The 64,584-nt window shown below is 40.5% G+C and overlaps 1 protein-coding gene and 4 long non-coding RNA genes across 7 annotated transcripts; 4 read left to right on the forward strand and 1 right to left on the reverse strand.

Annotated features, from left to right (window-relative positions):
- The first annotated feature begins 2,901 nt into the window (after positions 1-2,901).
- LOC116723844 (uncharacterized) lies at positions 2,902-12,995 on the forward strand. The gene is made up of 3 exons (XR_004340045.1): positions 2,902-3,085; positions 3,169-3,339; positions 12,985-12,995. It is a non-coding gene; the product is annotated as an uncharacterized LOC116723844 (long non-coding RNA).
- LOC116723853 (uncharacterized) lies at positions 3,346-3,669 on the forward strand. Its single transcript, XR_004340054.1, has 2 exons — positions 3,346-3,517; positions 3,597-3,669. It is a non-coding gene; the product is annotated as an uncharacterized LOC116723853 (long non-coding RNA).
- Positions 4,471-58,846, reverse strand: LOC116723832 (LIM homeobox transcription factor 1-beta-like). 3 transcript variants are annotated; one of them, XM_032569016.1, is made up of 9 exons: positions 58,558-58,846; positions 58,289-58,468; positions 56,885-57,071; positions 13,786-14,021; positions 13,448-13,572; positions 11,913-11,990; positions 11,230-11,296; positions 8,050-8,214; positions 4,471-6,841 (listed from the first exon to the last, which is right to left on the reverse strand). In XM_032569016.1, exons 2-9 carry the CDS (start codon positions 58,434-58,436, stop codon positions 6,684-6,686), a joined length of 1,164 nt encoding a protein of 387 aa, XP_032424907.1. In that variant the 5' UTR covers positions 58,437-58,468; positions 58,558-58,846; the 3' UTR covers positions 4,471-6,683. The 3 variants fall into 3 exon arrangements, with proteins under 3 accessions (XP_032424907.1, XP_032424909.1, XP_032424906.1); XM_032569018.1 differs by having other exon boundaries at positions 4,471-6,763; positions 13,448-13,623; positions 58,558-58,845; XM_032569015.1 differs by having other exon boundaries at positions 13,448-13,623; positions 58,558-58,842.
- LOC116723848 (uncharacterized) lies at positions 22,971-23,719 on the forward strand. The gene is made up of 3 exons (XR_004340049.1): positions 22,971-23,108; positions 23,217-23,322; positions 23,414-23,719. It is a non-coding gene; the product is annotated as an uncharacterized LOC116723848 (long non-coding RNA).
- On the forward strand, positions 45,640-53,887 carry LOC116723846 (uncharacterized). The gene is made up of 3 exons (XR_004340047.1): positions 45,640-45,783; positions 46,135-46,136; positions 53,875-53,887. It is a non-coding gene; the product is annotated as an uncharacterized LOC116723846 (long non-coding RNA).
- Positions 58,847-64,584: the final 5,738 nt, after the last annotated feature.

A 64,584-nucleotide genomic window follows, 5' to 3' on the forward strand; every position in this document is an offset into this window, starting at 1 on the left:
AGGTCCCGCACAGTCTGACTCCCAAGCTCCAGATCCACCCGACCTGTCATCCGTTCCAGCGGAGTATTATGATCTGGCGTCAGTTTTTAGTAAGACTAAGGCTCTTTCCCTACCACCGCATCGCCCCTACGACTGTGCTATTGACCTTCTCCCTGGAGCACCTCTACCTAATAGTCGTTTGTATAATATATCTCGACCCGAGCGTGAGACAATGGAGAGGTACATTAAGGAATCCTTAACTGCAGGAATTATCCGTCAGTCTTCCTCTCCTTTGGGGGCAGGCTTCTTTTTTGTGGGAAAGAAAGACGGTTCACTTAGACCCTGCATAGACTATCGAGGTTTGAATCAGATAACTATAAAGAACAAGTATCCTTTACCTCTTCTTTCATCAGCATTCGAACCAGTTCATGATGCCACCGTTTTCACTAAGCTCGATCTTAGGAACGCTTATCACCTCCTCCGCATCCAGCAAGGTGATGAATGGAAAACAGCCTTCAAGACTCCTATTGGGCATTTTGAATATTTAGTCATGCCGTTCGGGTTGTCTAATGCCCCAGCGTTTTTTCAAGCGCTAGTAAATGATGTGCTTAGGGATTTCCTGAATGTTTTTGTGTTTGTCTATTTAGATGACATTTTGATTTATTCCAAGTCCCTCACCGAACACAGACGTCATGTTCGCCTCGTTCTTCAACGCCTCTTGGAGAATAAATTATACTTCAAGGCCGAAAAATGCGAGTTTCATCAGTCTCGTTCCTCGGATTCATCCTCGAAGGCGGACAGGTAAGACCCACGGAGGAAAAAATCAAAGCGGTGGTGGAGTGGCCTACGCCTGACTCTAGGAAACAGTTGCAGAGGTTCCTCGGCTTTGCAAATTTTTACCGTCGATTCATCCGGAATTACAGTCAGACGGCCTTACCATTAACCGCCCTAACCTCTACAAAGACCACCTTCAGCTGCACACCTGAGGCAGATGCCGCCTTCAAGAAACTGAAAACCTTGTTCTCCAATGCTCCCATTCTGATCCAACCTGATCCTTCTAGACAGTTCATAGTTGAAGTAGATGCTTCAGACACCGGTGTCGGAGCTGTTCTATCTCAAGTGTCCGACCGTGACAATAAGACTCACCCTTGTGCCTTTTTCTCCCGCAGATTATCCCCCCCAGAACGCAATTACGACGTGGGCGACCGAGAACTGCTGGCCATAAAGCTAGCCTTGGAGGAGTGGCGGCATTGGTTGGAGGGAGCTGAGTACCCCGTGCTGGTTTGGACAGATCACAAAAACTTCTCTTACTTGCAGTCCGCTAAAAGATTAAACCCTCGGCAATCACGGTGGTCCTTGTTTTTCTCCCGATTCAATCTGTCCATCTCTTATCGCCCAGGTTCCCGTAACATCAAACCGGATGCCCTGTCCCGTCTTCATTCACCCGATGATTCTGTGAAAACTCCAGCCACAATCCTTCCTCCCAGCTGTACTGTTGCTGCCATTTCCTGGGAGATCGAGGATATTATTAAACAAGCTCAACTATCTGAACCGGCCCAAGAAAACTGCCCCTCCAACAAGATCTACGTTCCCTCCACAGTCCGTGCCCGATTCCTTCACTGGATTCATTCCTCCAAGTTCTCAGCACACCCAGGCATTTATCGCACCGTGTCACTCATAAACCGGAGATTTTGGTGGCCATCTGTCCATAAAGATGTGAAAGAATACGTCCTAGCCTGCTCTGTCTGCTCCCGGAACAAGTCATCACACCAACCTCCATCTGGCCTGTTACAACTGCTGCCCATACCCAAACGTCCTGGTCCCACATAGCCATCGATTTTGTCACTGGTTTGCCTCCTTCTAAAGGTATGACTACTATATTCACAATCGTTGATCGTTTTTCCAAATCATGTCACCTCATTCCCCTCAGAAAGCTCCCCACCGCCTTCCAGACTGCCCAGCTCCTGATCAAGCATGTATTCCGTCTCCATGGTACCCCCCAGGAAGTATTGTCGGACCGCGGACCACAGTTTGTTTCTCAGGTATGGAAATCCTTCTGTTCAGCACTTAACGCCAAAGTGTCTTTAACCTCTGGTTACCACCCACAATCCAATGGACAAACTGAAAGAATGAATCAGGAACTGGAATCTACGCTTCGCTGCTTCACCTCCACCAACCCCTCTGACTGGTCCCAATTTCTCCCGTGGGTCGAGTATGCACATAATAGTCACATTTCTGCTGCTACCGGTTTTTCCCCATTTGAAGTCTCCATAGGTTACCAGCCACCACTACTTTCCTCAGATGAAGATAACATTGCAGTCACATCGGTCCAACTTCACATCCGCCGCTGCAAAAGAATTTGGAAAGACACCATTAATGCTCTCCACAACACCTCCGCCCAGAATAAGCGCATGGCTGACCGGAGAAGAGTTCCTGCCCCCAACTACACACCCGGTCAGAAAGTTTGGTTGTCTTCCCATGATATCCCCTTGAAATCCATGTCCAAGAAACTGTCCCCCAGGTTCATTGGTCCATTTGACATTGAAACAGCCAATGTTTCAATGTCCGTCTTCGCCTTCCTGCTCCCCTCCGTATTCATCCCGTTTTTCATGTGTCTCAGATTAAACCTGTCCAGACCGGCACTTTATGCCCTCCTTCCGAGCCCCCTCCTCCCGCCCGAATCGTGGGGGGCCGTCCAGCCTTTACCGTCCGCCGGATTGTGGACTCCCGTCGGCAAGGTCGCGGTTGGCAGTACCTCGTCGACTGGGAGGGCTACGGTCCGGAGGAACGCCCATGGGTCCCGGGGTCTTTTATTCTTGACTCTTCCCTTATTGATGATTATCAGTCTTCGCTCCTTTCCTGTTCGTCTCGGCCGCCAGCTGGCGACCGTTGAGGGGGGGGTACTGTTAGGTTCTGGGGTTTTTGTGGGTTCTTTTTTTTCGCCTGCTGCTTCACTGTTCTACCCACTAGAGGGCGCCAGTGGCCATCGCCATGGTGAGGCGTGTCCCACGCTGCAGCGCACCTGTGTTGTATCAGCTCATCATCTCCGGGATTCTTAAGGAGCAGACTGCCAGCACTTCATCGCCTGAGTGTTATGCCAGTAATGGTACCCAGAGCTCTCTAGAGCTATTTCTTTGTGCTTTCCTTAGATTTACTCGCAGTAATCCATTGCTGTTTTCCTGTGTACAGGTGTTTCCTCGTGAGTTCCCGAGAAGATTCCATTTTGGTTTCTTGGATTCCCTTTTTCGTGACGCCGTGGATTATACCCACTGGTCGCCCGAGCCCCACCGTCATCTCCTCCGTCTGATCCCTAGCAGACTCCACATATCTTCAGCTGGCTGTCGGAACGCTCCTCCGTTTGTCCCACCGCACTCGAACTTACCTGTCTGCCCTCCACCACAGAACCCTCAACTGGATTTCGAGCCGCTCCTCCATCATCTCTCGTGGAACCAGGATCTCTGTAAGGACCCACACTAGGAGACCAAAGCCTCAAACCTACAGTATCAACCCTCCCGGAAGAACAAGTCCTCCACAACAAGTAAGATCATTCCTATTTATCCTAACAATCCCGCTTTCCGACTCTCCTCAAACTCATCATCTCCTCTGTCGTTCCGCAGTGAACAGACGTCGCAGTGAGCCCGTTCCAGAACCCATTTACCCATTTGTTTGCAATAAATATCATTTTACTGATTTCTGTCTCTCCTGTGGTAGTTCTGCATGTGGGTAAAGAAGTTAGACACCAACATGACACTTATGCTCTGTAATAGACCAGTTGCGAAGGACCTCACTGCAGCAAACAGAAAGGGCGGGGACAGACCAGATGTCAATCCCATACCTTATTTTGAAATTGCGGCATTGTACTCCGGAACTGAGGGGGTGCTATTTCCTATATTATCCACGGTTTCAAGATTTTTTTACTTTTGAAATCTTTTTGTATTCAAGACATGATTAGAACATAATTATGAAACACAATATATTTGTAAATATTGTAGTTTGTTGGTTGTATTAATATTATTATTATTATTAAACCTGAAGACAACTTTATTCCACTTTTGAGAAGTGTGTAAGCACAGCTATTTTAGTAAAAGTAATAAAGGCAGCGCAGCTCATCTGAGCTAATGGAGAAACTGCAAAAGTATGCGGTGCATTGGTGTGCATGTGTGTGTATTTTTTGTATTTTAATTTTTTCTATTATGTTTTCCTTAACAATGCTCAAAATCTTTAACCTAAATAAATTTTAAAAAACTAGAATAGCTTAGTCAATTTATCATGGTATATTATTATATCGCTTTAATAATGAAATAAATGATTTTAGAAATGTCAGGAAATATCACCTACTCCCCTCAAAATAAAGTATATATTATAAATAATACCTATGCATCTCAATCAATTATAGGAGGAATAAAATAATTAGGGAGCCATGAAAAGTAACGTGAGTAACTATAATAAAAAAAAAAACATTTACAATGTCAAAATATTAGTGAGGCCACATATGAGAATTTTCCTTTTATTTTTTACTTTTCCTAAGAAACGTAATTGAGCAAAGTTCAATAACAAACAAATGAATAAGGTTCACAGAAGAATTCATGAACAAACCAGGGTTGAGCAACACATACAAGCAAAAAATTCACATATATAGCCTTTTTTGGCAGAATCTTATATTGATTCTATGTATAGGAAAAGATAAATCTATTTTGTCCATCAAGGTGGAAACTTTCCTTCCGACTCTAAAATAAAATGCATTCACAGAATCACAATATCAACAATGTGTGTATAGAATAAAACACTTTGCATGCCATAGGTAGATGTTGTCAATCACTTTGGTCAACTATGGTTATTGCACTGGGAATAAATGACTTCTTATAGATGTCTGAGCTCAGAAGGTTCAGAAGTTCAAACTGATGAAAAAAAAACGATGGATGCTTTCTTCTAAAATATTCTTTGCCATCTTCCATGTTCTTTCAGCAAACAGTTGAGACATAAGTTTTTGTAGTTCCACCACTATTTACCTGCTATAGAAGCAATTAAAAGTTTGTCTTTCATTCTGCAGCTCATGTGACCAGCCGAGGAGATGAAAAGTTAAATCACTCTCAAAAGTTGCCTTGTAGACAACCTCTAGTCTGATATCCTCAAGACCATTAAGGTTTCTTGAAAGATAAAATCTCTGTGAGCATTTCTTAAAAAATAGTTAATGTTTTCAACAAAGGTGAGCTGACTGTCCAGGAATGACCCAAGGTATTTAAAATTGGTCACTTTAAATTGGTCACCTTCTTATATTATATTGTGGTCTTTTAATTATCTCTACGTCCTTAAGAAAATTAAAAATAAAGTATTGTGTTTTATTAGAGAAATATCTTTTATGGTCCCAGTAATAAAAAAGACTTTGTGGTATCCTGATTTAGTGATGTATCTATGTTAGTTGTGTTACCAACCCCACACCATTAGAGGTAGTAGACATAGACCAGGGGTGCCCAAAGTTGGTCCACAAGAGCCGGAATCCTGCATGTTTTAGTTCTCTCCCTGGTTTAACGATGGCTCATTAGAAGGCCTACTATTGTCCAGATGAACACAGAAGTATTTATATTCCTCAGCCACCTCCACTTCTCCCATGATGGAAATAGGGTTTGATCTGACCCTGTTTTTCCTGAAACCTACAATCAATATTTTAAAGTGTATTTATTTTTAAAATTTCCAGTGATAATTTTGACATTTTAATGAAATCACAAGATTGTAGAAGAATGCATTGTTTATTTAAGGTATCAACATTTGTTGAGTCTCTTAAAACACATTATTGTCTTAAAATTAGAAAATAAATAGCAATGCAACAGCAGTTTTCTCAGACAATACAACTGTCCAAATACTTATAGGAATAAAAGGAGTTTCGGACTTCTGGTGTACAACAAACCTTCATCATTTAAAAGATAGATATTTACATTTGATGCCCTTTTAAATGTAACATGGACGCTGGTGAGAGATAAATAGTTGTCCATTTTAAAGGGCAATTCTGGGTGTTCTTCAGGGCAGTGGTCCCCAACCCCCAGGCTGCGGAGCGGTACCTGTCCGTGGATCAATTGGTACCGGGCCGAGCAAGAAATAATTAAATACTTCTGTTTTATGTATTGAGTCAGGAGAATCTTTTATTTTGAAAATCCCTTTACTGGATTCTGTCTGTTATGTCTTGAGCGCCAACATTGAGTCCACAAGCAGCAGAATGATGTAGAAACAGCAGCAACAGCATCGGTGTCGGTGCGCGCAACGCCCTTCCCCCACCCTGGTCCTCAGCAAATTTGTGAAGTCTTGACCAGTCCACGGTACTAAAAAGGTTGGGGACCACTGCTTTAGGGTGTAAATTACATTTCACACATACATACAAGAACAGATCCAGGTAGACTTGATGGTTTGCAAAAATCATGTCAGTAGAATTATATTTACTAATAGTTACCTTCTTATATGAAATGTCCTTAGAATAAAACAATTTCTGATAGATCTGGGATCTCTTTACACATGCTGACTGACAAAAGTTTGAACATGTTTGAAAGTATTTATTTATTTATTTATTTATTGCTGCATTAAATTCCCCAAATCAAACACAATCAGTCAATTTGATCTTTAACTTAGGGTAGGGTTAGGGCTACCCTAACCCCCTATTTGTGAACAGTTTGGAAAATATTTATTCAGCAGCATGAGACAATGATGGCCAGGTCTCAGGAAGCAAAGTAGGAGCTGTGCATGGAGTAAAGGCTGTCTATTGGGCTTCCTGTTTGTGCCTGTAGGAAGCCTCCACCTGGAAAGGCAACAAAGGACTCACTTAAACTTGTCATAGAGGTGTCACTGTCATTGTCATGGAAAATGGAATCCATACCTAGGTAAAGGAGAAATAACACAGAAAAGTGAAAAATAAAGCAAGACAGCATGTACAGCAGCCCAAAATAGCAAACACTTTCCTTTCTTTATTTTGACAATTCAATATTAAATGTGTTTTAGCAACAAAATAGTAATGGTGGAGAGGTTGTCTTCCATCAGAACTCTGGGATTTCATGCTGGATGTGGAAATGACCTTAGTAAGTCACTGTAAACCTTGCCCTATATATTCTAATGAGTGAAGGAAGGAAGAAATGAAGCATCTGCAAAAACACAGTGCAAATACATACAGATAAACTAGACCAGCACCTACATAAAACACATGTTAGTAATACTCTGTGTTTTTACAAAGTACAGTACAATTGGATGGTTTGGTTAGAGCTAAGTCACAGTATTGTGTTAAAGGTTGTTGATTTATTGATGTGTAGGGGATCAATCACATCTCTTCATAGAAAAAGCTGCAGTGTATAACTTTCATAATGAATGTTTTTCTCATATTTGTTAAAACTGTCGTGACAGACTAGCATGAGACAGATAATCTGTGAAAAAATTCAACCTCCTCCCAGTGCTATGATAGAAAACTGCAGAGAAGCACCGCTCCATACCAGAAACAACCAGTCAGAGCAAGGAAGTGTCTCAGTGCTGTAAATCATGCTTGTGTAAGGGCTGCACAATGTGCTAATGGCAGAGAAACAATTTATAGTTCCAGGAAAATTGTGTATGTGCCATCATCGGTGGCCATGCTAACTAGGTGAACTTCAAATAGGTTAATGAGAAAATAACATTACATAAAAATACAACATCTCAAGACAGGAAGGTAAAGATTGGGCACAAATTAGTTATCCAAATGCAAGAAAAAAACCTTCCAAATTGGCTAAGAAAAACAGTCAATGTATTGGAGAGGGCACACCAAAGACCATAGAATATTTCAGGGCTGCACTAAAAACGTGTCAAAAAAATCTGCTACACCAGATTTGTCAGAAGAAGTGGACCAAAATTTCAGCAAGCTATTGTAGGAAGCTTGTAGAAGGATAACCAGAAATTTTGACTTAAATCAGGTTGTTTAAAAGTAATTATAACACGTTAGGGAAAATTAAGTTAACTTTTGAAAAGAAAGATGGAAAAAAATGTCTCTTGAAATCTAAAGAAATCAGAAAATGCAGAATAAGAACTTTAAAACATGTTGCAGCAGCTGAACATGATGCTAACCGTAGGGATTCATGTGGTCACCAGGCATTTGAGGTGGAGTGAGGCCCTGCTGGAGGCAGTCTATGTTGTACCCACAATGCTCTATGGTCACCAACTGGGGCCGGGTTGGAGGCAGAGACCCTGTGAAGGTGCTGAGCAGACCATCCATACAGCCAGATATTACTTCTGAAAAAGTGAAAAGCAAATAGAGTTTTCTCAGCTCAACTTTTGTACATTACGTGAGTTCTTCTGTTCATACATTGTGTGGTTGTTTTATGAATATGAAAACACATTCCTAAATATGGGTTATATTTTTATAGTTCACTCTCTACATTTAATTCCCTTACTGGAATTCTTTTTTACCCTCAAGTTGATTTCTTTCATGCTGTGTTGCTTTAAAGCTGTAGTATGTAACTTTTCTAAAAAAATATATGCTTTTTACATATTTGTTAAAATTGCAGTCATGACAGCATAATGTGAGACAGGTAATCTGTTAAAAAAATCAACCTCCTCGACCTTCTCCCAGTGCTACTATTGCAGTCTGCAAAAATGCGTCTTTCTTGTGTCAGAAACATCCAATCAAAGCCAGGAGGAAGGTCTTGGAACTGTCAGTCATGCTTTGGTAAGAGCTGCTAAATGTGCTAATGGCAGAGAAACAATTTGTCACAAAAGGAAAACTACAGTATATTTCCTCCATGATAACTAGTCTGAGCATTTGTGTCAAGCTTTGTTATCAGGAAGAAGCTGTAGCACAGCAGAAAGAAATGGGTAGGAGGTGAGCAGCTCATACACAAACCTGATCGACAGTGCTAAGACCCACCTCTGATTGGCTATTTCTGACTGATCTGTGTATTTCTGCACTTAGCACTGGAAGAAGGCAGAGGAGGTAAATTTTTTCAGAGATTATCTGTCTCATAATATACTGTCACGACATAGTGACATTTATAGTAACTCCATGCAACACTCCAGAAATATTCAACAAAAATGTGATATTGATAAGCAGACAGGTAACCTTTTCTAGTATGAAACACAGCTTTACATTGGGGTGAAAGTCTGGACTGTGTTTCCAGTTCATGTAGGAAAATTATGTCCAAAATTCCCTCAATAATTTTTTGTCATCGGAGCTCAGTAATTTATGACATTTTCCTCGTGTGAGAAATCATTTACCTGCTTGTTTAGAAATGGAGAAACTTCTCCTTACATCATTAAGGTAAAACAATTCACTGCAAGTTTATGGCAACTGTTTATACTCATAGGCTGCATATTCCAATGTAGGCATTTTTCTGATGCCAGACTTAAAAGAAAAAATACAGTGCAAAAAAATCAGCAACAATATTGGTTAATTTAAGATGCTTTAATAAACTGTAATGCTAAACTGAAAAGCTAAAAAAGGAAAGTAAGTGTTGAGTTACAATGTACTATTGTTAACTTAATAACTCATAATGAGTGCCATTATAGAATTGAGATATCTTTTTTTTCTCCCAAAATGTGTTTATGCTTTAACTTGAGGTACAAGGTAAAGGCAATATAACAGTTACAACAGCATACTACTAACATACCAACAAAAGTGGGCTAGAACACACCCAATTATACAGACATGTATACACATGCATGAAGTGGATAAGGTCAAAGTGACCATACTATGGTAGTGGACAGAAACAAGTACATTAACAAAATATATAAATCTCTCTGCCTCAATCCACACACACATACACACAAGACAAAAAAGAAGTCAGGTGTCAGGGCATACTTCTGTCAATATACCAATTTGACAAATTTGACTCAAAAAAGAAGATGAAAGAGAAATAAATATTGATAAGAATAATAATCACTAGGGTGCTGTGGTGGCGCAGGGGTTTAGCACAACCCACATAAGGAGGCCAGACGTGCTTTAGTAAGTGCGATACAGAAGTTTGCATTGAATTAGGTTATGTCTGGCACAAATACAGAGGATTTGTTTCCAAAGTCCTCCTCCCAAAGTGATCTAAAGGAATTCAGTGCTTGTGGAAATAAAAATAGCACCTTTCAATTTGACAGTTGGTTTTAGAAAAATATCTAAAGGTCAATCCCTGGGAAGGTTGAGAAAACTTGAAAAGGTAGACTGGGCAAAACTACGCATCTGCAAGTATCTAAAAAATTGATGGCGTGGGAATAATCGAGATGTCTTGATGCAAAGTTGAAGTTGACAAAACATGAGAAATTGTCTCTCAAACATGTTGCACAAAACTTTTATTGGGATTTCTGTAGAGGATATTATTGACGAAACAATATTATAAAGAAGATGCTCAGAGTTTATAGGAAGATGAATTTAGCTAGATCCAATTGCAGCTAAAGGTGTTTTACTTAGTTTTGACATTGGGGGCTGGTTATAAATGCTAAATAGGTTTTTTTCAGACTGTTTGCAACAAAAAATAAAAAGTTAAAATAAAATCATCTTCTTCATACTTTTCTAAAAATGCAGTGCTTTGTGTTGATCTATAACATAAACCCCCAATAAAATATATCTCATCTTGGAGATAAAATATGAAATCATTCATGGGTAACTTTTGGAAGTTAAAAATATATTTACTGCAAATAACATAACTACATAACCTATATAATTCTCATATAAATTTGAAATAAAATGTTATATCCATTTTTAGTTAAGAATTTACAAGTCAAAGCATACAGTAGATGTATTGTATAAACTGAATGGTTGTCTTAACTTAAGGATGGCTGACCATCATCAATGTTTCCATGGATTTTCCAGTTTATTCTAGCATCAACCTCAAACATTTCCCATTTGCTGATTTGCTTAGCTCATTTGGTTATCAGCAGCAGTTTCCGCTGTAATAAACCAAATGAGCTGTTCTGCCAATATTGACACGCTGCAAATCCCAGAGCAGATAGAAGCTGTACTTGCCAAAGCAGTGAGATACTTATCTAAACTGTCTGCTCATATCCGCTGCAAGACCACAGTGGCAATTAGCCCACACTACAGTAAGCAAGCTCTACTGATAAAATCAGGGCTTCCACTTTATAACAGTGCAGTCAGAAAAATTCATATTCCCCAGCATGGATGATACTCTGATATCAGAACATATGATTATTTTTAATTAGACAACTGGGAGTGCACCATTGTTCTTTTAATAAACTTAATAATTTGTACTGTAATTTATATGTACTGTTATACATATTTACAATCACTAATAGTAAACTTACCTGGGCCCAGTCTTTGACTGCTGTGTTGCTCCTGCTGTTGCTGCTGTCTGCGTGCTAACTTCTTCATCTGTAAGTCAATAAACATAAACCGGTGTGTGAACTTTTAAATTGAATTTGAATTGAATTGAATCAGTCTAAATTATAAAGCTTAAGAAAAAAAGTATCTAGTGAGCTTTTTTCTTAAATTGCTGAATCAATTTGGTCTTTGCCAATTATAGAAAGAAGCACTTAAATATCACAAATGATTGTGAAATGCTTAAAATTGTGAGACTAAAACCAACAAGCAATTTAAGACTCATGCTGACGGACTGGTTGCTGATTGGGGTAAAAAACCTTTTGGCTGGCCAAACTTTGGCAAGCCTGTTCGCCCAAATACGAGCAAACAGAGCAAATGGCAGATTAGAAATGCTTAATCTACTGGGTTTAACTGATACAGATCTGATTCAGACATTTAAGCACTTTTGGCAAAAGGCAGAAGGAATAATTTTTAGTGAGAGATGTGGGAAAGTTTGGTCATACAACATGCAAATAAGGATCTAGTATCTGACATAAAGAAATAACAGAATAATTGGGCTTGTTTTAATCAACTTTGCATCTTAACATTACTACTACTACAGACATGAGAACAGCAGTATACATGCATAATGTGGTTCTGGAGGTTGTTTTAGGTACACGTTGCTGACCTTTGCCCTTTGGTTTTGGAACCACACCTGGACCACACGAACACTTAGCCCGGTCTCTGCTGCCAGGGTTTCTCTGACCTGGAAGATCAAACTTATTAGTATTTTTTTGTGCATGTCAATTATACACGGAATTATGTTGTAACCTCCCAAGCTCTCCATAATACAAGAAAGCATATTGAAATCTTTGGGTTAGTTGCTTGGAAGAGCAGTATAAACATCAGCTCTTTAAAGCTCCAGGACCAGTGCTATGCAAACACAACAAATGCAGAAAAAATGACTAAATTTCAACTACTTTACTATAAAAGCCTAGAAGAAATTACAAATCAATCAAGCTCAAGTTCCTGCTGTCTTGGTATCACAACCATACATTTTCTTAAGGGAGTCCCGCCTGTCATTGCATCTGTTCTGATTCAAATAGTAAATTCATCCCTCTCATCAGGTGCTGCCCCTCAGGTTTAAAAAACAGCAGCTATCAAACCACTGATAAAAAAAGAACAATCTGGACAAATCACTACTGCAGAATTACAGGCCAATCTCCAACCTTCCATTCATCAGCAAAATGATTGAAAATGCTGTTTCAGCAGTTAAGTTGTTTCTTAACGTTAACCAACCGTTTTGATATGTTTCTGTCTGGTTTCAAGGCTCACACAGTACAGAGAGTGCCCTATTCATAGAGATCAATGACATCCACATAAAATATAGACTTGGAAGAACTGTGGTTTTGCTGGACCTTAGTGTTGACCATGACATATTACTAAAACGACTGGAGAGTCGGGTCGGGCTCTCCAGTCCAGTACTTAACTGGTTTGAATCTTACATAAAGAACCATTTCAATAGGAAATGTCTAATCGAAGCAGACAGAAATCACAAATCTGAATACAAGGACCTCTTTTATTCAGTATCTATATGCTCCCTCTAGCTCAGGTTATAACAAGAAATAAGATTAGCTACCACAACTACGCAGATGATACACAGCTCTACAATACAGTGTCACCAGGTGACTCTGAACCCATCCGTGCACTGAACAGATGCTTAGAACATGGATGTGCCATAACTTTCTCCAGTTGAACAGAAACAAAACTGAAGTTATTATCTTTGGACCTAAAGAGGAACAATATAGAGTTATAGATCTAGAGTCAACACACAGCTTCAGTTATTACAGCTGGAAACTTGTAGTCAGACCTGAATTCTGGGAGTAGATATTACAAAAGATGCATACCCTGGCTTTAAGATTACAATATCACATCAGAACAGTACAAAAAACATTTTTAATACAGAAATGTTGGTCTAAGGATATGTTTAATACCCTTTTTAAAAGTTAATTTCAATCTGACAAATAACCCTCAATAGAACACATGTTCTAATTTACTTTGGGAATACCAAACATGTGTGTAATACGTATAGCCAATGTATACTAGCTTCAGAAGTGTTACTTTAGTTAGAGTATCCAATGACTGGTTCTAAGGAGAACTTTCAGGTAGAAAAGCATGACTGTGAGAGGCGTATTTTCTTTTACTGCCTGATAATTTGCTTACCTTTCTGCAGGGCTTGGAGGAAACCTCAAACGAAGCCTTAAAGGCACGTCTCTGCTGCGTGGTGAGAATGGTGCGCGGCCGTTTAGGACGCAGAGGATCTTTGCTGTCATCACTCCTTTTCTCTGCTGTAATAAATTTTTCTGACTTTACATCTGAAGTCTCATCCTCACTCTTTTCTGTGAGTGAACACATAACAGATCACACCTTACACCTTTTTTCATTCTAATGCTTTTTAACTTGCATGGTAGAATTCAACATGAACAGAAATAGACGTGAAGAGTAACACAATGGGATATACAGTAGAAAGCACCAAATTAAGAGGAAACCCCTAGTTATACCTGAATCTGAACTGTCCGGGCTCATGGTCCTCAGCAGGTCTCTTTCTTTCACATAGTCAGCCTTACACAGCAGCTGTTGACCAGCCTTCAGCACAAACTCGTCTCCTTTGCTCAGCCGGCGCTCACAGACACTGCAGCAGAAGCAGCTGAGGTGGTAAACACTCTGCACAGCTCGCATTACAAACTCTGTTGGAGCGATTTTCTCCAGACAGCCACTGCACTTGGTGGAAAATAATCTGAGGACAGAAAATTGAGAGAAAACTTAGAATTGAATTGATTTTAATTAACATCGTTATGGGAGTTTAACCTGATATCTAAATGATTTGGCACAAGCAAGTCAGCAAATATCACAACCAAAGGATTTGGATAAAAAAAGAAAATAGCAAATATAGTAGAGCCAATACCATGCCCTAGTGTACTGTATGCCCTGATCAGTCATAATATTATGACCACTGATAAGGTAAGTGAGTAATCATCCCACAGTTCAAAGTTTTGAAGACAGATTTGCATCCAGTTTATCCAGACAATAATTTAGCAATTGAACCTCAACCTAAAGGGTTTTGCAGACAGACCCCTACTTCTATTCCTACTTGATTATGAGCATGATATGCACTGTATCTTATAACTGTCCCATAAAAATTAAGAACTGGAAAAGAAGCAAGATGTCAGAGCATAATGGTCCACTACTTAGAATGATTCATTGTTTTCTAGTTATCTACAGACAAATGCTTAAATGTTGTAGTGCTGCAGGCCTTCTCACAGACTTAACTCAGTAGAGAAAAAGTTTTCCAAATACAAAACACCACGACAAGACATATCTGAAGAATCAAGATTGTTTGTGATATTGACAGAATGAATTTATATAATGAATTACAATAATCCAATCGAGATGTAATGAAGGCATGGATAATTCCTTCAAAATCTTTAAAACAAAAATAAGATTTCACCTTTGCTAAAATCCGTAAGTGTTAAAAGCTGGATTTAACAACAGAACTAACTTGTCTGTCAAATTTTAAACAGCTATCAAAGATCAAACCAAGATTCCTGGTTGAAGTCCGACAAAACGGAGATAAAGCACCAAGTATCAAGTCTGAATTTTTTGTGTGAAGGTTTTGACCAAGTAATATGACTTGAGTTTTACTATGATTGAGGTGAAGAAAATTTTATTCAATCCATGATTTAACTTCAGCCAAATAATCTATTAATAGCTGTAGAGATTCATTTTTTACCATTTAGTAGTTTTATGGGCATATAAATCTGGACGTCATCCGCAAAGCAATAAAACAAAATGTTGAATTTTTTAAAAATCTGACCAAGAGGCAATAAATATAAAATAAACAAAATAGGACCTAAAATTGAGCCTTGGGGGACGCCATACTTTAAAGGTTTGACCCCAGAACAACATTAGTTAAGATGGACTGAGAAAGTTCTGTTTACTAAATATAATTTAAAGCATTCCAAAACTGAGCCTCTTAGGCCAACAGAATGTTTTAATCTAAATAAAAGAATCTCATGATCTACAGTATCAAATGCATCACTCAGATCTAAAAGTAATGAAACAGCAACATTGCCTGAATCTACTGTTAAAAAAAGATCATTATACACTCGAAGCAAAGCTGTTTCAATACGTTGAGCACCTTTAAACCCAGACTGAAATTTCTCAGTTATATTATAATCTTTTAAAAAGCTGAATAAAAACTTGAATCAGTTTTTACTCCAGACTTCACCTAGAGTGCCAAGGTCCTTTATCGAGGACCTTGGATTAAAAATGGAGTTTAGATATGGGCCTAAAACTTTCTAATTTTAAAGATTTTGAATCTAGATTAGGTTTTTTAAGAAGGGGCACATTTGAGAATTGATGGGATGCAACCTGACTGCAGCGATGTATTTATCACTATTAAGATGTAAGGACCAGAGGTGACAAAAATGTCTTTTATCAGATGGGTAGGAAGACAGTCCCAGGGATAATTTGATTCCCGCAGATGTTTAATTACTGAGGTTATTTCATCTAGTGAAACTGGCTGAAAATGATCCAAAGTAGCTGTGCATTCCATGAGAATCTAAATCTAACAGTGTATTCAAGGCTCTAAGAGCAACAATTTTTTCAGTGAAAAACTTAGAAAAGTTCAACAGAGGCTAAAGGGCCATATACAGTCGAGGGATTAACAATCCTATCCAAGACACTAAAAAGGACTTGAGGCCTATGCACATTTGAACCTACAAGATTAATCAAATATTTAGATTTTGCCAATTTAACATTATTCTGATAATTAAATAGACTGTCTTTCAAAATTTATAAATAAATTTGCAATTTATCTTTTTTCCATATTCTAGACAAAAGACTTTCTTCATATTGAGCTTTACTTGTATGCAAAGATGGGAAATTGCCTAGGAAATTATTTATTTTTCTTTATTTGCCCGAAGACCCCAATGATGAAAAAAAACATTGGACTTGGCGCTCCATCGCCCGGACGCGGGTCACCGGGGCCCCACTCTGGAGCCAGGCCTGGAGGGGGGGCATGATGGCGAGCACCTGGTGGCCGGGCTTTTACCCATGGAGCCCGGCCGGGCTCAGCCCGAAGAGGAAACATGGGTCCCCCCTCCCATGGGCCCACCACCCGTGAGAGGGGCCAAAGGGGTCGGGTGCATTGTGTGATGGGTGGCGGCAGAGGGAGGGGACCCTGGCGGTCCGATCCTTGGTTGCAGAAGCTGGCTCTTGGGACGTGGAATGTCACCTCTCTGGTGGGGAAGGAGCCGGAGCCAGTGTGTGAGGTCGAGAGGTTCCGGCTAGAAATAGTCGGTCTCACCTTGACGCATGGCTCTGGTTCTGGAACCAGCCTCCTTGAGAGGGGCTGGACATACTTCCACTCTGGAGTTGCCCAAGGTGAGAGGCGTCGGGCAGGAGTGGGCATACTTGTTGCTCCCCATCTTGGCGCCTGTACGTTGGGGTTTACTCCGGTGAATGAGAGGGTAGCCTCCCTCCGCCTACGGGTGGGGGGACGGGTCCTGACTGTAGTTTGTGCTTACGGGCCGAACGACAGTTCAGATTACCCACCCGTTTTGGAGTCCTTAGAGGGGGTACTGGAGAGTGCTCCTCCTGGGGACTCCCTTGTTCTGCTGGGGGACTTCAACGCTCACGTGGGCAATGACAGTGAGACCTGGAGGGGCGTGGTTGGGAGGAACGGCCCCCCCGATCTGAACTCGAGCGGTGTTCTGTTGTTGGACTTCTGTGCTCGTCATGGATTGTCCATAACGAACACCATGTTCAAGCTTAAGGGTGTCCATATGTGCACTTGGCACCAGGACACCCTAGGCCGCAGTTCGATGATTGACTTTGTCATTGTTTCATCGGATCTGCGGCCGTATGTCTTGGATACTCGGGTGAAGAGAGGTGCGGAGCTGTCCACTGACCACTACCTGGTGGTGAGTTGGCTCCGGTGGTGGGGGAGGAAGCCGATCAGGCTTGGCAGGCCCAAACGTGTTGTGAGGGTCTGCTGGAAACGTCTGGCGGAATCCCCTATGAGACGGAGCTTTAACTCCCATCTCCGGCAAAACTTCGAACACGTCCCGAGGGAGGTGGGGGACATGGAGTCTGAGTGGACCGTGTTCCGTGCCTCCATTGTCGAGGCGGCCGATCGGAGCTGTGGCCGCAAGGTTGTCGGTGCCTGTCGCGGCGGCAACCCTCGAACTCGTTGGTGGACACCTTTGGTGAGGGATGCCGTCAGGCTGAAGAAGGAGTCCTATTGGGCCTTTTTGGCCTGTGGGACTCCGGAAGCAGCTGATGGGTACCGGCAAGCGAAGTGGCATGCGGCTCGGGTGGTTGCTGAGGCAAAAACTCGGGCGTGGGAGGAGTTTGGAGAGGCCATGGAGAAAGACTTCCGTACGGCTTCGAGGCGATTCTGGTCCACCATCCGGCGTCTCGGGGGGGGAAGCAGTACGGCACCAACACTGTTTATAGTGGGGATGGTGTGCTGCTGACCTCTACTCGGGACGTTGTGGGCCGGTGGGCAGAGTACTTTGAAGACCTCCTCAATCCCACCAACATGCCTCCCATTGATGAAACTGAGCCTGGGGACTCTGGGTTGGGCTCTCCAATCTCTGGGGACGAGGTCGCCAAGGTGGTTAAGAAGCTCCTCGGTGGCAAGGCCCCAGCGGTGGATGAGATCCGCCTGGAGTTCCTTAAGGCTCTGGATGTTGTAGGGTTGTGTTGGCTGACGCGACTCTGCAATATTGCATGGACATCGGGGGCAGTTCCCCTGGATTGGCAGACTGGGGTGGTGGTCCCCCTGTTCAAAAAGGGGGACCGGAGGGTGTGCTCTAATTATAGAGGGGTCACACTCTTAAGTCTCCCTGGCAAGGTCTATTCAGGGGTCCTGGAGAGGAGGGTCCGTCGGATAGTCGAACCTCGGATTCAGGAAGAGCAGTGTGGTTTTCGTCCTGGTCGTGGAACACTGGACCAGCTCTACACCCTCGGCAGGGTCCTGGAGGGTGCATGGGAGTTCGCCCAACCAGTCTACATGTGTTTTGTGGACTTGGAGAAGGCGTTCGACCGTGTCCCTCGGGGAGCCCTGTGGGGGGTTCTCCGGGAGTATGGGGTACCGGGCCCTTTGATACGGGCTGTCAGGTCCCTGTATGACCGGTGTCAGAGTCTGGTCCACATTGCCGGCAGTAAGTCGGGCTCATTTCCGGTGAGAGTTGGACTCCGCCAGGGCTGCCCTTTGTCACCGATTCTGTTGATCACTTTCATGGACAGAATTTCTAGGCGCAGCCAAGGTGTTGAGGGGATCCGATTTGGTGGCCTTAGGATCTCATCTCTGCTTTTTGCAGACGATGTGGTCTTTTTGGCTTCATCGGGTCTTGATCTGCAGCTCTCGCTGGAGCGGTTCGCAGCCGAGTGTAAAGCGGCCGGGATGGGGATCAGTGCCTCCAAATCCGAGGCCATGGTCTTGAGCCGGAAAAGGGTAGAGTGCCTTCTCCGGGTCAGGGGGGGTGTCCTGCCCCAAGTGGAGGAGTTCAAGTATCTCGGGATCTTGTTCACGAATGGGGGAAGAAGGGAGCGGGAGATCGACAGGCGGATCGGTGCAGCATCTGCCGTCAAGCGGGCGCTGTATCGGTCGGTCGTGGTGAAGAGAGAGCTGAGCCAAAAAGCGAGGCTCTCGATTTACCGGTCGATCTACGTTCCCATCCTCATCTATGGTCATGAGCTTTGGGTCATGACCGAAAGAACGAGATCGCGGATACAAGCGGCCGAAATGGGTTTTCTCCATAGGGTGGCTGGGCTCTCCCTTAGAGATAGGGTGAGAAGCTCAGTCATCCGGGAGGGACTCAGAGTAGAGCCGCTGCTCCTTCACATTGAGAGGAGCCAGTTGAGGTGGCTCGGGCATCTGGTCAGGATGCCTCCTGGACGCCTCCCTGGTGAGGTGATTCCCCCCGGAAGAGCTAGAAGAAGTGGAGAGGGAAGTCTGGGCCTCCCTTCTGAAGCTGCTACCCCCGCGACCCGACCCCGGATAAGCGGAAGAAGATGGATGGATGGATGGATGGATGGATGGATGGATGGATGGATGGATGGATGGATGGATGGATGGATGGATTGATTTATTTGCTATTGACACAAAACTTTGAGAGAATGAATTTAATCATAGAAGCTGAGGAGTCATAAGACAAGTCAGACATAAAATGTCATTTCCTCTCATGCTATAGCAGTACAGAAATCCCCACTTTTATAAAACGTTTTTATATACAGCACAAAACAATTCAAAAACAATTATTGAAAAGTCCATTTATTTCAGGATCTTTATTACTAAGTGACACACATGTAGATTAATTACACACAGATGAATTAATTATGATTATTTTCCATCTACAGTTAATCAAAACATAACATTCAAAATTAGAATATTACCTTTGACCAATAAAAGAAACATTTTTAATACAGGAATGAAGCCTTAAAAAGAAAAAAGAAAAGTATTTCTGCTAAAAATCTGTTTTTCAAAAGTACATTTAATTTTTTACATTTAAAAAAAAAGAAAAGTATATTTAACTCCTGCTAAAAGGTTGTTTTTAAAAAATACATTTCATCTGACAAATGAGCCTCATCAGAATGCATATTCTAACTTATTGAATATGACTAAATATGCTTGGCAGCAGAGGAGCTTTCCAAAATGGAACAGCCAGAGTTCAGGGAGTCATTAACCTCTTTCACTCATTGGAGTTTTCAGTCTCTGTTGACCTCTAGAACCCGACGGACCCACCGGTGGGTCCGTCGGGTTCTAGAGGAGTGACTGTTCTGGAAGCCAGCCCAGGCCCAACAGGCAGCTGTGACAGCCAGCTGTGATCTTGTGAGCCACAGAGTGGCTCACAAGATCTCTATGACAGAGATCTTGTGGTGGAGGAAGAGAAATATCTGGCAGGACTTAATAGATGTGTGGTGCAGTTGTGCAGAGACAACTACCTCTGCATCAATGTGAAGAAGACCAAGGAGATGATGGTGGATGTTAGAAGGGACAATGATCCTCTCCATCCTCTGTACATCGGGGCATCAGCTGTGGAGGTAGTCTCCAGCTACAGCAACCTATGTGTACATATATCCAGTGACTTCACCTGGAGTGCCAACACTTCCTGGCTGGTCAGCAAGACTTCCTGAGAAGCTTCTATCACGGTGTGGTGGAGTGTTCTCTGCTGTGTACTAATTAGGAGCTTCGTACTAGTATTATACAGATCAGTCACGTAACAAAAGACTATTATTTGTTCCATATCTTAAACTTAATTTTTTTTATTTTTTGCAACTCAGAGAAAATTGTTCCTTTTGAGAGTAAAAATACCCTTTTATTTGAAGTTCTGTGTGCTCTATTAATCCCAGCTATATATAGCTGGGAATAATATATATACACGTATATATATATATATATATATATATATATATATATATATATATATATATATATATATATGGTACATATATATATGGACAAAATGGTAATGGCGAACCAACCAGACATTGTCGTAGTGGATAAACAACAGAGGAAAGCCGTTGTGATAGATGTAGCAATACCAAGCGACTGCAACATCAGGAAAAAGGAGCACGAGAAACTAGAGAAATACCAGGGCCTCAGGGAGGAACTGGAGAGGGCCTGGAAGGTGAAGACCACAGTGGTGCCTGTGGTCATCGGGGCCCTCGGGGCAGTCACCCCCAAACTGGACCAATGGCTACAACAGATCCCAGGAACAACATCAGACATCTCAGTCCAGAAATGTGCAGTCCTTGGCACAGCCAAGATACTGCGCAGAACCCTCAAGCTCCCAGGCCTCTGGTAGAGGACCCGAGCTCAGAGGATAAGAACCACCCGCGGTGGGTGAGAAGGGAATTTTTTATAGATAGATAGATAGATAGATAGATAGATAGATAGATAGATAGATAGATAGATAGATAGATAGATAGATAGATAGATAGATAGATAGATAGATAGATAGATAGATAGATAGATAGATAGATAGATAGATAGATAGATAGATAGATAGATAATTTCTTAATCTGGAACCTGAGTCCAAATTTCGTACCACAAATAAGTCAAGCTGGTATGACAATAAAGAAATCCCAGTTGGCAAGAAATAAAAAAGTGGGAGATGAGATTAACTGAATTCAAAATCAAAGTGGTCAAGAGATACTGAGAGAAGAAGATAAGTGGGGAAACCACTACCAGATACAATCCAGTTACGTTCTTTGCTGTTTGAGGCACAGTCTGGATTTTCCATTTCAGCTGAACCACAAACTGTTGTAGGTAACCTAGAATAAGTGGAAAGGAAATCTACTTCTTAGAAGAAAAGTTAAAGGAACATGGTACAAAAAATATACAAAAACTGTTAACTGTTTTGTGCCAGACTAAATTATAGAAGTGCTGATGGTGAGTAGAAATGTCAGAGGCAGTTCCTTGCTGAATCTTGGGATGAGAGTGGAAGGAGGAAGGAGCTGACTGGGAGGGAAGTATACAAGGGCTCTGTTTGAACAGCTGCACTGCTCCTCTTCAAGTCATACTTCACTCCTCTCTTCAGTAGATTTCTTCCTGTTACTAACTTATTTCAACCTGCGCATTTTTGCCTATCTGTTTAAAATTGACATCTGCACAGTGACAAAGATGAGCAGAAAATAATAAAGATCATACATTAAATATTATTGCAGATACTTGACTCAGAACAGTTTGTTTTGGAAATCTAATATAATGCAGACGATGAAAAGTTGTTGTCATAATAGAAAATTATAATAAAGTAGATTTGAATGAGTTTTCTTTAAGAAAATAAATTGTCTACATTTAAAATGAAATCAACTCAGAACCAGGGCCGTGCAGAGACCTTCGGAGGGGCAGAGGCTCGAAGTTAAAAAGGGGCACTCTGAACAAGATCTTAAAACACCATAAAACAACATAGCAACAACTCATATTAATGAAGAATCTAATATTTAATTGGATCTTACTATATAATTGTCATCATGTGGGGACAATGAAAACCAAATATAGTGTATAGGTGCTTTTCCACTAGCCCGCCTCTAACCAGTATGGTCTCGATCTGCCTCGGCCAGATTCGTTTTCCATTAGCAAATCTGGCGCAGCTCAGCCCGGCTGATCAGTACCTGCTTACTAGCATAACCGATCAAGGTACTTCACCGAAACCATTTGATTGACAGCTCACAGCATTCATTGACTGGCTCGTTATTTAGGTCACCGAAAGCTCAAAAACAACCTTAAAGTTTAGCTGTGGACCACAGATATGTCGTCTGCTATCAGAGAGCTGTTCAGTATGGAGAAACAGATTGATTATGAGTTCAATCACAATCAGTGCCAGGAACACATGCGGTACGTTTTGCAGCTGAATGATCTAGCAGCGCTGCTAGCAGCTCGTTGCTCTTAACAGAGCAGCCAAGGATCAGGTATTAGAAAACCTAAAGACTTTCCTGTCTCAGAAGAGGCTCTGGCTCCACCAGATCACCAACCAGTTCTGAGGATGAACCTCCACATCGTCTTCATGCTGTAAGTCTTTTTTTTTTTCTTACTGAGCAGCTAGCTACAGTTTTAACAGCAAACACTAAGTGCTTAATAAACATGATTTGACTTAAAAAAGTAATTGGACAGAATTTATTCCCCTTGTTAATCTACCATTTTATTTCATGCATTTTATTCATTGTTAGCTTTCAGGGCCCTGTGATGGACTGGTGACCTGTCCAAGGTGAACCCTGCCTCTCATTTTTTGACTGCTGGAGATGGGCACCACTAGCCCCCCTCACCACCTTGCAAGGATCAACGTGTTCAGATCATGGATGGAAAGATTTTAAGGTAGTTTGTCTCCCTTAAGTCCACACTTAAAACAACTTCATAGTTAATGCCAACATCAACTGATTCTATAATATTGCTGACTATTTTTTCTACTTCTGACATAAACAGGCAAAGAAGACACTCAGAAATGTCTTTCCACCCCAGGCATCCAGTCCCAATCATCATCAGTTCTGATGTCACATACATAGCGAGTCCACAACGCTATGCTAAAATTGTAAGTCTTACTTTTTTCTTTGCCGTTTTTCTGCACTCTTTAAAATACAACTACTTTCTCTGTTTAATTGCTCTATTGTTCTCTTTTGTAGGTTTCTGTAAAGTGTAGTCGTGCAGTGAATAGGAATGTTCTGTCGTTGATCTTCACTGTTCTTAGGAAGGAGAAATTTCAGTTTGTCTGGAGTAATTCTGGAATACTGAATTAAAACAACACTCTGTCCTTGGTGAAATATTTTTCACATGTGCTCTAAAGTGTACCTCTTGTTTTATTGTGCTAATTTTCATAAGTATGTTGTCTGTAAACTTTGAATGTGTTGACAATTTGTACAATTCTAAGATTCAATTCAAGTATTGGCAATGTCCTCTTGAAAAATGTGGGTAAGACTTTATTTGATGGGGTGTGCATGAGACTGACATGAAACTGTCATAAACATGATATAGGAACATACTAACAGGTGTCATGAAGTGTCATTCAGTAAATAAGGACACTTTTAATGAGAAGTTGCTTTAAAAGTTGGATGACAGGTGTTATGTTTATGACAGTGTCATGTCAGTCACACACCCCATCAAATAAAGTGTTACCAAAATGGTAATATATTGAAAGCACAATGTAATTAGTTTCACCTGTAAAGTGTGTTGTAATTGATCTTTCTGTGTTGTGGTAGTCTGATGTGTTTGCAGTACTGTAGTGTGTATGAAGCATGTAATGTACAAAGTGGCAAAGCAGAATAATAAGACATTAAGTAACTAAAAAGTGTACTCCATTAGCAATTATAATAAACCAAAAGTGTTATTGTAGCATACTGTAATCACACTACTAATATATAAAATATGTAATGCCAATATACTTAAAATACATTCTAAGTATAATTTAAATTTAATTCAATCACAAAAATAGTACACTCAAAATATAGCAATCAAACATGTTTATATTACCTAAAAAGCAATATACGTAAAGTATACTAAGCGTAACTTAAGTTGTCAAAAAAAGTATAGTGAAGTACACTTAGTACACTTTAAATTATGCTTTAATACAATTTAAATACTATTAAAGACACTGAGTACAAAATTAGTTGTTCCAAAATGTCACACTTCAAGTTAACTAATCCTAAGTGAACTTGAAGTATACTCATGATTAGTCTGACTTAAAGTATGCTCAAGTATTTTAAATTTAACATACTTAGTATATACATTTTTTCACCAGGGGAGTCTTTATCATTATGTTTGAAAATGAAATATCTTGCTTTATTTGAGATCAGAACTACAACCTCAAGGTTCTTCTTTGCTGAATGTTGCTGCAGATATCAGCGGAGAATTGAACACAGCTGCTGCGCGGTCAAGACCCGCCCACAACAACGAGGAACAGATAAATGCTCACTAATGCTCATTACCTGAGGCGGACCGCGACCATACCAGTTTAGAGGCGGGCTAGTGGAAAAGTGCCTTATGTTTTCCCTGATAGGTATAATGTTGCTGTTTCTGCTGCTGACAGTGCTGGAGGGCCGTGTGGATCTGAGACTAGTTTTTAAACAAACTGTAGGAGAGAAGGTCACTGGTTATGAAGTATGTTATAAAATAAGCAAATTTGCTGCTATTTTACTAAATCAAACCCAAATAATATCTGACTGATTACCTCCATAGCAACTTGGCTGCAGACTGCTCTAAAGATCAAGAAAGCTCAGAGGGGTTAACTCTACGTAATTTTTTATGTTACCATCTCTGAGAACTAGAATTGTAAGACAGAGATATCAACGCAAATAAAACTCAGTAGCTGCTGTTGGGGCCCCTCCAGACATTCAGGGGGCCCTATAAATGCCTGAATTGTAACACAGACCATAGATCTAACCCTATAGCATTCATTTATTGAGAATGACAATGTTTTTAAATTGGATTTAATGCATTCAACAGAGATAAAATAAAATATAAATGGTACATTTAGTATTTAATTAAGAAGTTTTCTTTGTAAAATGCAAAGAATCATCTTGATAGTTTGATTGTTGTGTTACCATGGCTACAATCTGATGCTATCAGTAGTCTTTCTGTTTGACATGGGTTTGTTCACAAATACATCACAGCAAATAATAACCAATAATCAGTGATTGATTTTAAACTCAGCCAATTAACGTGGGCTACCTCTCGCTAACTTCACTAAATCTATATTTAAACACTGTTAGAAATGCTGAGGTTCTTAGTAGGAGGGGGCCGGTGGGCTAAATCGTGATTCTGCCTGAAGCCCCATATTACCTTTGTCCATCCCTGCATGAAGAGAGAGCCGCTGCACATCTCTCTGATGGAATCTCTCAGTAGCCCCTATGCCAGTCCACCCCTGTTTTTAGGACATCGTGATTTATTTAATTGTGGCATGTTTGACTTTATGCTGTGGTCCAAATTATTGGTAGAGTATTTTCGCTAATGGTTATGTAGTGATATCTTGTGAACTCCCAATGCTATGGGCGGAATCTGCCTTTAACAGTTGAGGTTCTGCAGTAACTTCTATTCACAACCGCTCACCTCCAGCCCAGATCCCATCAGCAGCGGTGTGAACCACCTGGTAGAAATGTTAAGGTGAAGCAGAGAGCGAAAAGTGAGCAGGTGGTACCAGGGCTCTGAGGTGTGTCGCAGTGACAGTCTGGTACTGTTTCTAGCAGGATCTGATTTTGACCCATAGCAGTGAGGCCGACTCAGGCTGCCTGTAGCGAAATGGGCATTTAGTCCAGCACAGGAGCAGCCTGATAAAATTAACATCAAAGGTTTTTTCTGCAGCCGGAAGCATTTCTGTGTTTGGGGGCGGATTTTTTCAGCTATTGCGTGGACAATTACAAAAAATAAACTGTTTTTCTAACTTCAACATCAGTTGAAGTCAGTTTATTCACAAACAAATGTATGTCGGAAAAAATATTCATGGTAACATGGAGGCAGAGGAACTGAGAATCCATTCAGTCATTATTAAACCGAGGGCAGCCCGACTCATTAATTTTGATAAATTGTTATATTTAGCAAAGAGCTCACAAGCAGGCATAAAAAATATCCCCCACCCCCACCTCCACGTGCCTGCTCAGAACTACCATATTCTTTGCATCAATTTATTTAAATCTGTGGCACAACAATGGAAATTATGGCATTTTAATATTTCTAATTCTTGTGGATATAAAAGTTTCAGTTAAAAAGGGAAACATGCAACATCTAAAATTAAACTTGGCATTTCTGAACTACACAAGCTTTAGTGCTGGTTGTTGTTCCCAAACATGCAACTGTTCACTCCAAATAAAATATAAAATCTTTTTTTCTATTTGCCCTTCAACTGAACCACAGTTCACATAAGTAATGAGTAATTCATTTGCCTTTGGTAGATTTCCAACTGACATGAAACAGCCTAAGCTGAGTTTTTTTGCTCAAAAGACCCTAAAAGGATTCTTCTAAACATTTTCTCAAATTAAAAACAAACTACAAAAAAAATCACTGATTTTTTTGTAGTTGCAATGATGCGCATTGGAGATGCTGTTGTGCTCTTGTGGGTCAGGTAAAGTGGATTAGAGAACTGCCCTAACCTTCTGTCCATCTGAAGGACAGGTAAGCTGTTCATGTCCATTAGGGCCACCAAATTTCTTGATGTGGGCATAAACTTCAGCTTGTCTTTGTGACACATCAATGTGGATGAAAGATCACAATGCGTTCGACTTCTTCTGTCACAAAAATGAAAAATACTTTGCATTGTTGTGAAGTAATGCTGAATGTAATAAAACATTGTTGATTGCTTATTCAGACAGTCCCCAGAAGCAGCTCATTTAAAAAAAAATTATATATATATATATACACTGCCTGGCCAAAATAAAAGTCACCACCAAAAAATGGTCACACTCTCTAATATTTTGTTGGACCGCCTTTAGCTTTGATTACAGCCCACATTCGCTGTGGCATTGTTTCAATAAGCTTCTGCAGTGTCACAAGATTTATTTCCATCCAGTGTTGCATTAATCTTTCACCAAGATCTTGTATTGATGATGGGAGAGTCTGACCACTGCGCAAAGCCTTCTCCAGCACATCCCAAAGATTCTCAATGGGGTTAAGGTCTGGACTCTGTGGTGGCTAATCCATGTGTGAAAAAGATGTCTCATGCTCCCTGAACCACTCTTTCACAATGTGAGCCCGATGAATCCTGGCATTGTCATCTTGGAATATGCCCGTTCCATTTGGGAAGACAAAATCCATTGATGGAATAACCTGGTCATTCAGTATATTCAGGTAGTCAGCTGACCTCATTCTTTGGGCACACAATGTTGCTGAACCTAGACCTGACCAACTGCAGCAACCCCAGATCATAGCACTGCCCCCACAGGCTTGTACAGTAGGCACTAGGCATGATGGGTGCATCACTTCACCTGCCTCTCTTCTTACCCTGATGCGCCCATCACTCTGGAACAGGGTAAATCTGGACTCATCAGACCACATGACGCTCTTCCATTCCTCCAGAGTCCAATCTTTATGCTCCCTAGCAAACTGAAGCCTTTTTTTCTGGTTAGCCTTACTGATTAGAGGTTTTCTTACGGCTACACAGCTGTTCAATCCCAACCTCTTGAGTTCCCTTCGCATTGTGCGTGTGGAAATGCTTTTGTGTTCACAATTAAACAGACTCCTGAGTTCTGCTGTTGTTTTTCTTCGATTTGATTTGACCAAACGTTTAAGTAATCACCGAAAACGATCATTCAGGATTTTTTTCCGACCACATTTCTTCCTGGAAGACGATGGTTCCCCACCATCCTTCCAGTTTTTAATGATGCGTTGGACAGTTCTTAACCCAATTCTAGTAGTTTCTGCAATCTCCTTAGATGTTTTCTCTGCTTGATGCATGCCAATGATTTGACCCTTCTTAAACAGACTAACGTCTTTTCCACGACCACAGGATGTGTCTTTTGCCATGATTGTTTAAGAAATGAGGAGTTACTCATTGCATCAGCTGGGGTTAAATAACTTGTTGCCAGCTGAAAGATAATCGCCTATGCAGTACTTATCCAATAGGAGGCTTGTACCTATTTGCTTAGTTAAATCCAGGTGGCGACTTTTCTTTTGGCCAGGCAGTGTATATAAAGCACTGTTGCCTTGCAGCAAGAAAGTCCTGGGTTCGATTCCCGGCTCGCGGTCTTTCTGCACAGAGTTTCCATGTTCTGACGGCAGCTTTCAATTTGCTGTATGATAAGCAATCTTTAACAGATCATGAGGTCTGTTATCATGAGATCATGAGATCATGAGGCTCTACATTGTAGAAGTACAGCCAACACATCCTACGGCCGTTGCAATTTGCTTAAAAACTCCAAAATGACTTTTATCTTCCATTTCACAGAACACTGGAACAAACGAGATGTGCTTACAGGCATTAAATATGCCCTCTCAGTAGCACCTGCAGCTGTATGCACTGTGCTTACCTCAAGGTTTTCCTTAAAGTAAAAAAAATATTTTAGTTATCGGAGTTTTTTTATCATTTAATCCTATTCACTATTAACAAAATTGCAGGAAAAACAAAGTTGTTTTGTGTCAAAACATCTTGTATATAGCCCATATCTGTGTGAGTCTGTGGGGGTGGATACATGTCTGTCCTAAACCTAAATGTTATTGGTCAGTTTATATTTGTTTATTTGGCGGTTTGGCATTTTTTGCAAGCTAAATGTTACTATGCAGTGAAGCTAGCTAAAACTGAATAAGCTGCATTTTAACCCTTCCGTAGTTCTAAGCGGGGTTCAGTAGACCCTGCCTGAGCTTTTCACTCTGTGTCCAGTTCTGTTGGGGTTGACTGGTTTAACAACTTTTTTTGTGGTTTCGTGAACCGAAGAGCTGACGAGTTACCCGGTTGGCCGACTGTGACATCTGCCGCGCTCTTCCTGAGTGTCGTGCTAGATTGCGTGAGGGTTAAACAGTTAAGCCTCCGCTAAATCTAGTCAAACCTTTGCCAAAAAGAGGATAAATGAAGCAAACATTGTTTCACCTCTTCCTCTGGAAGTCTCAGACACACCACCTGAACGTGGGAATCTCCGTCCTCTACCTCCCGTGGATCATATTGGGTAGGATTTGCTTTCCTGTCTTTATTATTTAGTATAATTTGTAAAAAATAAAAAGTAAGCTATGCATGTGTGTATGAGAGTGTGTTGCATTATACGTGTTGGTCTTTGTGTGGATCAGATCCACTGTTTTTGTGAGCTATGCACACATGTGATCTGTATTTGTGTGTGTTAGGTTAGTAGTAATTCTGTGTAACACACACGATGCACATAGGAGATGTGGTTGTGCTCTTGTGGGTCAGGTACAGTGATTTTGTGCGCACCCTCTGATGATGTCCTGCAGGCATCTCTGCCCTTTAAGGTGGCCAAACTGTTATCAGATGGAAGAAAAACTGAGTATTTACTCAGATCTAGTTAAAGTTTTATAGTTGTTTCAGCTACAACTCTTCAAATCTGTATTGCCCACTCTCTTTCTTCCTTCTCCTACTGCAATCAGGCAAGCCTCAGCTTTAACTTTGCATTTAACCAAGAACACCCTGACAACTTCACAGAGAATGGATTGTGATGTGGCAGAGTAACAGGTTTACCCTTCTCACTCACATTCCTGGGAAGAGTTGTACTCTCAGCTACAGGTTTATCTGCCCTACCCGAGGCAGACACAAAGGGACCCCCCACCTCTGCATCAACCATAGATCGCTCCCCAACATCATACCTGATGTTGGGGAGCGAGTTCTTTTTATACCTAAAAAGAACTTAGGGGAATTAAATAAATGCTCAGCAACAATAGTTCTGAGCTCTTAGACATTAAACTTGTGGTTGGAACACAATAATGTTGCTCTATCACTCATGTATTTTCCTGCATTTATCCAGTCTGCTCACAAAACATTCTGTCAGACTCATTCAGTCAAAATGATAACATGTTTGCCTGAACCAGAAAACAGTGGGTTTTCAAAACCCCAATAACTAAGATTCAACAATGTCATGGGTCAGCCAAAATGAAAAAAAGAAGGAAAACCACAAAGCCACAATCACCACAATCCGCACATAGGACCATCAGATTCTCTATGCTACCACACCAACAATCCCCTTACCTCACAAAACAAAAAGAAACAAAGCCATCACAAAACAAAACTTCAGTTAAAACAAGCCCATGTGTGTTACATCCTCACATGGTGTCTGAGGATGTAACAAACACAACATGGTGCGCTAAATAATAAAACATAATTTAACGAAGATTTGAGGCAGATAAACTTTCCTCAAGGAATTTTAATAATCGAGGTACTCGAATCATTTGAAGAATCGTTGCAGCCCTACAAAATACCGAATGTATCTGGAGGAAATATGTGTTATGTAATGCCTCAGTGTGTGTGTGTGTATTAATTAGCATTGAAGCTAAAGTGGGAACACGCACCAGTGTGTCATTAGGTCCACGTTAATCTACACTACATATCAAGTGACTGTACAGATTATTTATTTACCAGGCACAAAATCAGTGCTGTGGATGAGGGGAGGCAATGTAACTCTTAAATATATATTTTCTCCCTTCTAGATGCAAAATAAAAAACCAAGATAGTAGATCACAGGCCGAGGTAGGATATTCACATAATTTCTGAGGTTGATTAATTGATTTCCGTTTTTATTTGTTCTACACATTACTGATGTAACTGTTGGTTGACGATGACATACACTGCTGTATTCTTCATGTATCAATTTATATTTTCCAGGATTCAAGATTCAAGGATTCAATAATTGTTATTGTCATACCACCGCTAGCTCCACCACACAGAAAAATAAATAAATAAACAATAAAGTAATTTAAGTGATATATATAAAGTTATGTATCTGTGTAAATAATCTATAGGTGGAAGCTGCATTTGGTGCAGCCTGAGTTCAGGAGTCTGACAGCTGAAGGGAAGAAACTGTTCCTCAGCCTGCTGGTCTTGCTCTGGATGCTCCAGATTTGATGTCTTTTATGGCAGTAAGTACATATACATATATATATGCACATATACAGTATATAAGCTGTAACTTACTGTTACACTGAATGAATAATACAGCTAAAAAGATGTTGGCAATATAAATGTGATCAGTGATCAATGCAACTGTAATTACATTTTTAGAATACCTGTACATGCAGCTTTAATTATTTTAGGGGTTTTTTTTCTGAACATCTGATGGGGAAAAAAAGTACATTTTGATAACTATCACACAATCTACTCACCTCACTCTGAACCATTGAAACTGAATAAATTAGTCAGAGTGATTAATGTCTGCCTGCAAACATGCTGAAGTGGGTCCCCAGAGAATATCCTGGCCTTTCTCTGACTTCTTGAGCTTTGGCTGAGCAAACAGTGCAGCCCTACTCAATGAAGCTTGCTTTTATTTCCTTTGCCGCATTCACAATCATCTTTTGATTACTCCGACTAATTAAAACCCCAACAAGCTGCCACTCGACACTCCCACCATCCTAGCCAGCCTCTTCCATTAGATCATCCAGCTCCCTCAAGAGGGAGAACAAACAAGAGAACAGTGAAGGAACACACACAGTCTGTTTACGACTTCATCTTTTCTCCAGCCGTCTTATTCCTTTTAATCCTGTACTTCTTTATGCTTTTGTAAGATGTTTGAGCAATGTGGAGACATGGGGTGCAAGGACAGGGGTCAAAGCTTCTCCAAAGAGGTGGCCCTAACATAGCATGGCTGAAGTGAACACAACAACCCTTTATCGTGAATTTTGGAATAAGTCGCATGTCACTCTGAAAGCTGCCTCACACAAGATTTTAAAACAAATAACACAAATCGTCAACCACACTGGAACGCTGTCAAAGACCAAAGTCCTGCTGGCTGCCATAGAAACTACCTTGTTTAGGAGACCCCAAATTCTATTTAGAGCTAACAGTAAAATCCATCCATCCAGCCATCCATTGTCTATACCACTTGTCTCTGCATGGGGACTGGTGCTTAGCTTCAGCAGTCACTGGTCGAAAGGGGAAGAGAGGGAGGTGTACACCCTGGAAAGAAGGCTGCCAGATCAATACAGTACAATGTAAAATATATTAGTATCTTTTGATGTTGGTGTGACTCAGCATTGTACACCTCACACACACACACACTGTACGTCTTTCTATATACACAAGGACATTGGATTGACTTCCGTCAATTCACACTTTAGTCCTAAACTTAACTCCTAACCCAAAATCAGCATTTCGTCTTACGGGCCCCACAAGGGGCAGTTGGTCTCCACAACGTAGTATGTGTTAGGAATATCGTTTTTACATACTGTAGACTGTACACACACGCACAAGCGCACGCCCATGCACAGCAAAATCAAAAGTGTTAGATTTCCAGTGTTGGTGTTGTATGTTAAAAACACCAACACTGGTGTTACAATTAACACTGTAAAAAAACAGTGCTAATTCAACACTTGTTTAGTCTAATTCAACGATAGGAGTGTTAGTTTCCCTAAGGAGTTGGTGTTATTTCAGAGAGTTAAATTTAAGCAACTCTGTCTGGCGATAATTTTGAAATCAACACCAGACAGAGTTTTTTTTTTGTTTTTTTCTAACCAGACAGAGTTGCTCCCACAATTGTAATGTATCTGTGACGTCATGTGTTTGTCCGAGGAGCAGGGACAGTAGTATGGCGCCTGTCTGGAGCTTATTGTAACAAGGTAAGTTCCATGTTAAGATTATTGTGTTTTTCATCATTTTTTACGGATGCACTAATTTTCCATTTGTGCAAGAGTATCAATTCATATACATAGTTCGCTTAAAGTAAGTTTATTTATTTGGATATCACGGTATATATGGCTGTTTAGTACAGGGTTGCTCAAGTTCAGTCCTGGAGAGCTACCATCCTGCAACTTTCAGATGCTTCCCTGCTCCAGCACACCAGAATCAAATGAACGGCTCCTTAGCAGGTCTGTTCAGAGCTGATCCCGGTCTGTTGGAGTAAGGATGCACCTAAACGTTGCAAGACAGTATCTCTCGAGTACTGGACTTAAGCACCCTTGGTTTAGTATTTTTCTAAGCAGCATTTTTGTTATGATTTTTGTAAACTTGTGTTGGGATTTTTGTAGATTTAAGTGGTATCTAATGTTTTTTAAAGTGAATTTGGGGATTCTTGACTGCCAGTAGTATTTTCTTAAAAGGTTTTATTAGCTTTAGTGGCCTTTATTTGATGGTGAATTGACAGGGAAATGGGTAATGAGAGAACGGGGAAAACATGCGGCAAAGGTCGCCAGGCTGGGAAGTGAACCTGCAACAGTCAAGTCGAGGACAAAGGCCTCCATATGTGGGTTGTGCTTTTAACCCCTGCACCACCACGGCAACTTAGGGCAACTCGCTATGCTGCAGTTTCTTTTTAAATGTGAATGAGACATTTCATCGTTTGGTGATCCTGAATAAACCAATAACGATGATACAGTTTCACTCAGCGCACTCAGCGAGGAAAATAATGCGGGAGGAAATCCACTTCTACGGGAACAGGCTGAGAACAGAGGCAGCAATTCGGCACAAGGTAAGTCAATGGCGGTGTGCGTGTGTGTGTGGGGGGTGCGTGGGCGTGTGTGTGTGTTGATGTATGTGTTTGTATACCGAGTGTTAAATTATTTTTAGGCAACTCTTTAGGTTTTTTTTAATATTACAATTATATAACATACACTTAACATGCGGGGCGCCCCTCCAATGCCGAGCAAGGTAATTTAAGAACAGCCGAGTTTCTGGCTACTAGGCTACTTGTTGATGGGATACTCTGAGTTTTTTTGAGAACCCTGAAGGCATCTGTTTTTTGAAATATATGTACGATTGGCTGGAAATATCAGCCAATCATGCTTTTCTAAATGTGAGCTGTGAGTGATGAGTTTGTCTCAGAACAACGGCCATTATTGGCTGAACAGTCTGCTATGTCCACCACATGAGTGAGGAAAACAAAAAATGAAGAACACATTGGCCGAACGAACTGTGGGGATGCAGATGAATCCATTCTGTACTGACTAAACAAGGCTGTGAGTGATTGTTGGACGCTATTCAATACTAGATTGGCTATTCAATACTAGATTGGCTATTCAATACTAGCATCAATAGACTTGTTATTTTGGTTATGACGGGTGTACGATAATTTCCCTCAAAATACAATAATTTTATGTCTCTGGTACTATAATCCTACATTTCCCACCCGGGACCACTGCTGTGCTCCAGAGAGTAACTCATTCTTAGATAAACATAGATGTAGGCTGTATGCCTAAGTTATGAATGGTAAACAACTATTTTCAGGAGTGGTTGAAACACAGGAATGAATAAATTTGGAACACAAACAATGGAACATGTTATTTAACCATGTTTCTGACAGAAACATGGTTGAATAATAATAATGAATCGATCGTACTAATTGAATCTGCGCCTCCTAACTACAATTTCTTCAGTGAGAATAGAGAACACAAAAAAGGAGGAGGCGTGGCTTCAATATTTAAGAATACCATAAATTGTAGTAAAATCTCTTTGGGTCACTTCACCTCTTTTGCGTATCTTGGAATTGAGGTTAAAGGCCACAAACAAACTTTTACAGTAACTCTATACAAAACTCCAACTTTTGTGGAAAATTTCTTTACCGACTTGAATGAACTTCTATCTCTCATATGTATTGATTATGATTGTTTATTAATTGTCGGTGATTTCAACATTCATGTTGACAACCCCCAAGACAGAGGGTCAAAAAAGCTCACTAATATTTTAGAGACTTTTGGTCTAACACAACATGTCAAACAAGCAACACACACTCAAGGACACACACTGGACCTGGTTATCAGTAAAGGTGTGAATATTTCCAATGTCTCTGTAACTGATGTCGCCCTGTCGGATCACTTCGCTGTTATCTTTGAAAGTTCTTTATCTTTTAACCCACTTATACAAACAGCAACCATCACAAAACGTTCTCTCACTGAAAACACAGCAGAAACTTTTAATCAAATCTACTCTTCTTCCCAGAGGTGTGACCAAGTCACTGTGTTGCAAGTCTCAAGTAAGTCTCAAGTCTCTGTCCTCAAGTCCGAGTCAAGTCTCAAGTAAAGACAGGCAAAAGTCGAGTCAAGTCTCAAGTCAGGAACCTTTAATTTCAAGTCATTTCGAGTCGTTTTTATTTTATTTTATTTTTTTATAATTTGCAATTATACATAAAATTCAAATAATAGACCATTTGTTCTTTTTAAAATATGTATTTGAGGTTCATTTGTGATCCTCTTATTCATCTGGTATTCTTCAAATCTGTCAGAAGTAAACAGATGTCAGAAAATAAATTACAGCCATTCATGAATTACATTTGACTTCAGTTTACTCCTTCTATTCATAAATAAACATCAACACTACAACAATCATAGTTTTCAAAAAATGAAATAAGTATAAATGAAGTTATCACAAGTAAACTCAGGAAGGTCTGGTGCATTTATTTTTCTGCTTTTATTTCTAAGTATGTTAGTTTCAGTCCTCCGTAAATATGGGACAGATATTCTAAACACAAAATTTATTTGGGACAGTCACTGTATTTGGTCTTTTTTTTTTTTCCCAGCAAAGCTATACTACTTGGAAATGGGTTCTGTGCGACATGTGACAGTCACGCCGGTCATTAAGTCAAAAACAGTTGACTTAATGCACTGACTGCAGTAAACAATATATTGTCAATATAATTTCCCAACGTAGATGTCTTCAAATACACCAACCATCCTTAGATGATACTAGACCCGGCTCATCATCATGATGGGACAGAGAGATTCTGTTCCCTGTGTTCAGGTCCAGAATCTGCTTTCTGTTCCGGAGCCCCGCTCACTATCCACCGGCTTCCTGAGCTAACACGGTGCACATTATTTGTGGAGGCATTTGAAGGACCGGATTTATGGTAAATCATCACCAATTTAACCCGGAGTACACATGCTAACACGAAGTTAGCTAAAGTCAACTATCTTACAGCAAAAGAAAAGTGCCACCTACCGATCTTTGTGAAGCTTCAAATGCCGGACAAAGTTGGACGTCGTGGCATCTCCATCCGATATTCTCTTCTTGCATGTTTTACAAGTTGCAGTTCGTTTTTTAGTCGAAAGTTCATAACCTACGTAGCCAAAAGAAATTACTCGCGGAAGCATATTCGAGCGGTTATTTCGTATTTCGTTCCCTGAGCTCTGTAGCTTTGCCGCGTTTTTTTAAACGTCCAAATCCTGTTAATTTGATTGGTTGTGCTGCAGCTACGTACACATACATACATAAGGAGAGAGGAAAAACATAGTGACGGTCTGCTATGTTTTTAACCCTTAACCCTTTTTTAACCCTTAACCCTTAACCCTTAACGGATACCCTCCATTAATTAATGACGCCACTTTATAAATAATGTGTTTTAAATTTTAAGACTTTGAGTAAAAAATATCAAGTCTTTTCAAGTAAACAGCTTCAAGTCGAGTCAAGTCCCAAGTCAATGGCATGAAAGTCAAAGTCAAGTCCGAGTCTTTGAGCATTTTTTCAAGTCAAGTCTCAAGTCGTGATTTTAACGACTCGAGTCTGACTCGAGTCCAAGTCATGTGACTCGAGTCCCCACCTCTGCTTCTTCCTCACCCTTAAGCTGTAATGATGTAGATAAGTTGGTAAATGATTTTCAGTCTAAAGTCTCAGATATTATTGATTCCAGCTTTTGACACTGTTGACCATGACATATTACTGAATCGACTGGAGAGTTAGGTCGAACTCTCCGGTCCAGTGCTTAACTGGTTTGAATCCTACATAAAGAACAGGGATTTCTTTGTTTCAATTGAAAACTTTTCATCAAAGAGGTCAAAGGTCACATATGGGGTACCCCAAGGTTCAATCCTAGGGCCCCTTTTATTCAATATTTATATGCTCCCACTAACTCAGGTTATAACAGGAAATAATATTAGCTACCATAACTATGCAGATGACACACAGCTCTACATTACGATGTCACCAGGGGACTCAGAACCCATCCAATCACTGAACAGATGCTTAGAACAGATAAATGTGTGGCTGTGCCAAAACTTTCTCCAGCTGAACAGAAACAAAACTGAAGTTATTATTTTTGGACCTAAAGGGGAACGATCTAGAGTCAATGCACAGCTTCAGTTATTACAACTGAAAACCAGTGATCAGGCCCGAAACCTGGGAGTAGTGATGGACTCTGACCTGAACCTCCAGAGCCACATAAAGACAGTTACAAAGTCAGCCTTCTATCACCTGAAGAACATTTCCAGGATTAAAGGACTAATGTCTCAGCCAGATCTAGAGAAACTCATCCATGCGTTCATCTTCAGTCGTATTGATTATTGCAACAGCGTCTTCACAGGTCTGTCCAACAAATCAATCAAACAGCTGCAGCTGATCCAGAATGCTGCTGCTCGCATTCTCACTAAAACCAGGAAGATAGAGCACATAACACCAGTTTTAAAGTCCCTACACTGGCTCCCTGTAGCTCAAAGAATAGACTTTAAAATACTGTTGTTAGTTTATAAATCACTGAATGGCTTAGCACCACAAAACATTAAAGATCTGCTGTTGTTGTATCAACCTTCCAGACCTCTCAGGTCTTCCGGTTCTGGTCTGCTCTGCATCCCCAGAACCAGAACCAAACGAGGAGAAGCAGCTTTCAGCATCTATGCACCACAAATTTGGAACAAACTTCCAGAAAACTGTAAAACAGCTGAAACACTGACTTCTTTTAAATCTCAACTCAAAACCCACCTGTTTGGAATTGTATTTGAAACGTAATCAATTACAAATTTATTGATGGAACTTGACTTAATGATTGATTCTATATTGCATTGTGATTCTGTGTTTGTAATGATGTAAAGCACTTTGAAATGCCTTGCTGCTGAAATGTGCTATACAAATAAAATTTGATTGATTGATTGATTAATTAGTGCCATTAATTAATTTGTCCTTCATTGCCACAGTTTTTATTTGTATGGTCAGCACCCTCTGTTCTAATTAAACCCTCCTGTTATGTTCCGGGTCAAATTGACCCGTTTTAAAGTTTAAACATTTTTTTAAAGTAGTTGGAAGTATTTTTTTTGCATGAAACTTTTCTATTTGTCTTAATAGGTGCACTCTACATATAAATTAAAAATGTATTCATTTTACACATTTGTACCAACCCCTACGTCTACTTTTTACATAGATACTGTTCGGGTCAATTTGACTCGGCAGTCAGGTTATAGTGCAAAAAAAGATACAAAAATGTCCAATTCTATATGTTTCCTTGCAGCTATGAACCATATTTCACCACACACACAAACACACCCCACCACACATATACATGCACACACACAAGCCCACTTTCTCACTACTCTCTTTACTTCACTAGGAAACTGCGAGAAAGCAGGTGTTCACACAACTTTTGACGGGAATCTTTTCTGTTCCCGTGGACAAACTCCACCCACACTGAGTGGACACTCAGGAGAAGTGGAGGAAAACATAAATACTCTCTGTATGACTCATTTATCTTGATTTTAATCAGTGGATCAATTTGGCCCTGTGTGTCTCAAGTTCAATTATAAAGATCACCCATTGGAAAAAAAAAATAAATGTAATATAAAAAAAAATACCAAAGATCAATTTAAAGAAAATTATAGTTTTTTTGTGTCTAGGTTTTTTTCAGTGGACATTAAAAATGTTCAAATGAGTAAATGAGTAGGTTGTCGTCATTGATCCTTAATTTCTGAGAAATAAAAAAACATCATTGCACAAATATTGATTGAAATGGTTAGTATTGGAGTTAATAATCAGATACAAAAATGTTTTGGAGGAATTTTTTGGTTTCTGACACTATTGCATGATTAAACACTCCCTGGGTCAAATTGACCGACAAACATTTTTGCTGTACCCTAGAAATGAACATAACAGGAGGAATAACATGGCCTAAGACTGCTGTAGCGCTATGAACTGGTAAGAAGAGGAGTCAGTTATGTTGAGAAAAACACTTTTAAAAATACTTGCTCTTCCAAACAGCAAAGTTGCTAAAAACAAACTTGTTTTAACCACTGTAAACTTAATTTTACCTATCACAAGAATACCCATGGTTTATGCAAGCAAATCACCACTAAAACAAAGGCAAAAAGCTTTGGCAGACCATGTTGGATTCATTCTGTGGGAGAAGTAGAGATAAGCAAAAGCAAGACAAGCTTAAGAATGCCATAGAAAAGTGGAACTACAAGACAATTCGTTTTGGTGATATCTGCTTGATGAACATTCTTAGGATTGCAACAAAAACTGACACATCTGGGTCTCTTTCAAGATCACAAAGAAATACTCCAGTTATATGAAAAGGAGAGAAGTAGAAAGGCAACAGTGTTACAGCATACACAAACTGTTGCTCTCAAGGAGACTACTGTAAATCACTGGGTAAATACCTATCCCTATCCTGTGCATTATACTGATGAACAGTGGGAGCTGCCTTCTCATGCTCTAACTATTGTGAAAACAGATGATAGACATTTTGCTGAAACATGCACGGAACAATTTATCCATGTGCACAACAGTGGAATGTTTCATAGCGTACTGTGATGGAGACCACGGGTTCCATCCCATGTTGATTATTGATATTATGTTGTTTTCAGTTCAAATGTGTTTGTATTAGTTCTTTGTTTAGTTATTTTGTGACATTTGGTGAACATTCTTTGTGGGTGGGGAGACTGGCCATCTTTCCTGTTCGGAGAATGTGGGGGGGGGAAATGTCAGTTTGTTTTGATTTAGATTAGTTCAATTTGAGTTAATTGAGTATTTGCCTTTCTGGGTGTGTCTCAGCAAGGTGGATCAGAGAGGGAGACGAATGCTCCTGGAGCATACCAACTTCCATTAAGAGGGGGAATACTCTGAGGATTTATATTTAGTTATATTTACTTTTGATTGACTTTAGATTAGTTTAATTTTAATAATTTGCATGCATGTAAATATTTGTTGGATCATTTATTGTTAGGTTTGTGTAAGTAGTGTTTGTTTGTCTTTTCTTTTTGGATCCCCCCTTTACCTGGTGTAAGTGTTGGAACTTACCTCGGGTATAAATGTCAGCTTCTTTGTTTCACTAAAATAGAAGGGTGCTGGTGTAATGAAGATTTGGAGCTCCCAAATAAATCCACCTCAAAGACATTTGTTGCCTCACTTCCTTCATTAAACGCAGAGCCTCCGCCGGTCAAAGTGACAAATGGTGTCAGAAGTGTGGCTTTTGGAGGAACAATGAGACGATGATGACAAGAGGTGGTAAAAGAAGTAATGAAACTGAGAATCCAGAGAGTAGTGCTGCTATGAGTGGAGCTGAAGCAGCTGCTGGTGCTAGCGCTGATGACAAACTGGATCAGCTGGCTAGCCTCGTCAAGTCACTGATGCAGTCTCAAACTGCCCGAGACCAGCAGATTGAGAAGGAATCAGCACGCCAAGAAGTAAGGTGGAAGAATTTACAACAACAGTTTCGACAACTCCAGACTCATGTGGAGGAATTGAAGGAGGAACGACAACATGAGGGTGACTTTTTGGAGGAGGATCCTCACACTCATGATGACGACGGCGACAGCCATGATGATGGACGAAGTCAGATGTCTTTCCAGCTTCCAGCCACACAGAAGGAGCCAAAGCTGCTTCCATTGGCTTCTGATGATGATGTGGAGCACTTCTTGACAACTTTTGAAAGGATAGCTAAGGTCTGTCATTGGCCTAAAGAGGAGTGGGCAGTCCGACTGGTTCCGCTACTTACTGGGAAAGCACGTAGTGCTTATGTGCTGATGGACATTGCTGATTCTCACATGTATGACAAGGTGAAAGATGCCGTTCTGACCAAATATGAGATAACTGCCGACACCTATAGAAGGAGGTTTCGATCCCTGGACATTCATCAGGGTGAGACGCCGAAAGAACTTTATGTTCGGCTCAAAGACATGTTCTATAAGTGGGTTAAACCAGAGACTTCTACAGTGAAGAACATTTCAGAACTGATGATCATGGAGCAGTTCCTGAGGATGGTGAATCCGGACTTGGAGGTGTGGATCCGGGAACGAGCCCCAACATCTGCAGAGGAGGCGGCAAGTTTGGCAGAAGTCTTCTTGTCAGCAAGGACAGGGACCAGAAGAGCCCACTTTGGCCGTGAAAACTTTCCTACGGGAAGAAGTAAGTCTGATGGGGGTGAAAGGGGTGGTGCGCTAGGTCAGACTAGGAGTTATTCAGCTACAAAGTCATTTTCTGTTGCTAAACCCAACCCTGCTAAGAACTACTCTTCCTCAAGACCAGATGTCAGGTGTTTTCAGTGTAACAGAATGGGTCATACACAGTACACATGTCCTGCCACTATACGAAGTAAGCCCTCTCTTCTTTGTTCGGTTCCCAGACCACCCTCCCCATCCCCTGCCCCTGAATCTGCTCACACAGTCCCTGTGTTGGTTAATGGTCAACGTGAAACAGCTTTGTTAGACACAGGAAGTTTTAAGTCTGTGGTCCTGTCTAGCTTAGTGCCAAGAGAACTGTGGGGTGATGCTAAGACAAAAATAAGTTGTATTCACGGTGATGAAATGGAGTATCCTGTAGCTGAGATTTATCTAACTATAGGCGGTCAGACATTTCTATTACCTGTAGCATTAGCTTCAAGGCTTCCTTATGCTGTCATTTTGGGCTTGGATGTCCCCACTTTGACTGATTTAGTGTCGAACACAGCAGCTGGACATTTGACTCAAACTGATGGCCATGAGGGATCCCAGGTCAAGACTCAGAACACTACACTCTTCCAAAAAAATGTCCCCATAGTGGCAGGAGCAGAACTTTCCTCTCCAATCTGTAGCTTGGTCACTACTAGAGCCCAGGCAGTACAGAACTCGCTTAAGGAATTACCATTCTATGATGTAGAACTGGAGGTGGGTGGTGTAAAACCATCCAAATCCAGAGCACAAAGAAGAAAGGAGAAGTTTTTGGGTTCGGCCAGAATGGAGGTGGAAGGTAAAATGAAACCTTGCCCTTTATTTGACTTTGATATTCCTTCAGATATTTCTGCCCATCAGAGATCAGACCCAACATTAAAACCATGGTTTGATAAGGTTACAGAAGTAGAGGGAAAGAAGCAGGGTAAACTAAATGCCTTGGAAGATGAAACTTATGTTGTGAAGAGTGGTGTCCTTTATCAGGTTAAGGGTAGATCGGAAGCCATTGCTTTACCACAGCAGCTAAGGGGAAAAGTGATGGAACTCGCTCATTCAGTTCCTTGGGCCGGGCACCTGGGATTTCAGAAATCCCTTCATAGAATAGCGAGTCGGTTTGTGTGGCCAGGCATGTACACACAGGTGCAACAGTTCTGCTCTTCCTGTCACACGTGTCAGTTAACTACGAACAGAGGTGTTTCTAAAGCACTTCTACAGCCATTACCTATCATAGAAACACCATTTGAAAGGATAGGAATGGATGTTGTAGGTCCCCTGGGGAGAAGCTCCTCTGGTAACCGTTACATTCTGGTTATCTGTGATTATGCTACAAGATACCCTGAAGCTTTTCCTTTGAGATCAGTGAAAGCTAAACAAGTAGCTAACTGTTTGCTTCATCTGTTTTCACGGGTAGGCATTCCTAGAGAGATCCTTACAGACTGCGGGACTAATTTCCTGTCAAACCTTTTGAAGCAGGTCTATCAGTTGTTGGGTATAAAGGGTATAAACACCACCCCGTACCACCCCCAGTCAGATGGACTGGTTGAACGTTTTAACCAAACACTGAAGAACATGTTGCGCAAGTTTGTTTCAGAGACTGGCACAGAGTGGGACAAATGGTTGCCCTATATGCTTTTTGCATATCGAGAAGTTCCACAAGCGTCAACTGGATTCTCTCCATTCGAGCTGCTGTATGGACGACAAGTGCGGGGGCCGTTGGATCTTCTTAAAGAGCAATGGGAAAGCCCAAGTCCATCGGGTGAGCATGTGGTGTCTTATGTGATAAAAATGAGAGAGAGACTTGAACAAATGGCTGTAATGGCACATCAACACATGACAACTGCTCAAGCAAAACAAAAAACCTGGTACGATAAAAAGGCCAGGGAGAGGAGTTTTCATCCTGGACAGAAAGTGGTGTTGTTGCTCCCCACCAGTGATAATAAGCTTCTCACGAAATGGCAGGGACCTTATGAGGTCACACGATGTGTTGGGAAGCTTAATTATGAACTGTATATGCCAGACAGGAAGAAGAAACATCAGACTTTCCATGTTAATCTTTTGAAACAATACCACGATTCACCACAACAGTTTGCAATGCCGTCTGTTTCTCAGTCATCTCAACAGGTCTCAATGCAGAATAAGGAGCATGCAGACACTGTTGTACCGCAACTCTTTGTGCGTGTGGTGGACGATGAGGAGGAAGATGAGCTATTTTTTCCAGCCTGTAGCTCCGCACCTGTTGCAATTTCTCTCTCTCATCTTCAGCCATCCCAACAGCAGGACATGAAACCCCTTTTGGATCCAGAGTTGTTTCAGGAAAAACCTGGGTTTACAAGCCTGATGCAACACAGGGTTCACCTCAGAGACGATGCTGTACCTCGCAGGAAGTTCTACAGGGTTCCGGAACGTCTCGTCCCACAACTCAAGAACGAGATACAGTTCATGTTGGAGCTGGGGGTCATTGAGCCCTCTGTGAGTGAATGGTGCAGTCCAGTAGTGCTAGTACCAAAAAAGGATGGCACTTTAAGGTTTTGTATTGATTTTAGATACCTCAATAGTGTCTCTAAATTTGACCCTTATCCAATGCCTCGCATTGATGAACTGTTGGAGAGAGTTGGGAGATGCAATTTTATTACCACACTTGACCTCAGTAAGGGCTACTGGCAGCTGGCCTTGGCATCAGAGGCGAAAGAACTGACTGCGTTTAAAACACCATGTGGGGTTTTTCAGTTTAGGGTGATGCCCTTTGGCCTGCAGGGGGCACCAGCGACATTTCAGCGCCTCATGGACCAGGTGCTGAGGGAGGCATCTGACTTTGCTGCGGCATACCTGGATGACGTGGTGGTTTTCAGCCAGACGTGGGAGGAGCATGTTCATCATTTGCAGCATGTTTTACAGCTCATTAGATATGCGGGCCTTACCATTAACCCTAATAAATGTAAGTTGGCTCAGAGGCAGGTAGAGTACCTGGGCTATGTGGTGGGACATGGCCAAGTTAGACCTCAAGTGGGAAAAGTAGAAGCGATTCATGCATACCCAGTTCCTACGACTAAAAGGAAGGTCCGTGCCTTTGTTGGGTTAGTGGGGTGGTATAGTAAGTTCATTCCCCATTTCGCAGACAGGGCTGCTGTTCTTACAGATTTAACAAAAGTCTCTGCACCAAATAAAGTACAGTGGACTGAGGGGTGTGACAAAGCTTTCAGGGACCTGAAGTCTGCAATTTCCAGTGACTCTGTTCTCTACAGTCCAGACTTTGATGAACCGTTTATATTGCAAACTGACGCCTCTGGAGTAGGCCTTGGTGCTGTATTGCTGCAGGACATTGATGGTGAGAGACATCCTATTGTTTTTCTCAGTAGGAAGCTTCAAGACAGAGAGACCAGGTATTCCACAGTCGAAAAAGAATGCCTTGCCGTTAAGTGGGCTGTGGAATCACTGCGGTACTATCTGTTGGGCCGCCATTTTACCCTGGAGACAGATCATCGGGCGCTGACATGGCTACACCAAATGAAAGACTCTAATATGCGCATTGCAAGGTGGTATCTGTCACTACAACCTTTTGATTTTACAGTGCAGTATCGGTCAGGGAAGTCTAACCTTGTGGCTGACTCTCTGTCGAGGATGTTTGAGGACTGAGTACTGTTGTCCTGGGTGACGGGGGAGGAAATGTGATGGAGACCACGGGTTCCATCCCATGTTGATTATTGATATTATGTTGTTTTCAGTTCAAATGTGTTTGTATTAGTTCTTTGTTTAGTTATTTTGTGACATTTGGTGAACATTCTTTGTGGGTGGGGAGACTGGCCATCTTTCCTGTTCGGAGAATGTGGGGGGGGGAAATGTCAGTTTGTTTTGATTTAGATTAGTTCAATTTGAGTTAATTGAGTATTTGCCTTTCTGGGTGTGTCTCAGCAAGGTGGATCAGAGAGGGAGACGAATGCTCCTGGAGCATACCAACTTCCATTAAGAGGGGGAATACTCTGAGGATTTATATTTAGTTATATTTACTTTTGATTGACTTTAGATTAGTTTAATTTTAATAATTTGCATGCATGTAAATATTTGTTGGATCATTTATTGTTAGGTTTGTGTAAGTAGTGTTTGTTTGTCTTTTCTTTTTGGATCACCCCTTTACCTGGTGTAAGTGTTGGAACTTACCTCGGGTATAAATGTCAGCTTCTTTGTTTCACTAAAATAGAAGGGTGCTGGTGTAATGAAGATTTGGAGCTCCCAAATAAATCCACCTCAAAGACATTTGTTGCCTCACTTCCTTCATTAAACGCAGAGCCTCCGCCGGTCAAAGTGACACGTACAACCTCCAACTTTCTGTTCCAGTATCTCAGCAGAATAATTCATTGACAGTGTCTTGGCCAAATATGCCACTTTAAACAGCAAATGCTGCAGAATTAGAAAATTCTGCATCAAATTCTAACTGATTTTGATGGAGTTCCTTGTACAAGACATTTCAATTAGGGCATGATTAGGGCATTGAACTATGGGCATGATGAAGAGAATTTGCATTGTGAACAGCCGCTGAACTGCAGAGGTTGGAAATACTACTAGAGACTTGAATGTTCACATGTTCTCCTGCTCCTGTCAGTGTGAGACTGAGAGAGCAAGTACATCAGTATGTGTAATACACTGTGCACAAATACGCAAGTTGTAGTTTTGAGGATTAACTTTATTGTTGAACAACTATAGCGCTCTCGGTCAATCCAAAATGTTAATAATATCTCAAACCTGAATATTTACGGAAGTAAAAGTGAGGAGATTTTGGCTTTCTTAGGACAATGTGTGCGTGATTATTGGGCAATTATTAGTGTCCAGAATTATTCTGCAAATGAATTCAAACTGAAGATTTTCCCATCTCACTTGTCATCTTTTAAATAGAGAATAATAAACATACAACTCAAAATTGACAAATATTTCTGACATTTAAAGAATAAATCAGGGACCAATATAGTCACTCCTCTTTTCAATAACAGTTATAAGTCTTCTGTTCATGGAGTCTGTCAGTTTCTTGATCTGTTGACAATCAACTTTTTGTGCAGCAGCAACCACAACCACATACAGTGTTCAGAGATGTGAACTATTTTCCTTCACTGTAAATCTCCCGTTTAAGAAGAGCCCATAGGTTCTCACTGGGGTTCAGTTCTGGTGAGGAAGGGGACCACTTCATTATGCTTTCATTTTAAGGCCTTTATTGACTAGTCACATAGTGGAGCACTTTGATGAGTGCGATGGAGCATTGTCTTCCATAAAAATCATGGTCTTCCTAAAAGATGCTGACTTTTTTTTCATTACCGCTTGAAGAAAGTGTCTTCTAAAATCTGGCAGTAGGTTTGGGATTTGATTTTGAGTCCATCTTCAACCTGAAAAGGTCCAACAAGCTCATCTTTAATAATACCAGCCTATCCCGCCTCCACCTTGCTGTTATCTGATGTGAAGTGAAACTCTGCCCATTACTGATCCAGCCACGGGCCCATCATCTATCTGGTCTATCAAGAGTCACTCTCATCTCATCAGTTCATAAAACTTTTGAAAAGTCTGTTTTCAGGTCTGTGTTGGTCCAGACCTGACAATTTTGGACTTTTCAGAGTCACTTAAATCTCTTTTTTGGCCCAGTTGGCTGAGAAAAAGAAGCTGTCTAGTAATTATGCACGCCTTGATATAGAGTGTTGATCTCCTTAGGCTTCACCCACTCTCATTAAACAAATACACATCAGCTGACATGTTTATATTCAATAAGCATTCAGGTTTATATAGCTTGGAGTTTGAAAATATGCATAAAGATGATGATATGGTCAAAACTAAAACTTGCCTAATTGGGCACATAGTGTATTATAGTGTTTTGTTTGTATTTCCTTTTTTTGTTTGTATTTTCTTTTAATTCATGTCAAGCACTTTGAATTGTCTTGTTGCTGAAAATGTGCTATTTAAATAAAATTACTTTACCTTACCCAATATAAATGTGCATCTTGTTACTGGTCATGTGATCATCTCTCTAATGAGCAACGTTTGCTTTTAGATGTTGTTTCTTACACGTTATTATCTAGTTCATTTGAGCACAAAAACATCATACAATTACTTTTGAATGGAAACAACATCTACCTAAAGGAAGCAACCATGGGAACCTAAAGCCAATTATTTTTTGAGACTCTTAACATGGTTCAAAAATTGAAGAGTTATTTTTATTTTGTTCTCTAGGTTAAAAAACTTGTCAATACACAGAAATGTCCAGCATGGTCTTTGATGAATGAGTGTGAAAAAGAGACAACGTGCAGAGCTTGAGATGAATGATACACAAACAGAGCAGGATCTTATTGGCTTGATTATTTTTACCTCCTCAGAGATGGCACAACCAACAGCAGTATAATAACATAGAATAGAATAGAATAGAATTCAACTTTATTGTCATTGCACTGTCACAAGTACAAACAACGAGATGTTATTCTTTAACAGCCTACCTTTTTTCTCCCAACCAACTGAACCAAATGGCATTTTGTTAATTGAAAGAAAGAAAATAACTTCAGTGAAAACTGACCATGAAATTTCTAACTTACTCTTATTCTTCATAGTGGGCTGTACTTTGATGATTACTAAGTACAGAGACACACACACACAACAAATACAGGACTTGATATCTTACAACAAACAGAAGATTTGTTTCAGCGGAACTGTGCCTGGCGTGCAGCGATGGAGCCGTGCCAAGCGTGTCATCGCACTCGCTGCACACACTCTGCCATTTGCCAATAATTCCCCGTGCTGTTTCTGCATAAGTACTGTGCGTGTACTTGCTTTTCTTCTGTATCCTATATTGACCGTTAAAAAGTCAACAGCGGTGGAATGTTGCTCTCTTCCAAATGCAAAAAGGTCTGGAAAAAGTAGTGGAAAAAAAAACTGGGAAAGTTCAAACTAGGAGCTGTTCAAGGATTCCAATCATATGACTGAACAAAACACTGAGGGAGAGCATGAAGACTTGGGAGAATGCAATTCCATCACTGTGGTAGAGATCACCAAAGTAGTTCAAACGTTTGCCAGTGGCAGGGCAATGTGTGAAGGAGGTTTGACCGGAGATTCTGAAGGCTCTGAACATTGTGGGAATGTCATGGCTGACAACAAGGTTGGAGAGGTAGACTGGGGTGGTGGTCACTACTGTTAAGAAAGGGGATGAGAGAGTGTGTTCCAATTATCTAGGGAATTGTACTTCTTAGTCTCCCAGGAAAACTTACTTTTTGCTAGGGTGTTGGAGACTGACGGTCAAATCTCTGATGCAGGAAGAGCAATGTGGCTTTCTTCTTGACCGTGAACCAGTGGTCCAGATTTTCACCTTGTGAAGTTGCTGAAGGAGTCATTGGAGTGTGCTTCTGTAGTCTACATGTGTTTTTTTGCTCTAGAGTACACCGTTGACTGTGTCTCCTTGTAGCTTGTAAAAGTTACTCAATTGTATGAAAAAGCATGAGCTTGTTATGATTCTGGCCCATTTGCTTGCTCTACTCCCTCCTCAGCTCTCACCTCTGCAATCAAGCTCATCTGATCCACCTGCACGCTGCCGTTGCAGTATAATCAGTATTATGTCATCTACCTGTTCACCAGCAGTTTTATTCAGCACTCAGGCAGGCAGATTTTTGAAAGCTTTCTTGTGAGTAGACATCCAGTGTTTCCTCCTTTGCCTGACCACGACTATGTTTTTTTGTCTCTTGGAGTTCCCTGCCTTGCCCACATCGGATACTCTACTGGCTTCTGTTTTCTGGACACAACCATGTTTCTGCCTCTTCTCTTCTGCCTCCTGCCTTGCCCCTGGATTTGTCTGCCTAAGATTGCCTTCACGTTAGTGATGGTCAAATGAAGCCTCGTGAAGCAATGAAGCGTCCCAGCCCATTGCTTCACCCAAAGGTTCATTACTCGGTGGTTCATTTCTCAGTAGTGACATCTGCTGTTGAAACTGTGGCAGCCTTGTCACTCAGATGGACATACTTAAAAAAATTAGTAAATGCAATATTGTCACAAAGTTTTTGTCAAACTCATGTTTAGTAACAGGAGAGTCAATTAAATCCTATTTAACTAATCTTTTTTAGTTGTTAAAATCATTTGTAGCCAATCCTGATATATGTTGACTGTCAGTGGTTGTTTTCTTTTGTCATCGACTGATTTGACAACAGACATTTGTTTTAGTGTATTTGGAGTGCGGCACTTGTTGGGCAGACAGTATTCTTTGAGTTTTGATTTGCCTCCTGAAAAACTAAAATTCTTCAAAAATTCTCTTTTTCTTGGATTTCTAGTTGGCTCTCTGATCCCTTATATTTTTACTTATCAGGCCAGAATTTTACTCGTCCAACAGCTTTAAGTCTGTTTCTGCTGTGCAAGACTGATATATCTTTGCAGAACAACGAAATAGCGGAAATTTCAAGAAGGTGAGAATTTTGGAGGTAAAGGGGTTAATTATTTTTATCTTGTGAGTGATCATCTCGAAGTCTTCCCAAATGTCACATTTTTTCTTTCTTGCTCCATTTAAATCAAGTTTATTTGTGTAGCACATTTTGGCAACAATGCCGTTTCAAAGTGCTTTACATAATAAAAACAAAGATATAAAGTCACAAAATGTACCATAATCAACAATTGAGAAAACCGGTAACAAACATTACATTTTGATGAGTGCCATCATCAAAATCATTAATACACATGATCTATAAAAGGTTCCTTTTATTTCGGCCACTGCTGAAGACAAATACTCCTCTGATGCGCGATCAAATACAATAACCCATGTCATGAAGCAGCACGGCTCATCAAGCTTTTATTTTGAAAACCGACACGCAAAATGAAGCAGTCATGTTACCCATGCAATGCGAGGCGTCGTTTGTTGCCAGTCGTGGTTTTCAAGCATTGAAACAGGGCTTCATCTGACACGCCTCCTTTTTTACTCGGTACACGCCTTGAAGCCTGGCTTCAGATGGCCTATCTCTACTTTACGTGCCTGATGTGATTCTGTGCCCTGACTTCTGATTCTTGTCTGACCCTCATAAGTTTGTCTGCTTCTGCCTCCCTGGTTCTGACTCTGCCTTGGCCTCTTGACCTCTGAGTTCTGTTTTTCCCTGGGTTTACACCCTGCTACCAAACCACTGTGCTACCAGTGTTCATGCTCTGGATCAATCTCCACCATCTTGCTGAAGTATTTTAACAACCAACACCCCTACAGACGTCTCACCTCAGTCTGCTTACCACAGCTTTGCTGAGGAACCAAGATTCTGTCTCCATTTCCCATGGCATTTTGAGTAGGTGAGTGGCTTTCCTTTTTGAGCTTTTGGCACCAAGATTACAATTACAATTAGATTACTATTAACCAGTTTCTCTACCCTCAGTGGTTCCCGGTCCCACTGCTGGTGGTCTCCTGTCCCATACACTTATTCTAAATAAACCATACATTTGGTCCTCTGTTCTGAGCATTATAGAGCTGTGTCCTCTTGTCACAAAGTTGAGCCTGTTCGGAGTGCAAGCTTTACCTTACCAGAGATCCCTCTTGTCATCAATCCAGTTTGTGGTGTTCATGATTAAGATTTCAAGGTATAGTTGTGGAGAGGAAGTTGACTGGTTTGCAAACCTCAGTCATCTTAGCTTTTTGCAGATATTGTTCTGTTGGCTTAGCACCATGGTTAAAACTAGGGATTCAAATATATAATCTACTTGTGGTTAATTGTTGAATGCTTAATTAGTTTAAAATTAATTCCATTCAGTTAACATCTACTTAGTCTATTCAGCAATCTAAAAGGTTCCTGTTTTATTTCATAAAAGTTTAATGTGAGTACCACAATTTCCTGTTGCAGGAGACGGCTGACAATTTTTAAAACGTGCTTCCTCCTTAAATTCAATGTATGAGAAAAGTAGCCCTTGTTATAGTAGGACAGTCAGGCCTCTTCATACAAGAGAATACTTAAGTTTTTAAGAAAATGGATGCTTATCAATTGTTATTCAATAAGATCAATGTTAGATGAGATCATTTCTTTGCATCCCTAGTCAAGACCAACCCATTTTTTCTATATGAAACATCAGGCAGAAATGTAGCATGTAATAACTTTTAATTTCAGTATGGTAAGTAATCAATTATTAAAACAAAAATTCCACTTATGTAAACAAAGGCTCAACTGAACATTTGAAATGAAACAAAAAATAATTTAAACTGTTATGATTCATGGTCCATGGTGTTTAGTCACTCATTTAGCTCACCTGCCACACCCTACTTAAACACCTCTCAGCCTCCCTGCCAGATTATTGACAGCCACGAGCCAGTAAAGATTCAATGTTTCCTTCCAAGTCTTCAGTGTATCTACAACCTTTTCTGCCCACGGATTTACCACTACTGCCAAGCCCTTCACAGATCCCATCTGTATTGGATTTTCGGACCCTGACCCAAGTTCTGCCTCACGACCACTGAGAATTGCCTGCCCTTTCAGCTAAGTTTGCTCTCTCTGTCCTCCTGTGTATGACCTCAGCCTGGTTATCATCAAAGTCCCTGGATGTTGCTTTTCAGACATCTTTGTGGAGATCTTCTTTGATTCATTGCTCCCACAGAAGCCTGTTCTATCTGGTTACCTGCACCTCCCTGTTAAAGCCTCGGTTCTTCTGCTCTACCCCGTCCACTGCTCTACAGGTTAAACATACCTGTCTATCTATGCATCACCAGCTTTCTCCCCTCTCCTCCCAGAGCTGTGTTTGATCTCGTCCTGAGCAGCAACCAGAATTTGAAACTAAAATTAAACTTGTTTTTTTCCTTTCAGTACTCCTGTGTGTGGTTGAATTTCCAGGTCTCCACTGAGTGTCCTTACATTAAATAGTTTAGGAGCATCCTCCACTTGATCTATTTCCTCTGTCTGTTCCTATCAGATAAAACACTTTAGGATCTCCCAGAATGAGCTGGAGGATTTTACTGGGAAGAGGGATGTCTGGGGTTCCAGCAAATGGACAATAGCAATATCCTGATTGGCCTGATCTCAGATAAGTGGAAGACAATAGATTGATCAATGGATTATAACACCTGAATATGCTTAGCCATAAACCAGTGGTTATCAACCCTTGTCCTCAGGGCCCAATGGCCTTCAAGTTCTAAATGTGTGTAGTTACATAACTTCATCAACATGCCATTCAGTGTCTGTTGATCACCTGTTCATTTAGGTCAGGAGCATCAGAGAAACACAAAACATGCAGGACAGTGGGTGCTGTGCTGTCCTGTTCAAAGGTAAACCCTCATCTAAAGTTATATTACCATTGCCACACAGTTTTTACTTCACATAACAAAATATAGCAAATACAAGTTTAATTTATACTGTAATGATTGCATTGCTGAATGGTAAAACATGCAGCAGTAAAACATGTTTTGTTTTTTTTTTTTCTTTTAAGGGCCTATATTTTGAAGAGGCTTTTCAAAATTTACACCTATCCAAAGAGATTTGGTGAAACCTGTCTGAAACTCTTCAAACTGTGTAGATGCTCTCACACTTAATTAGATACTATTTTAGGGGATGATGGCAACAGTGGTAGGAGGTCCTGAAAACATTTGGTTGCCAGTTTGAGCCCTTGCTATTCAGTTTTGTCTTTGGGCAATTGTTTTGTTATTGTCCTTGTGAATGGGAATGTGTGAATGATTGTAGTGTGAAGCACTTTGGGATCCTGTGGACTTGATAAGGCACTATGCCAATTACTATTTTCAAAAATTTTTTAGAAAAGATTAGACATTGGCCTGTAATTTAAGTCATCTTGATCTTTTTTTAAATAAAGGTTTAATTATAGCAAGTGAATTATATTCACACATGTTGTGCTATATGTAGCACAAGAAGCTACATATTAGATGTTTTTCTCAGCTTTGCAAACTGAAGACCAAAGCTTCAGTTTGCCCTTGTTAGAAGTCTAGGTTGCCTCAAAGCGGAAGCAGCATAAATCACTTAAGTTAAAAAATGATGGAAACTGTGAGAGGAGGACAACCCGGGTGTATGAAGCAAAAAGTCTGAGGAGGCGCTGAAACCCAATCTGCAAAGTTTTTATGAAAGCTTGTTTTTCTAGTGCTGGGCTCAGCCGAGGATCGGCTGTTGTATCCAAACAGAACAGGGCTTTAAGTAGCTCCTGCCGGTTTCTGTGTTGTTTTTCGGGGGTTGACTTTGCCCTCCCCTTCTCTTTACTTTGGCCCTCGCTCCCAGGAGGCACAGGGTGTTCTGAGTCCTCAACAGCCTGCTCTGTCTGGGCCGAGGATTTACTCTTGTATCCTCACCTGCAGGGGTCTGTGCTTAGATTAATGCTCAACACACAAGGTCCTCGGGTTTCAAGTAAAATAAACCTTCTCGGTTTTACAATGACATATCCCACATACTGAATGCCTAATGATGAATTATAATGGCAATTTCAGCTAGACAAGAAAATGAAACATACAAAAGGCAACACTGTCAGTGTTCAACATCATAGTGTTTCTGTGCTATATCTTGATTTAATTTATATGGATGAAAAGTAGAAGTACAATATAAAAAGTTGACTCTTGCAAAAACTGTGATTTGCACATATGGATATTTAATATCACTCTTAGAAATACTGAACAATTTACATAATTAAGAAAGAAAGAAATAGAAACATTCTAAAGATTTATGTGTTATTAAATTTTAAAATGTTGCTAACATGCCCATGTCTGGCCGTGCAAGCAAGTTCACCCTGCAAGCAGACCGCAAGATGCTAAAACAGCAGGCAGCAACCCTGGACACTCGTACCACAGGTGGCAGGTGAAGGGTTAACTGATGTCAAGCAGTGCATATATGGGCAAACCTGTGCACATTCCAAATTCTCAATACGGCCTCATCAGAGATAATGACGAGGCCGCTTACAGGGAGGAGGTAGACCGTCTGGCTGAGTGGTGCGACAAAAACAACCTGCAGCTGAACACCGAGAAGACCAAGGAGCTTATCGTGGACTTCAGGAGGAACGCTGACCTACATCCACCCATCCACATTAAGGGGTCAGTGGTGGAGCGTGTGGACACCTTTAAAATTGGGAGTCCACATCTCCAAGGACCTGACTTGGACGACCAGCTGCTCCAAACTCATTAAGAAGGCGCATCAGAGCCTCTTCTTCATGAGGACCCTGAGGAAGAACCACCTGTCCTCAGGTCAAATCTAATGCACAAATAAAAAAAATATAATAATAATAAAGTAATTTATGTGATATAGATATGTATATTACAAAAGCGTGTGTGTAAATAGTTTATGAAATGAAGCTGAATTAGGTGCAGCTTGAGCTCAGCAGTCTGACGGCAGAAAGGAAAAACAATCTACTTGGGCCATAAGTTTCCATGCATAAAAAAAAAAACATTTTATTGGACAACCGTTTTTATTTTTGCGGGACTCTGTGTAATTGCTGCACATTTTGGACCACCTCTGTGTGATTCTCTGCAGATTGAATTATGCTTTTCAAAAACCTTACTTTAAATGGCTCTATTTAGGTGAAGAATGTGTGCTTGAGCTATCGGTGGATTTTTCACATTTTTGATTCTGCTTGAGTTGAGGTTTGATAGTAGAAAAGTCATCAATCTCAATTGATGACTATGAATAGTCAATCTCATCCTGTCTCCTGGCCCTTATTCACACAATGCAGAACTGAGTTGAACTGAGCTAGAACCCGATCACGATTAACGAGGTTACACTTGCTCAAAGAAAACCTCAAAGCCTGTGTAAAGCATTCTGTACAATGACAGCATGAGTGTCCTACAGTACCAGCTATCCTACAAATCCTACCTTCTCCAACATAGACTGAACATTGATTTTTTTTTTTTTTTTAAAGAAATTTCTCCTTTCTCAGGAATATTTGTCTACATATTGGAATCTCACTTAGTTTTTAATGTGTTTTAAATGTATTGTGTTTTATTTATTTATTGACAGATTTGGGATTTTTTTTTAATTTAAACATTTTAATTGCCTCTTATGATCTGAATATAATCTCTTCATTTTTAGAAATTATGATGTAATTAAAAGACTTTTCCAAAATTGTTTTAAAGAGAGTGAAGTAGCAAAATTTGAATATTTGCATCAAACAAGTTGGTTACTCTTAATGTTAAAAGGCAACTTGGATTTGGAAGTCACTGCATACTTTTCCTTTTGAATAGTTTCACTCATTAACTATTACATCTTGTCGACTGATTTTGGCCTTCTTACTGGGGCTTTCTACTGAGAAATATTTCCACACTCTAAAAACTACACATTTCTAGAAACAAAATATAAAGTAGTTAAAACTCTAACATCGGAGAACTTTTTATATAAGTCAAAGGTAAAATTATGTTTCCATGAACAATTGTATGTATGTAAAGATTTAATCATGTATGTCTCATTAAGATTAAAAATCTCTCTTTCAAGAAAGACCTGGGCAAGACTGGCAGCAACACACCAACAATTACAAAATTGCCATAACCATCATACACACTCATTTTGAAAAACATGTTCTTGCAAAAAAACTGGCTGATTTAGTTGGACAGTTGCAGGTCTGCAATAGGAGGAAAGATTGTTTCGATGTGAATGAGGAAAGATTATATAATTATTATTACCTCTGTTTAATGATAATGTAGTTACACATACTGAAAATAGTACATCTGAAGTAAGCATTGTAATAAAATCAGGGCTACTGAAAAATACATGAAAAACCTGGAACTGCACCATTCCTTGCATTTGTATTTACTTGTGAAGTTGTATCTTTAAATTTGAAATCTGGGGTAACAGAGATAAAATAAAAATACCTGCTTTGCAAAGCTATAAAAATGAAAGGGCATTGTATTCATCTTCATAACTTAGGGAATAACTAAGGAAAAACAGCTCCACAAAACCTGGCCAAATCAACAGACAGAGCAATAAGTAAAAATAACCTGATTGTTTCTCATCATATATAGTGAGGAGGATCATGAGGCAGGGACATAAAATAGTAACTGGGAAACATTGTGTGATCAAGAGCTGATTTTAATGGCTTTTTAAACAGAGGTGCCAATAAATATGAAGGGCACTGTGAGCCGATGATAACCAAACACCTGAGTAAACAATTTATTAACTCAAACCTTAACACAAACAGCGAATGACTAACTGTATTAATGTGCTATAGCATGTTATGTTGTTATGTTTATGGGGAGTAAATTTTCTTTTTTTTATTCTGATTACCAAATAAAATCCTTGGAATAATGGAGCTTAGAGTAATGTAATTCATAATGTATCTGCTTCCTTTGTCGCTGTCTTTTGACACGTTTTCACAAGTTTTAAATGGGGATTGGTGGTGAAGATACGGAGAATGTGTAGCCCACTGTTCCTCAAAAACATATCGGCCCCGCAGCTTCCCGCACCGCAGGCCGAGCCCCGGACCTCGGGCCCCGAACCCCGAGCACTGGCTGAGCGGGGCTCTCCTACCTCTGGTAGTCTCTCCTGCAGAACAGTTTGCTGTCCCGGAAGTAGCAGGTGGCAATGAGCGGCTGCTGGCACGCTGCACACTGCAGGCAGTTCTGGTGCCAATACGCGCCGTTGACTCGCATCAGGAAGCGGTCAGAGATGATGCGCGAGCAGCCCTCACACACGGCCTGAGGAGCAGAGTCACACCCTGAGAAACAACCGGAAGAAGACAACGTCAGCCTGCAGGCCACGCTTTATTTTCCGCCGTCTTGTCCCGCTGCTGAGTTATATGTTCATCAGCACAAATCTGGCCAACAATGAAAACAGGTCAGACACCCCGAGCTTTATTTATGGGGCTATTCTACAAAGCCTACGCTGACGTTTAATGTTGCAAATGAAACGTAAACGCGTTGTACGGCATGGTTATTTATTCCTTATTTATATATAGCAACCATTTTCATATAGAGTGACCATGCTGCCATATAAATATGCTCTTCATGTGGAAGCTACTGAGATTCAAACAGTTTTTTAGTTATTTTGCCTTCTCTGAGACAGTCACAATATCAAAAACATGTAGGCTATGCAGAAAATCTGCATAGTGAGGTTTGTGTCTTTGTTCGGGGATCCATTTGGGGCGCGCCTCTGCGTGCTTAGTAAAATAGATGTGTTATATATATATATATATATATATATATATATATATATATATATATATATATATATATATATATATATATATATATATATATATAAACCAAGATAGAGTAGGTGCTGACAATTTATTTCGTCTTTGTCCTTTTCTTTCTTTAGTTTATTGGGATCTTTATTCAACCATTTTGTCTTGTTTCTCAGGTGTCCTTTTTCTACATTATTATGTTATTTCATACTCATTATGTAGAAAAATAAAAATCAAGCATAAAAAACTTGCAGGCCTTATCTGACTACCTGCTTATGATTCTCCTTTTACGCAAATGACCTTTTCGCAATACACATTGTTTCTATCTTCTTTTTTGTTTTAAATCAAATTAAACTAAGAACTTCCCCGAACATCTTCGTCTGAATAATAAAATAATAAACAAGTTGTTTTGTAGTAAATATTAGTTTTTTGGTTTGATAATTATTTTTATTATTATTATTATTATTATTATTATTATTATTATTATTATTATTATTATTATTATTATTATTATTATTATTATTATATCTTTTTTATGTCCATCACCATCAGTATGCACTCTTCCCATTCTGAAACTGAATGAGTTTTAAATTACTGTTTTCTCTGTCCAAATAACCACAAAAATTGCTTAAACTAGGATATTTGACCGGCTGCAAAATCAAACAGTTGTTGGGCTGGAGCTTTCTACTCCGTGCTAATTTATCTGAGCATTGTAACTACCTCCAAATCAAAGAATCATGTGAACTCACCAATCAAACAGCGCAGAGGGCTGGTATCAGTGTTTAGTCTTCGATCTTCTTTTTTAACATTGATCAGCATGTTCTCATCCGCAGCAAAGAGGGCTTTGCTGACCACCTCGCGCCTCACTGCACGCGACGCACTTGTTGCAGTTTCCATAAACGGTCAGATCCGGGTCTGTCCAGGTCCTCCTAATGTTCATGGAAATAATAATAATAATAATAATAATAATAATAATAATAATAATAATAATAATAATAATAATAAACTTTTGTCCAACTTTAGCTCTCCAAGTCAAGAAGGACGAAGAAAATCCAAGAGGTTCGGAATGATGGCCGTGATGCAGCACTTCAGCCTGTTCTGTTCCTCAGGAGGGGAACAACTGAAGCCCTCCTCCTGCTGCACGCACCGCAAGTTTTGCTGGGGATGGATCCGCCTCCACGCAGACCGCAAACTAAAATCAAAATATACGAAGATATCTATCAGCGCTTTTACGTTTGATCTCATTTATTTGCAGCTAAAAAAAAAAGTCAATATAGATCTACTTTAAATTTCACTAGATTTATTTATTTATTTATTTTATATTTCTATTTTTCTGTTCACGTTTTAACATTTTATTAGTTATTTTTATGTCGATGTAACGATTCCTTATCTTACAGACTTGTTTTTACACTTGTCTTTGTAAAATTGCGAACTGGTTTTTAGAGGCCGAGTAGAGACTAATTATCTATCTAAACAAATAATCTAAAGCACAATCCAACCTTCTGATAACCATTCAGAACGAATTAAATGCATTTTTATCTCTTCTTGTTAGCAATCAATATATTTCGTGACTAAGAGGAACGAACATCCACTTTCACTGATTAGACCTAACGTCAGGTGTTGCGTGTATTTTCTAGTAACGTCTGCTGTTCGGGATGTAAACGTTGTGCATAATGGCTAATGGATTAGAAAGAAGCCCAGTCTGTCTGCATGAACAGCACAGAGCCGAGATTAAATCAAAATGTTAATGAGATCCACTATTACTCTGCTGTCCTCACGTTCGCTTTTCACAAAAAATGTTTTTATTCATTCCAAAGAGAGCATATAGTCTATATGCCGACTTATATATACTTCCTGAGAGAACACAACGGAGGAACCCAAAACATTAAACATTACATAAACCTTTGCCTTCCCTGAGACACAGAATATCAAAAATATCCAAAAATGTATATGTAAAAAATAGATGAATGGCTCTCTGTATAGAGATACATATGCAATGTATATAGATAGATAGATAGATAGATAGATAGATAGATAGATAGATAGATAGATATGTGTGTGTGTGTGTGGGGGGGGGGGGGGGGGGGGGTGTTCAAGCTTTTATTTCTGTTATTTATGAGAATTTTCTGCTTACTGCTATGTAAATATTTAGTAGTATGTGTGCTGTTCGGGTTATTCTTTTAATCTGACTAATGATCTTGATCGGGCGGAGCGCATCCAGATGAAATGGAGTAGCCAGCTCGCCAGCAGAAAGCATAAAATTGAGGCGTTGAGAGGTTCTGTTAGGATCGTTTCACATTTCTGAGTCTAACGTGAGAGCGAATGGACTGCAGAGTTCGAAAATAGACTGGATTAAAAACAGCATAACGAGCCGTAAAGACGGCTAATATGATTTATTGAAAGCATCAACTACCATCTTCTGGTAGAAAACAAAATAATTTTAAAATGTAAGAAAATCGAAGAATCTACATATAACTGAATTCAAATGTTCATCAGATTAATCACAAAATCTCAGTCTTCAAATAAAAGTGAATTACCTTTTCTTTTATTAATTAAAAATTTCCACTAATACATATCAAAGTTTTAGTAATGGGTTTTAGGATCTAGGAAAAAAGCATTATTTCCTCTTTAAAATTTGCCCTAATTTATTTTCTTAATATACAATTTTAGGGAGTATGAAGAAAATTAATTGAAAGTCTGTTTTTTGTTATTAAGATACAATGCCATGGATTTAAACATTAATGAGACAGTTTACATCATATTTAACAGCATATATAAAAATACATCAAGACAAAGGAGAGCATAATTGTAAAATGGGGAAAATGGTTTATATGATATTGTATATTTCTTAGAGAACATCAGAGAACAAACAGCATCATTAAAACAAACAAACAGCAGGTCAGGACAGAAGTTGTGAAAAAGATTAGGCAGGATGAGATTACAAAACAATCTGACAGAAAAATGATAACAGCATGTCAAATGTATTTGAATATATGGCTAATAAAATTGATAGGAGAGGAGTGAGATAAAAAAAAAATCAGCCTCCTATTAAGTTTCTTGTAAATCTGTCTGGCCATCCATCCATCCATTTTCTTCCACTTATCCAGGGTCGGGTCGCGGGGGTAGCAGCTTCAGAAGGGAGGCCCAGACTTCCCTCTCCCCCACCACTTGTTCCGACTCCTCCGGGGAAATCCCAAGGCATTCCCAGGCCAGCCAAGAGACATAATCCCTCCAGTGTGTCCTGGGTCTTACCCAGGGCATCCTCCCGGTGGGACGGGCATGGAACACCTCACCAGGGAGGCATCCTAACCATGAGGCATCCTAACCAGATACCCGATCCACCTCTGCTGGCTCCTCTTGATGTGAAGGAGCAACATCTACTCTGAGTCCCTCCCGGATGACTGAGCTTCTCACCCTACGGTGTCTGGGCTGGGAGAGCCCAGACACCTTACGGTGTTAGAGAACATCAAAGAACATCAGAGAACATCTGATGTTCTCTGATGTTCTCTAAGAGAAAACCCATTTCGACCCCTTGTATCCGCGATCTCGTTCTTTCGGTCATGACCCAAAGCTCATGACCATAGATGAGGGTGGGAACGTAAATCGAGAGCTTAGCTTTTTGGCTCAGCTCTCTCTTCACCACGACAGACCGGTACAGCGCCCGCTTGACGGCAGACGCTGCACCAATCTGCCTGTCGATCTCCCACTCCTGTCTTCCCTCATTTGTGAACAAGATCCCGAGATACTTGAACTCCCCCACTTGGGGCAGGACACCCCCACCCCCTGACCCGGAGAAGGCACTCTACCCTTTTCTGGCTCAAGACCATGGCCTCGGATTTGGAGGTACTGATCCTCATCCCGGCCGCTTCACACTCGGCTGTGAACCGTTCCAGCAAGAGCTCCAGATCATGGCCTGATGAAGGCAATAGGACCACATCATCCTCAAAAAGCAGAGATGCGATCCTAAGGCCACCAAAACAGATCCCCTCAACACCTTTGCTTTGCCTAGAAATTCTGTCCATAAAAGTAATAAACAGAATCGGTGACAAAGGGCAGCCGTGGCGGAGTACAACTCTCACCGCAAATGAGCCCGAATTACTGCCGGCAATGCTGACCAGACTCTGACACCGATCATACAGGGACCTGACAGCCCGTATCAAAGGGCCTGGTACCCCATTCTCCCGGAGGACCCCACGCAGGGCTCCCTGAGGGACACACATGTAGACGGTTTGGCAAAGTCCCATGCACCCGCCAGAACCCTGCCGAGGGTGTAGAGCTGGTCCAGTGTTCCACGACCAGGACGAAAACCACACTGCTCTTCCTGAATCTGAGGTTCGACTATCCGACGGACCCTCCTCTCCAGGACCCCTGAATAGACGTTGCCAGGGAGGCTTAAGAGTGTGACCCCCCTGTAATTGGAGCACACCCTCCAGTCCCCCTTTTTGAACAGGGCACCACCACCCCAGTCTGCCAATCCAGGGGAACTGCCCCATACTCCCGGAGGACCCCACGATATTGCCCCTGATGTCCATGCGATATTGCAGAGTCGCATCAGCTAACACAACCCTACAACATCCAGAACCTTAAGGAACTCCGGGCGAATCTCATCCACCCCCGGGGCCTTGCCACCGAGGAGCTTTTTATCCACCTCGGCAACCTCGTCCCAGAGATTGGAGAGCCCAACCCAGAGTCCCCAGGCTCAGCTTCCTCAATGGAAGGCATGTTGGTGGGATTGAGGAGGTTTTCGAAGTATTCTGCCCACCGGCTCACAACGTCCCAAACTATGAAGTTTGTTGTAAATCTGTCTGGCAATTTTTTTATTTAACAGTCCACAATTAGTGCTTTGATAGGGCTTGCTGTGATGTGGTGTCTGTGTTTCCACCGTTGTACTGGAACCTACTGCATTTATGTCACATGTGAATCCTATAAAAGATCAAACTGGGTCTGAAAGCTTTATAGTTGTTATAAAACCAGGTCACTCAATTTCACACAGTGTTGCATGTCAACATATAAAAAACACATCTGGTTCTCAATGATCTAAAAGTGAGGTAAATTCAACCTCAGGGTAACAGCAGGTCAAATTACCCTTTGTAGTTATTCAGTTGACATAAATTAAGCCAAAACACAGAAACCTTCAGGATCTTGGGTTGTTTGAGGTTGTTTTAGGTTTTGTTATTTATGTTCCTTACTTCTTTCTGCATTGTTTCTATTTTTACTTCAGTTCCTTCTTACTGATTCTAGCTATTATTGTTTATTCCTGTCTAGTGTCTAGTCCTAGTTACTCTAGGTTTTATTATATTTCTTAGGTCTAGTTATAATTTACTCTTAGATTTATTTCCTAATCCCTCGGAATAATACAGGGGACGACTCTCCCTCGTCCCCTGTGCCATTTTCTTTCTCTCTCACCTTAGCCTGCGTGCTGCTCTCTCCCCTCACACTTACAACCAGTTTCTGTTTCTTGTTCAGTAATCAGCAGTCAGGGTATATACACATCTCATTTCCAGTTCTTCCTTGCTTGTTTCTCCCTTCTAATCCTGTTGCTTCCTGTGTTCTCCTTGTGAACTACTTTTTGTTTCTACCCTGCCTTTGTAAGTTTGCTAATTTTTTCATTAAAACATTTTTTCAACATTAACCATGCTCCCACCTCCTGTCTGCATTTTGGTCCACCATCAAGACAATCACACCACATGATAGAAACAGTAAGAGAAAGACAAAAGTCACTCTTCCTGTTTCCAGATGATTCAGCAGAGTTAACAGGAGGAACCGCTGTATATTGCAGTCATGGATTAATAATTCACCAGCGGGTGTGGACAGCTTTATAACAGTAAACCTTATTGCAGATTGTTGATCTGTATCATACAGGTATTTGACAACACAATGTCAGGGAGGACATAGATTAGCGGTGATCAAAGGGAAACAGCTGTTGATATTTCTCAGTCTGGGAAGAATTGTATGAAACCATGGAGAACACTCAGCACAGCAACGTGTCTTCCTAGCAGTGAACCTGTCTGTTCACTCTGAGTTCAGACTTTGCACAGCTCTGAGATGTGACAGAGACAGGCAAAAGCCACATCTGACACACTACCAATCAGCTTGATGAATGTTACAATTAATGTCCATATCACTAAGAAAAGATCAAACTAGGACGGTTTCAGAAGAGACTGTGCATGTTAGTCACTGATTATTTGTCCTGAATTTGATTTTTAAACTATAAATTTAATTGGATCAAATTATAATTTTGAATAGTAATACTAATACAGTTACATAAAAAATGTTTGGGCCTCCAGTTGCATGAATTATTGCATCAATGCAGCTTGAGTGAATGAGATTAGCCAGTGGTTCTGCCGAGGTGTTCAGGAAGTCCACGTAGCTTAAATAGCTGCCTTCAGGTCATCTGCTTTGTTGGTTCTGGTGTCTCATCTTCCTCTTGACCATACTCAATAGATTCTCTATGAGTTTCAGGTCAGGCTAGTCTGCTGGCTAATCATTAAAGCAGCTTTTGGTGCATCTCAGTGTGGGTCGGTACCAAGACCTCCTGGAAAATACATTCAGAAAAGAAACAAGAAGAAAGAACAGAAAGTCAGCTATCAAGAAAACTGGAACCTGTTTGATCCAGGTGGAAACTGTTTATTAAAATGTTGGTCTGCTATGGACCATGCAACCATTGTAGAGCCTAAAATTATTTAAACATGATTATCATAACTTCTATTTTCTATCTTGAAGAACATTGTTATGCTGCACATTTGACATCATAAAACTGTCTCTTTTCCACTCCAACTGCTTTAAGAGTGCTGTTTCATACCACAGCCTATAAAACATCTAAGACGCATCACACAGACTACATGCTAAAAATTATGTTTACGACATCAGCTCCTGTTTATTTCCCATGACAACATTTTACAACTTTGACAAAAGTTCCTTTTGTCTGAAATGACAGCAGTCAATGTGTGGGGCACATCTGATCAAAGACTCTTCAGTCTTTTCCCCATCTGTATACATGTGCCTCATTACTTTTACAGGGTGTAAATAGTATTTGATGGTTCCC

The sequence above is a fragment of the Xiphophorus hellerii genome, chromosome 8, assembly GCF_003331165.1.
Source record: "Xiphophorus hellerii strain 12219 chromosome 8, Xiphophorus_hellerii-4.1, whole genome shotgun sequence".
In the NCBI taxonomy this organism is placed as follows: Eukaryota; Metazoa; Chordata; class Actinopteri; order Cyprinodontiformes; family Poeciliidae; genus Xiphophorus; species Xiphophorus hellerii.

Excerpts from the sequence above, each read along its gene's own strand:
- LOC116723832 (XM_032569015.1), bottom strand. The coding sequence starts at position 58,436 with ATGGAAACTGCAACAAGTGCGTCGCGTGCAGTGAGGCGCGAGGTGGTC. Across the intron at positions 57,072-58,288 it reads CCCTCTGCGCTGTTTGATTG|GGTGTGACTCTGCTCCTCAG; the intron begins GTGAGTTCACAT and ends GTTGTTTCTCAG. Across the intron at positions 11,297-11,912 it reads TCCAAAACCAAAGGGCAAAG|ATGAAGAAGTTAGCACGCAG; the intron begins GTCAGCAACGTG and ends ATTGACTTACAG.